The sequence below is a fragment of the Phyllobates terribilis genome, unplaced genomic scaffold, assembly GCF_046119375.1.
Source record: "Phyllobates terribilis strain yellow unplaced genomic scaffold, ASM4611937v1 Scaffold_468__1_contigs__length_1428546, whole genome shotgun sequence".
NCBI classification, from domain to species: Eukaryota; Metazoa; Chordata; class Amphibia; order Anura; family Dendrobatidae; genus Phyllobates; species Phyllobates terribilis.
Window position 1 is genome coordinate 354,538 of NW_027363228.1, and position 62,405 is coordinate 416,942.

General features: G+C 44.2%; 2 protein-coding genes and 1 long non-coding RNA gene across 3 annotated transcripts; all 3 read left to right on the plus strand.

Moving 5' to 3' along the window:
- Positions 1-12,009: 12,009 nt before the first annotated feature.
- On the plus strand, positions 12,010-32,406 carry LOC141229240 (uncharacterized). The gene is made up of 3 exons (XR_012295966.1): positions 12,010-12,038; positions 26,148-26,240; positions 32,324-32,406. It is a non-coding gene; the product is annotated as an uncharacterized lncRNA (long non-coding RNA).
- A 215-nt stretch (positions 32,407-32,621) lies between these two features.
- On the plus strand, positions 32,622-39,221 carry LOC141229239 (uncharacterized). The gene is made up of 2 exons (XM_073667431.1): positions 32,622-32,710; positions 35,173-39,221. Exon 2 carries the CDS (start codon positions 35,322-35,324, stop codon positions 36,780-36,782), a length of 1,461 nt encoding a protein of 486 aa, XP_073523532.1. The 5' UTR covers positions 32,622-32,710; positions 35,173-35,321; the 3' UTR covers positions 36,783-39,221.
- On the plus strand, positions 37,911-60,203 carry LOC141229244 (uncharacterized). The gene is made up of 3 exons (XM_073667433.1): positions 37,911-37,982; positions 47,821-47,911; positions 58,710-60,203. Exons 1-3 carry the CDS (start codon positions 37,911-37,913, stop codon positions 59,813-59,815), a joined length of 1,269 nt encoding a protein of 422 aa, XP_073523534.1. The 3' UTR covers positions 59,816-60,203.
- Positions 60,204-62,405: the final 2,202 nt, after the last annotated feature.

A 62,405-nucleotide genomic window follows, 5' to 3' on the forward strand; every position in this document is an offset into this window, starting at 1 on the left:
GAATAGATTTTCTTGTTACAAGTGTGGGAAATGTTTTAACCAGAAATCAGATCTTGTTAGACACCAGAGAACTCACACAGGGGAGAAGCCTTTTTCCTGTTCAGAATGTGGGAAATGTTTTAGCCAGAAATCAAGTAGCCAAATTTTCCTTTGTTGTCTCAAACATCCCTCCACTTTACACCATCAAAGAAAATTTAATTATTATAAAAAAGTTTTTCCTTTTTTTGTGCTGTCTAAATTTTGGATGAGTCTTATGATTAGGTATGTTTCATAGTTCAAAAAATACAGTATATCAGAATAAAAATATATGCAGCTATTAATATCTTTAATCCAAAAAGCAATAATTATGAACAGTTAATATTTCACATTATTATACTGCAGGTGAAATAAGTATTGAACAAGTCACCTATTTTCTAAGTAGATATATACAGGGTGGTCCAAAAGTAGGTGGACAGAAAATAATAACATTTATTTTGATTTATATATAAAATTATATTTACTAACACAAGCATAACATTGACAATTAAATTTTATTCTGAACAATAATACAAAAGCCCTTAAATTTTATCAGCGCAGGTGCTCAAACTGTTTCCATTACAATTTGCACAGCTTTGAAGTCTGCCTCTTACGCTTCGGCAAACTTTGTTGCACAAATCTCTTTGGGTATTAATTTCTTGAACTGCATCTCTTATATAATTTTTCAAATCACTGACACTTTTTGGTTTTCGACTATAAACTTTATTCCTTGAGTACTCCCCAAAAGAAAAAATCTATTGGGGTCAAGTCTGGTGAACGTGCCGGCCAATCAAGTGGGCCTCTTCAGCCAATCCATTTATTAGGAAATGTTTCATCAAGATACTCGCGGACTACTCTTGAATAATGTGGAGGGGCCCCATCTTGTTGGAAATAAAGGTCATTTGAATTAGGCTGTTGCTGTATCTGGGGAACAACTTGATTCATTAGAATTTCGAGATACTTATCTCCTGTGACTGTTCCATCAAAAAATATTGGTCCTAAAACACGAAAACTTTAAATACTACCCGAAACATTGACACCAGGCTCATTTAGTTGTTGCTCTAATGTTAAGTGCATGTTCTCATTATACCAGTAAATACAATTATGTCTGTTAATATGGCTGGATAATTTGAAAGAAGCTTCATCACTCCACATAATGTTATCTAAAATTACTGGATTTTGTTTGATAAATCTCCCCCTTCATAACCTTATTACACTTCCTGTCCACCTACTTTTGGACCACCCTGTATATCTAAAGATGCTATTGACAAGAAATTCCCACCAGTGTGCCACACAAGAAACATCTTAATGGGTAAAACCAGTGAGCTGTCTCAGGACCTTTGCAGCCTTATTTTTGCAAAACATACTGATGGCATTGGTTACACAAGAAATTCTAAATTACTGAAGGTTCCAGTGGGTACTGTTGAAGCAATAATCTGGTTGTTGAAAGAACATAATTTCACCATAAACTCCGGCCGGAGTGAAAAGAATTATCAAAAAACTTGCCTAAGAGCCAAGTATTACCTGAGAGCTACAGAAAAACCTGGAATCAGCAGGTAATATTGTTTCAAAGAAAACTAAGTAATGCACTCAACCTACATGGCTACATGGCCTGTATGCATACTCTCCACGCAAGACTCCATTGCTGAACAGAAACCATGTTCAAGCTCTTTTAAAGTTTGCTCAACAACATTTAGACAACAATATGAAATACTGCGAGAATGTACTCTTGTCAGATAAGACCAAAATTGAACTCTTTGGATGACATAATACAAACCATGTTTGGAGATTAAAGGGCACTACCTGTCACCCCAAAAACGCCATACTAACAGTTAAGTTTGGAGTTGGGAGCACCATAATGTGGGGCTGTTTTTCCACATACGGCACTAGTAAACTTCATATTATTGAAGGAAGGATGAATGGACAAATATACCAAGACATTCTTAATAAAAAACTCATGCCATCTACCAGGATGAAGAAGGTGAAACAAGGGTTTACATTTTCAGCAAGACAATGATTCCAAACACACAGCCAAGGAAACTTAATTGGTTTCACGTAAGAAATATAGCTGCTAGAATGACCCAGCCAATCACCTGACCTGAATCCAATAGAGCATTTATGGAGCGAACTAAAACTCACAGTTCATAGAAAGAGCCCATGGGTCCGTCAGTATTTGAATAGTGTTTGTGTGGAAGAATGGGCCAAAATTACACCTGAGCAATGCCTGTGACTAGTTTCTCCATACAGGAGGCATCTTGAAGCTGTAATCACCAACAAAGGTTTTTGTAAAAAGTATTAAATAAATTTCAGTCAGTTAGTTCAATACTTTTTCCATGTGTCATTTCTCATTATTACACATAACTTAATTTATGGCCATCTATAGTTTGACTTCTTTGCCTGTGTGCATTGGATGTGTTGTTACCGACATCTGCTGAGAATTTCATGTCAATAGCACCTTTAGATAGTTACGTCCAGAAAATATTTGAACAGTGACACAAGTTTTGTCATTTTAGCTGTTTACCTAAACATATTCAATATACTGTACATATGTACAAGAGAGGAGGACTCCATCAATGAGACATCATTCCAGGTAAGTATATAAAACTTGACTTTTATTTCACCATTAAAATCATCCAGGTGCAGTAACTGGCTGGTCAGCGAGATAAAATAGGTATCAGGATGGACCTATGCGTTTTGGCGGTAAGCTTTATTCATGGTCTGAACATTATACTCCTAGTTCCCTATATACAGTGGGGGAAATAAGTATTTGTTCCCTTGCTGTTTTTGTAAGTTTGCCCACTGATAAGGACATGAACAGTCTATAATTTTAAGGGTAGGTTAATTTTAACATTGAGAGATAGAATATCCCCCCCAAAAAATCAAGAAAATCACATTGTATAAATTAGATAAATTTATTTGCATTTTTCAGTGAGAAATGAATATTTGATTCCTCTGGCAAACAACACTTAATACTTGGTGGCAAAACCCTTGTTGGTAAGCACAGCAGTCAGACGTTTCTTGTACTTGATAATGAGGGTTGCGCACATGTCAGGAAGAATTTTGGTTCACTCCTCTTTGCGGATCAACTCTAAATCAGTAAGGTCTGGAGACTGGCTAAGCCACTCCATGACCTTACTGTGCTTCTTTTTGAGCCACTCCTTTGTTGCCTTGGCTGGTATGTTTCGGGCCATTGTCATGCTGGAAGAGCCAACCATGACCCATTTTTAATGTCCTCGTGGAGGGAAGGAGGTTGTCACTCAGGATTTTAGGGTACATGGCTCCATCCATTCTCCCATTGATGCAGTGAAGTAGTCCTGTGCCCTTAGCAGAGAAACATTCCCAAAACATAATGTATCCACCTCCATGCTTGACAGTGGGTACGGTGTTCTTTGGGTCATAGGCAGAATTTCTCTTCCTCCAAACACGGCGAGTTGAGTTAATGCCAAAGAGCTTAATTTTTGTCTCATCTGACCACAACACCTTCTTCCAATAACTCACAGAATTATCCAGGTGTTCATTGGCAAACTTCAGACGGGCCTGCACATATGCCTTCTTGAGCAGGGGGAACTTGTGGGTACTGCAGGATTTTAAACCTTTAAGGCAGGTTTTCTTGGTGACTGTGGTCCCAGCTGCCTTGAGATCATTAACAAGATCCCCCCGTGTGGTTTTAAGCTGATCTCTCACCTTCCTCATGATCAAGGATACCCCACGAGGTGAGATTTTGCATGGTGCCCCACATCGATGTCGATTTGACAGTCATTTTGTATTTCTTCCACTTTCTTACTAAGTGGAAGAAACAAACAGTTGTCTCCTTCTCACCCAGCGTCTTACTTATGGTTTTGTAGCCCATTCCAGCTTTGTGCAGGTCTATGATCTTGCCCCTGACATCCTTAGAAAGCTCTTTGGTCTTGCCCATGTAGTAGAGGTTAGAGTCTGACTGATTAATTGAGTCTGTGGACAGGAGTCTTTTATACAGGTGACTATGTAAGACAGCTGTCTTTAATGCAGGTAATGAGTTGATTTGTAGCGTCTAACTGGTCTGTAAGAGCCAGAACTCATAATGGTTTGTAGGGGATCAAATACTTATTTCTCACTGCAAAATGCAAATACATTTATCTAATTTATACAATGCGATTTTCTTGATTTTTTTTTGGGGGATATTCTATCTCTTAAAATTTCCTTAAAATTATAGACTATTCATGTCTTTGTCAGTGGGCAAACTTACAAAAACAGCAAGGGATCAAATACTTATTTCCCCTACTGTATATGATATTTGGGTGTGACCCATGTCAGTGGCTAATTGAAGCTGGTACCTAAAATTAAAAACACAAAAATATATACCCAAAAATAGAATAAATAGATGACTAAGGTGACAATCACCACAATCCTCTATTCATCGACAAGGGTTATTTTTTACAGAGACAAGGAGAGAACATGGGGGCCAAATTTTCACCTTCCCTGGCTAATATAGTCATGTCGAAGTGGCAGGAATAATTTTTTTATGCAGACTGTAATATTTTTCAGTCAAGCATCATGTGGTACCCCTGTTTTTTAGGCAATCCCTGCATGTGTCACAGCTGTCTAACAGCAGCAACACATGCAGCTGCGGCGGATAAAACTGAGATGCCGAAACTACTCGGCGAGTACTCGAGAGTGCTCATTTAAATGGTTAAACGAGCACACTCGCTCAATACTAATGGTATTAACTCTGGAACGCTTCAATGCATACCAGTGGTTCTGAGACTATTTTATCGTGACACATTGTACTTTATGTTAATGGTAAATTTAGGTCCATATTTTTGTGTTTATTTGTGATATATATCGGAATTTTGACAAAAATTGTGACAATTTTCAAACTTTCAATTTCTATATCATTAAACCAGTTAGTCCTGCTGTATAAAATAATTACTAAATACTATTCCCCTTATGTCTACTTTACATCTGCATAATTTTTCAAACGTCATTTTATTTTGTTAGAATGTTAGAAAGGTTAAAAGTTTAGCAGCAGTTTCTTATTTTTTTAAGAAATTTCCAAAACCTGTTTCTTTAAGGACCTATTCAGATTTCAAAGGACTTTGATGGACCTCTATATTGGAAATTGCGCAAAGTGATACCATTTTAAAAAATCCACCCCTCAAACACTTTAAAACTGCTCTCAGGATTTTTTTTAACCCTTAAGGTGCTATACGGGAATTAATGCAAAGTGGAATAAAAAAATATAAATTTAAATCTTTCCTCTTTTTCAGATTTGTCCACTGCACAATGTGCATAGGGTTTCTAAAAATTACCTTTCTGGGCTGAGTCATGGTTGAAGCAGGAAGCCATCATCACAAGGGCCAATATAGCCCCAATTTTTTTTTACTTTACAGGGGATAAAATGACATAATAGACCCCAAAATCTGTTACCCAGTTTCTTCTGAACGCATTGATACCCATATGTGGTGAGAAACCTCTGTTTGGACAAATGGCCAGATTCGGAAGGGAAGGAGCACTATTTGAATTTTGAAACACAAATTTGGCTGAAATAAATTGAAGGCACCATGACGACTTGGGCCCCTAAAGCGCCGAATAACGAGTACAATGTAAATCAATGGGAAATACGAGTAAGTTTCTGCTGGACCCTACAAAGTGGTCTTGGGGCCTGAGGAAAAGGCTGAAATGGATGGGAAAGTGATGAAACAGAATGGGAAGAACCTGGAGAATGTGCCTGCATGCATTTCTGACTCACATATGGTTTCTGGGAATAAGTTTGTCGCAGTGTAAGGCTATGTGCCCATGATGCAGAAATGCTCAGGATTTTTTCCTGAGCGTTTCTGCATCTCCCTGGCAGAAAAAACACATACAGATTGTACATGCGTTTTTCCTGCCAAAGACATGCAGATGTGAAGCATTCTTCACATGCATATCCACAAGCGCTTTCCAAGCGATTTTAGCATCATTTGGAAAGTGCTTGTCAACTTGTTCACACTATATAAATCCATGCAACTGGCATGGATTTATATAGTGTGACCTTAGAATGTTTAAAAATAAATCTATACTTACCTTCCGATGGCCCCCGCAGTCTTGCTTCGCTCCATCCTGGCTGCCGGCAGATCGCGGTACACTGAAGGACCTGCCGTCACATGGCTATGACATCAGCGCAGGTCCTTCAGTCCACCGCGAGCTGTCGGCAAGTGAGGACAAGCGCAGCGGGGGCCGTCAGAAGGTAAGTATAATATTTATTTTTTTCTTCTTTTTTACATGTTCTATGGTACCCGGGTCCGGAGGAGAGTCTCCTGTCCTCCACACCCGGGTACCATCCGCACATTGAAATGCTTGGATTCTGCATATACAGATGCTGTGATGCGGAATCCAAGCGTTCCAATGCAAGTCAATGGCGGCGAAAACACAGCGCTTCCGCAAAATAATTGGTAGTACTGCGGTTTTTTTCCCCATGATAACGCGCAGCGGAAATTTGAGCAGCATGTGCCCAGCACATGCGGGTTATCATTGGGGAACATGGCAGGCCTTCTACTTTTGAAGCGTTTCTGCAGCGTTTTTGCTGCTGCGGAAACACTTCAAAAACGCATCATGGGCACATAGCCTTACGCCACTTTTACAGACACACAAGAACAACTACCAAGCCTAACCTAAATTGCATGTAACAGGCCCAAAATGCAATATCAAATACAGTTAGGTCCATATATATTTGGACAGAGACAACATTTTTCTTATTTTGGTTCTAGACATTACCACAGTGAATTTTAAACAAAACAATTCAGATGCAGTTGAAGTTCAGACTTTCAGCTTTCATTTGAGGGTATCCACATTAAAATTGGATGAAGGGTTTAGGAGTTTCAGCTCCTTAACATGTGCCACTCTGTATTTAAAAGGACCAAAAGTAATTGGACAGATTAAATAATTGTAAATAAAATGTTCATTTCTAGTACTTGGTTGAAAACCCTTTGTTGGCAATGACTGCCTGAAGTCTTGAACTCATGGACATCACCAGACACTGTGTTTCCTCCTTTTTGATGCTCTGCCAGGCCTTCACTGTGGTGGTTTTCAGTTGCTGTTTGTTTGTGGGCCTTTCTGTCTGAAGTTTAGTCTTTAACAAGGGAAATGCATGCTCAATTGGGTTGAGATCAGGTGGCTGACTTGGCATTCAAGAATATTCCACTTCTTTGCTTTAATAAACTCCTGGGTTGCTTTGGCTTTATGTTTTGGGTCATTGTCCATCTGTAGTATGAAATGACGACCAATCAGTTTGGCTGCATTTGGCTGGATCTGAGCACACAGTATGGCTCTGAATACATCAGAGTTCATTCGGCTGCTTCTGTCCTGTGTCACATCATCAATAAACACTAGTGACCCAGTGCCACTGGCAGCCATGCATGCCCGCGCCATCACACTGCCTCCGCCGTGTTTTACAGATGATGTGGTATGCTTTGGATCATGAGCTGTACCACACCTTCGCCATACTTTTCTCTTTCCATCATTCTGGTAGAGGTTGATCTTGGTTTCATCTGTCCAAAGAATGTTCTTCCAGAACTGTGCTGGCTTTTTTAGATGTTTTTTAGCAAAGTACAGTCTAGCCTTTTTATTCTTGATGCTTATGAGTGGCTTGCACTGTGCAGTGAACCCTCTGTAGTTATTTTCATGCAGTCTTCTCTTTATGGTAGATTTGGATGTTGATACGCCTACCTCCTGGAGAGTGTTGTTCACTTGGTTGGATGTTGTGAAGGGGTTTCTCTTCACCATGGAGATTATTCTACCATCATCCACCATTGTTGTCTTCCGTGGGCGCCCAGGTCTTTTTGCATTGATGAGTTCACCAGTGCTTTCTTTCTTTCTCAGGATGTACCAAACTGTAGATTTTGCCACTCCTAATATTGTAGCAATTTCTTGGATGGGTTTTTTCTGTTTTTGCAGCTTAAGCATGGCTTGTTTCACCGGAATGGAGAGCATGTTTACTTCACAGCAAAACCTTCCAAATGCAAGCACCACACCTCAAATCAGCTCCAGGCTTTTTATCTGCTTAATTGAGAAGGGATTGTCCACACCTGTCCATGAAATAGCCTTGGAGTCAATTGTCCAATTACTTTTGGTCCCTTTAAAAACAGGGTGGCACATGTTAAGGAGCTGAAACTCCTAAACCCTTCATCCAATTTTAATGTGGATACCCTCAAATGAAAGCTGAAAGTCTGAACTTCAACTGCATCTGAATTGTTTTGTTTAAAATTCATTGTGGTATTGTCTAGAACCAAAATTAGAAAAATGTTGTCTCTGTCCAAATATATATGGACCTAACTGTATATCACTTGGACAAGTCAAAGGACAAAGGATATATGGTGCCCCCCTCCAGGATGGGTTGGAAAAGCTTCTCCAAATGGCTCAGAGATTTTGATTGTCAATATTCCATTGATTATATAGGAAGAGAAGACTTCTTGATACTGTACTACTTGGTCCAGTGCAGAATGTACAGCATTGTATTTCCAAAAATTACTCCTGGGGCTGTGTCATAGGTGCAGGGAGATTCCATGACAAAGGCCTCCCTTGTCAAACATTATGTATGATGGAGTACAGTAGTAGTTTTGGCCCTTAATTCAAGTTTTCAGAGGGCCATCAGTCGGTCATCAACAGTCAGTGTAAATTTCTATTGAATATGTATCCCCTATCTCAGTCACAATGTGGCACAACCTGTGACAAGGGCCTCCAATGACAAATATTAGTTTGGTAGGACCACTGTACATTTCAGATTTGTCCACTGCACAATGTGTATAGGGTTTCTGAAAATTAGCCCTCTGGGCTGAGTCATGGTTGAAGCAGGAAGCCATCATCACAAGGGCCTCCAATCACAAATAGTAGTTAGGCTGGAGTAGGAATACTGTCCTGGTTTGTCCACTGCACAATGTGAATAGGGTTTCTAAAAGTTAGCCCTCTGGGCTGAGTCATGGTTGACGAAGGAAGGAAACGAGTTTTTATGGGAAGGGGGTGACGTTAACAGCATTTTTGGCGAATTTAGGTTGGCTTGCTCTCATATGTAGGGATTACAAACTGTGGAGATTTCCAGTCCTTGTTGAATTTAATCAGAGTAAGTCTGTCTGCATTTTCCATGGAGAGGCGTGTGCGCCTATCAGTGATGATTGCCCCAGCGGAACTGAAAATACGCTCAGACACCAGCAGCCGGGCAGGCCAGCACCTCCAAGGCATATAAGGAGAGGTCAGGCCAAGTGTTCAGCTTAGACACCCAATAATTAATGGGAACTGAAGAGTCAGAAAAGACGCATGTATGGTCACTTAACCCCTTAACGACCTTGGGATTTTCCATTTTTGCATTTTCATTTTTTGCTCCCCTTGTTCCCAGAGCCATAGCGTTTTTATTTTTTGGTCAATATGGCCATGTGAGGGCTTATTTTTTGCGGGACGAGTTGTACGGGAAAAAAATTCCAAGCGCCGTGAAATTGCAAAAAAAGTGCAATACCACAGATGTTTTTTTATCTTTTTTACCATGTTCACTGAATGCTAAAACTGACATGCCATTATTATTCTCCAGGTCATTATGAGTTCGTAGACACCAAACATGTACAGGTTCTTTTTTATTTAAGTCGTGAAAAAAAAATCCAAAGTTTGGTAAGAAAAAAAATGGTGCCATTTTCCGAGACCTGTAGCGTCTCCATTTTTTGGGATCTGGGGCCGGGTGAGGGCTTATTTTTGCGCACCGAGCTGAAGTTTTTATTGATGCCATTGATCCGATGTTTTGATCGCCCGTTATTGCATTTTATTGAAATTTTGCGGCGACCAAAAAATGTAATTCTGGCATTTAGATTTTTTTTCTCGTTACGCTGTTTACCGATCGGATTAATTCTTTCTTGATATTGATATATCGGGCGATTCTGAACGTGGCGATACCAAATATGTGTATGTGGTTTTGTTTTATTATTATTTTATTTTGAATGGGGCGAAAGGGGGGTGATTTAAACTTTTATATTTTTTTTTAATATTTTTGAAAACATTTTTTTTCACTTTTGCTTGCTTCTATAGTCTCCATAGGAGACTAGATGCAGCACTCATTTGATTGGCTCTGCTGTATACAGAGGACGAGCAGATCCCCTGCATGCAGCAGAAATGGTCCTGTGCTATGAGCGTCGACCACTAGGTGGCGCTCATAGCGACCAGATCCTGACAACCACTGGTGTCTGCTGCAGATCCAGGGTTGTCATGACCACCCATCGGCGACCCGTGATCATGTGACGGGGTCGCCGATGGGCGGGGTAAGTTACGCGCTTCCCGGAAGTGCGAGTTAAATGCCACTGTCGGAGATTGACAGCGGCATTTAACATGTTAACAGCCGCGGGTGGATCGCGATTCCACCCGCGGCTGTTGCGGGCACATGTCAGCTGTAAGAATCAGCTGACATGTGCTCGGTTGAGTGCGGACACAGCGCCTGAGCCCTCACTGAACCGGGGTGATGGCCCATGGCGTACTAGTACACCATGGGTCGTAAAGGGGTTAATTAACCCTTGACCATGTTCTGCAACTTATCCCTCCTTGGCACTGTTACAGGCACAGATAGCCCTCGCTGCTGTGCTGGTTTATTGAAAATTGCCCAATTTGTGCACATTTTCCCCCCTAGTTCTGTCTTTAAAGGAGCCGCTCAATTGCTCCATATCACCAAAAATAGCTCTTTTCAGAGCTAAAGACTCAGAACTAAAGCCCCCATCTCACATAGCGAGATCGCTAGCGAGATCGCTGCTGAGTCACGGTTCTGGTGACGCAACAGTGACCTCACCAACGATGTCGCTATGTGTGACACTTTGCAGCGATCAGGCCCCTGCTATGAGGTCGCTGATCGCTGCAGAATGTCCTGGACCTTTTTTTGGTCGTTGCCCTCCCGCTGGTCAGCACACATCGCTGTGTGTGACCAGCGGGAGCAGCGATCAGGCTGGTAACCATGATAAACAGCGGGTTATTAGGGGCACACGCGCACTTAGTAACCCGCTGTTTATCATGGTTACCAGCCTACTCCTGCTTCAGCAGGCTGGTAACAAGGAGCAGGACATCATGGAAAGATTCTTTCTACGATGTCGCTGCTCCCCTGATCGCTGGTGAGCCTTCCTATTTGACAGCTCACCAGCGACCACATAGCAACGCAGCAACGATCCCTGACAGGTCATATCATTGTCAGGATCGCTGTAGCGTCGCTAAGTGTGACGGGGCCTTAAGACAGAGTACAGGGAAGAGCTTGTGTATTAGCTAGGGAGAGGATAAAGTGTTCTTCCAGTGTCCATCTTAAAACAGCTCTAGTCAGAGGCAAAGCAATATTTTTCCTGCACACAAAGAAGTAGCATTGTGTGCAGATTTTCTTCTTTTTTTTTAGCACTGGTCTATTTTCCCCGCTGTTTCAGGGGTCAGAGCCTGCCTTCTGTCCATATTAGTGTACGTAAAAAATCTTTGCTTGCCCTGCACAAAGCAGTAGTCCAAACATTTCCTGCTCCGCACCGTACGCCTCGTGCGCGCGCGGCTCGGCTCCGTGCGCCTCGTACGCGCGCGGCTCCGCTCCGTACGCCTCGTACACACGCGGCTCCGCTCCGTACGCCTCGTACACGCGCGGCTCCGCTCCGTACGCCTCGTACACGTGCGGCTCCGCTCCGTACGCCTCGTACACCTCGTACACCCACGGCTCTGCTCCGTACACCTCGTACACACGCGGCTCTGCTCCGTACACCTCGTACACGTGCGGCTCCGCTCCGTACGCCTCGTACACCTCGTACACACGCGGCTCTGCTCCGTACACCTCGTACACACACAGCTCTGCTCCGTACACCTCGTACACGCGCGGCTCTGCTACATCCACACTGTAAACCCCTCCTGACCCCACACAAACTTCAGCTCATCCAGCACCATGACAACCAGCACAGCAGAGTCCTCATCCACTGAGGCCCCTGATCATGTGACCCCTGACTCCTCCCCTCCTGTGACCTCATCACAGGTCCTGTGCGCACACAACAGCCATATATGTGGTGGCGGCTCTGCAGGTGGAGGTATGTGGAGACCCCCATTACTGGGTGCAGGGGGCATTAACCCCTTCAGCACGGAGGCTCTTTTGGGGTCTTCTGTTGCCCCTTTATAAGAATCATAAGGTTTTGTTCTGTTTCCTGTAATAGATACATACGACCCAACTATGGAGACAGGAAGGGAGGAAACGTATTGTTCTCATTAGTGATGAGCCAGCATGTATTGTTAACCCTTTCGGTGAGCACGCTCGGGTGCTCGCCCAGTATTTGCGGCGTGCTCGGCATCTATGTTAGTGCCGCCGCGGCTGCATGTGTCATGGTTGTTAGACACATGCACTTCAGTCTGTAATAGGGAGGTGTCGGTATAGACGGGTGAGACCACCTGCTACGGGACCTTCTTGTCGGGTTTATGTGCCTCTGCCGGGGGAGCGGTCTGGAGGTGAACCAGTACTGGGGGAGGTAGCAGAACCCATGCAGTTAGGGGGTGCCTTTACATCATCATTTCCCCGGAGATTTGCAAGAATAAAGGCGTATTTTTTTTTTCTGGGAAAAAGGGACATTTTATTAGGACCTGTTCTTCAATTCCTAAACGAAAGGAGAACTCACATCAGAGAGGATTCTCTTATAACATAACCTTCACTTATACCTATAAAACTTTATATCCTATATATCCATTACTGAATCAACATAACCCCTATTAACCTCAGGACTCAAAAAGACTCATTACAGATATTTACAGGATACTGTCTCCGAATTAATATATCCAGTCCTGACTGTTAACATTAATCATAATCTAAAGTGCTATTGTGCAATATAGAAAGAAAATATGTGGTTCTCACCTATTTTGCATGTAGACACCATCCAGGATTTTCTGTCTGTCGATCTTTTTATGAGGACTGATGCCCCCCCCTGTCATGAACCTGGGTTTAGTTCCCACCCCGACACGGGCAGTACCCTTGTGTACCTTCTAACATATCCCACAAAAACCCTTCCGACGCGTTTCTTTCTCCTTACGGAGAATTCATCAGGGGAGTATGTTTAGCATTTTGGGGAAGGCACAACACAATTCATGCAAAGAGAGAAGGTGACTCTGTGCCAATATAGTGTCAAAGTGAGTAAAACAAAAAATTCAATGAGGCTCACAATGGCGAGTGTTGATTACAATGGTGCAGAGTGCTGCCTCCACTATTTTTCCAAAAAATGTATGAGGAGATAATCTAATCCCACACACTCACTTCCTGTATGTAAATAGGTTTACTCTCCCTCCTTTCCAGGGAGTCCTATGTCACTTCCTGGGCGGGGCTTATATCTCTGTTATACTTTGGTTGCTATGATTCCCGGGTTTATCTCTATCAAACCCATTGCTTTTTCAAATACATTATCCCATAATAGTGCTCTCATCAGATTCATTCCATTTTGACCACCTTATATGTATTCCCACTCTTTCAAAACATGTCATTTCCTGCAGCGCAGAGTCTCACAATCACATGACACGGCTGGGTCTCACCCGATTGCACCGTGACCACGTGACATAACCGATCACATAATTTCTGGCCGCCCGGCATGCCACGATCACGCAATACAGCCCCATTTTTACAGCCATCTACACTCAGCCATATGTTACAACATGTGGCCGTGGACTCCACAACGCTTCGGTCACGTGGCACCCTAAACGCCTCAGTCACATGGCCGACCACATATGGTCACATGTCCCCATATATACCGTATTATTTCTGAATGATTACCACTGCCATAGTGACCATCAATCCAAATCGCACATGATGCTCCTTCCTACTTGGGGTAGGATGGCAGCTTTAAATACAAACTTCATCAGACATAATTTGAATATACATATTTCATTCTGAAGGCACTCTTTAAGCAACCTGTTGCCCACAATGTCATATATTATTTATCTATCCATAAATTTCCCTTCTTCCTAAGGGTATATAATCCTTAAGGATATAAACATCACCTTCTTTTGAAGGCACTCAAGATTTTAAAGGCTCAAAAATCTGATTTTGACAGGCTCATGTAATGGGACCCTCCATGATCAAACGGGGTGAAAGGAAGGGGAGGATTTTGTTTGGTGGAGGTGGGGATCAGGAGATACTCCTTTCAGATAAAACAGCTATAGCCAAGTTGGTCATTGAGCCCCTTAGGGGCCATGGTGTTCAACCGGAAAATCCATCTTGCTTCTTTTTGCTGTAGGATTCTGTCCATGTCCCCTCCCCTACTATTCACTTTCATGCAATCAATTCCCGTAAATGATGTAACTTTCGGATCTCCCCCGTGCACGAAATTTACATGTTTAGCAATGGGTGTCTTTATTGTTTGCAATATCATTTAGATGCTCTCCTATTCTTCTCCTCATTTCTCATATGGTCTTCCCTGTTTACAGACGCGCCCATGGGATGGGGACGTACTCGGCTCCCGGGCCTTGTTGCCTGGTCTTGGGGATGTTGCGGTACTCGGCTCCTGGGCCCGTACCCTGGGATATCTCTTAAAAAGGGTAATTTAAGTTGGGGTTATAAATGTTCATGACGCCACCAGTGGTGTCTGGTGAGGATCACCAGCGCTGCGGCAGTCCTCTGAGTCCGGTGTTCAGGCAGCTTAGATGGTATAGCTCCCCACAGGTGGAGCAGGGCCTCAGGGCAGCGTAGAGGTAGGGATGCAGGACAGAGGGGACCCAGCAGGTTCAGAGCAAGAATAGGCACGCAGTTCACTTCAGTACCTTTACTGGTGGTGTTTCAGGCACGATCCGGGGCGCTGTAGGGTGAAGGGTGCATATCAGGACTCTACCCAGTGAGCGGGTGTAGGGCCTCCTGTTTCTTGCCTTTGTTTAGTAAGTCTCTGACCTGCTTGGAGCTAGGCCTAACTTGGTTTCTGTCCTGCACCGGCTGACCTTGTGGTAGGGCTTTTGGTTGGAGATCACTCTCCCTGCTTGCAGGGCCTCCGTGACTCCTGGCTCTGGTACGTATCAGCTCTTGGGTGATCCTGGGATCTGAAGTCTTCCAGGGGTTCCGGTTGTCTCTGCTGGGTGTAAGGAATCCCTGCAGACGTGGACCCGGTGTCCGGTATATGTGCTTGGGGTGAGCAGGTAAAGCTCCTCTGCCCCCTATGTTACTCTCCTTCCACTTGCCTTCGGCCTACTTGGGGCCCTCACTACGCTACACACTAGCAGGAAGCTCACTGCTTCTTCACCGCTCTTATGGTGTCGGCACACCTTAAGCTCACTAACCTGAGCTCCACTGCAGTCTAATCACTCTTAACTGAGCTGACTCCTGCAGGAACTGAACTGAGAACTCTGTCCCTCTCTGCCTGTGAGCAGGAACTCTGTTCTCTGAGCAGACTGTGCTGTGATCTGTTCCCTGATAGACCTTGTTCTCCCTGCCTAACTCCACCCTCCATATATATCCGTCCCTATCTGGGCTCCCTCTGGTGGTCTGAGGTGGTAGGGTGGAGGTGTGTGCATGCTGTGAGGGCCTCTTGTGGAGAAATCCGTCCATGCACCCCACTGGGATCTGTGGCTCCAATGCGCAGCAGGGGCGCCACATTTACTCCTTTTTGCAAATACATGTTGCTTTATATATCAAAAATTTTGTTCTGCAATTAATAAAACTTCTAATATCAAAGGACAATCCAGTAACGTTACTCATAAAGGTTTTTGTAGTCTTAACATTCGGACAGGCCACACATCCGTTGCAATTGTAGCAGCCATTCGGTCTCCCTGATAACCAAGACTTGTCCTTTTTAGATTGCACAAAATGACTTTTGACAACCCTGTCTCCAATCGTTTTGTTTCTATGAAACGTGATTTGTGGTTTTGTACCAACAACTTTTTTCAAATCCTCGTCTATGGTAGAATTCCCGAATATTTTTCTATAATGACCCTTGCTTGTGGGGCACCATTATCGTATGTCGCAATCAACCTAATAAGTTCTTTTTCTTTTTCATTATCGTCTTTTGTTCTTGGAGAGAGCAGATTTTCTCTATTTTGTTTTAAAGCAAACTGGTGCGCCCTTCTCAAAACCCAATCAGGGTATCCCCTTCGTTTAGACCTCTCTCTCATTTCCTTAGCCTGCTGTATAAATTCACCATCAGTCGAACAATTCCTTCTCAGCCTGATGTATTGGCCTTTTGGTATTCCCTTCGTCAGAGGGAGAGGATAGTGGCTCTCCCACCGAAGAAGGGAATTTGTAGCTGTTGGTTTCCAAAAAATTTTGGTATGTATACCCCCCTCCTCTTATTTTGCAATCTGGTACTTTTCTTCAACTACCTATCCCTACCAGGTCATGGACACACTTGTCCATGGATTTTATTACTGACCTCCCGGTTTCTGCAGGTAAAACAGTGGTCTTTGTGGTTGTAGATAGGTTCAGTAAAATAGTTCACTTTGTCGCATTACCTGCACTTCCAAATGCTAAGACACTTGCTCGGGTGTTTATAAATGAGATTGTGAAGCTTCATGGGGTTCTCTCCGATGTGGTATCAGATAGGGGGACCCAGTTTGTTTCCAAGTTCTGGAAAGCATTCTGTTCTCGACTGGGGGGTGCAGCTGTTTTTTTCCTCTGCCTTCCACCCCATGACCGAGCGCGTCAATCAGAGTTTGTAGACCTACCTCAGGTGTTTTGTCGCCAAAAATCAGGAGGATTGGGCATCCTACTTACTGATGTTAGAATTTGCAATTAATAATCATCTTCCAAGTATCCACTGGCAGGTCACTGTTCTTTGGTGCATACGGTTACCATCCACAGTTTGGCACCTTTAGTGGGGGAGGAACTTCGGGAGTTCCTGAGGAGGAACGGTTTTCTTCGTAGCTCTTATGTGGCGGGGGGTGCTGAGTAGTTTAAAGATCATGGGAGACAGGTATAAACTCATGGCTGACAAAAAACACTTGCCAGGTCTGAACCTGAATGTGATTAACTTTGTGTGCTTGTCTACCAGGAATATTAAGTTGAAAGTCCCTTCCTGGAAGCTGGGACCTAGGTTCATTGGTCCCTATAAATTAACTGCCGTCATTAACCCAGTCTTGAGCTTCCTCAGTAAGAATATTGAAGATTGTTCGTGGCTGGGTCTTCCAGCATGACAATGATCCTAAACACACAGCCAGGACAACTAAGGAGTGACTCTGTAAGAAGCATTTCAAGGTCCTGGTGTGGCCTAGCCAGTCTCCAGACCTGAACCCAAGAGAAAATCTTTGGAGGGAGCTGAAATTCAATGTTGCCCAACAACAGCCCCGAAACCTGAATGATCTGGAGAAGATCTGTATGGAGGAGAGGGCCAAAATCCCTGCGCAGTGTATGCAAACCTGGTCAAGAACTACAGGAAACGTCTGACCTCTGTAACTGTAACAAAGGTTTCTGGACCAAATATTAAGTTCTGTTTTTCTATTGTATCAAATACTTATTTCATGCAATAAAATGCAAATCAATTATGTACAAATCATACAATGTGATTTTCTGTTTTTTTTCCAAGATACTGCCTCTCACAGTTGAACTGAACATGCGGTAAAAATTACAGACCTCTCCATTCTTTGTAAGTGGGAAAATTTTCAAAATCGGCAGTGTATCAAATACTTATTTTCCCTACTGTATGTGTGTGTCTGTGTGTATATACATATATGAGCACCATACCCTTTCCTTTATACCTTGATACATATCTGGTCCTATTTAATGTATCAGTGTATTTTTATATATATTTCTATATCTATATAAGGGCAAACTAGGGCTTCTAAGAGACACTCACTTAGCCCCATTCTTGGGGCCGATTCTAATGAACCCGGGACCAATGAGATATTTACCTCTCAATAGTTGGATAGGCAGGGGCGAATCATCCATAGTGGCAGCCCACGTGACCGCTATGGTGCCCTTGAATTGATGGTGATGGCATTGAATAGAATAGTGAATCAGGGAGTCGAAAGCTCCCCGATCCACCATTCAGCCTTTACCTATGAGTCTGAGACTCCGTGCACTGCAGGCACAATGGCGTCACTACATCCCACCTGTAGTATGGAGTCTCAGTACTATAGGCTTCATATTACAGTTGGTTGAGTAGTTTGTGTTTTTTTTTTTAAATGTCAGGAATTGTGGGGGCATCATATTAAGTGAAGGGCTGTGGGGGACATCATACAGTGTGGGTCTGTGGGGGCCATCATACTGTGTGGGAGCCCTCATACTGAGCTACATGGGCGCACAGGAGAACAATTTCCTAGTGATGAGTGAGATAGGAATAAGTAAGTGAGAAATACAGACCTTTGGTCTATGTGGTTGCAGACTTGAATTGATATGGTATATATCAATAAGGTCAACAATTATACCTCCCGAATAAATATATTTGGCACACAAACACAGGCTATATGATCTCGGTTTAAAGCAAGATAAGATGCAAATCCACTAAAATAAATTAATTTTTATTTCAATAATTTAAAAACTTAGTAAAAAACAGATGCCTTCAAATGTCATCAATAAAACACTCCACACTGGCTCAAATGACATGCAACAGTAGTTATTTAGCAACACATGCCTATAAGATCTAAAATATCAATATTGCACTTCTTCCCTAGATATAACGTGCTGTAAATAATTTAGTACCAATCCCCCCAAATCAAAACTTAAAGTGCAAGTGCATGAAAGAGAGATTCCTCTCCCTATATATGGAGAAGATTGCAATGTGCAATTATCAAGGATATGAAAAACAGCAACAAAAATCAGCACTAAATAAAGTTATAATGGAGAACTATGTGTATAGGATTATATTATTCATATTTGAGAAGATTGACTATATTGGTAGATATAGATGCAAGTGCAATTCTCATATAAGTATATGAAAAGCAGCAACAAGAATCAGCATTCACTGAAACTATTAGTGGAAAGCTATGTGCACAGAGTTGTATTATTCATAGGCATGAAATCCAAGTGCAGTACTTACATATAGAGTGTTAGTGGCAGTGTACAGCCGATGGAGGTTTAGAGAAATCTGCCCCGACGACGCCGTTTCGCCATATGCTTCTTCTTGGTAAAATAGCCCTTACACAGCCTGGAGGTGTTTGGGGTCATTGTCCTGTTGAAAAATAAATGATGGTCCAACTAAACGCAAACCGGATGGAATAGCACGCCGCTGCAAGATGCTGTGGTAGCCATGCTGGTTCAGTATGCCTTCAATTTTGAATAAATCCCCAACAGTGTCACCAGAAAAGCACCCCCACACCATCACACTGTTACGGGTCCGGGAGGTGGAACCTCTGAGCTGCAATACAAGGGGGAAGTCCTTGTAAGGAAGCGGGTGACTCCCAGGGAAGGCAGGCAGGTAGCCACAGCAAGTGACAGGGACAGTCTCTGGGTAAACGGGCAGGTGGTCACGGCAGGTGATGGGGACAGTCTCTGGGTAGACAGGCAGGTGGTTACGGCAAGTGACGGGGACAGAAAGAAATTTTTCAAGGAGAAGCGGGGCGTTGATGTTCTCCCTGGGTTCCCAAGTTCTCTCCTCAGGACCAAACCCCTTCCAATCTACCAGAAAAAAGGTCTTTCCTCTTACCCTCTTGGTAGCCAGAATGCTCTCTACCTCAAAAACGTCTTCGGAAACCGGAGCAGGGGGAGTACCTGGATTGTTGGAAAAAGAGTTAAAGACAACGGGTTTGAGGAGAGATACGTGGAAGGAGTTGGGAATCCTTAAGGTGGCTGGGAGTTTTAATTTGTAGGCTACTGGATTAATTTGCCTAAGGATTTCAAATGGGCCGATGAAGCGAGGACCTAACTTGTAGGAGGGTATCTTGAGCCGTACATATTTGGAGGAGAGCCAAACCTTGTCTCCCGGATGGAATTGAGGCAGATCCAGACGTCTCTTATCAGCATATCTCTTCATCCGCTCGGAGGACAGAAGAAGTGCGGAAGTAGTACTCTCCCAAATGGTGGAAAACTCGCTGACCAGAGACTGCGCGGCAGGGTTGTCCACAGAGGCGGAGACGGGAAACGGAATCCGGGGGTGCTGGCCATAGACAATAAAGAACGGGGATTTGGAAGAGGATTCGCTCTCGTGGTTATTGTAAGAGAATTCGGCCCAAGGGAGGAGGTCCACCCAATCAGAATGGTGGGCATTAACAAAGTGCCGGAGATAGCTGGTAAGGATCTGATTGATCCGCTCCACTTGACCATTGGACTGAGGGTGGTAAGCGGAGGAGAAGTCCAGGGTGACGTCCAGCAGTTTACATGTGGCTCTCCAGAAGCGTGAGGTGAACTGAACCCCTCGATCCGACACGATGTGGAGGGGTAGGCCATGGAGACGGAAGATATGGCGGATAAAGTCCTTAGCCAGCTCATGTGCAGACGGAAGACCAGGCAGGGGAATGAAGTGGGCCATTTTAGAAAAGCGGTCCGCGACCACCCAAATGACAGTACACCCGGCAGAGACAGGAAGGTCGGTAATGAAGTCCATAGCGATGTGTTGCCATGGGGCAACAGGTATGGGAAGCGGCAGGAGATGACCAGCTGGTAAGTGTCTGGGAACTTTGTTGCGGCCACAAGATGAACAGGCAGAGACGAAGTCTACCACATCCTTACGCAGGGTAGACCACCAGTAATGCCGGGAAATGAGTAGGAAGGTCTTTTTTTGGCCGGCATGGCCAGCTAGTTTAGAAGAATGACCCCAGCGAAGAATCTTCTCACGGTCAGGAGGCGCCACGAACGTCTTGCCAGGTGGAAGACGAGTCAAATCCAAGGGGGCCACATTCATCACCTTGGAGGGTTCGATAATGTGCATAGGCTCCTCCTCTTGGTCGGAGGACAGGAAGGATCGGGACAAGGCATCAACTTTGACATTCTTGTCCGCCGGGCGGAAATGAAGGATGAAATCGAAGCGGGCAAAAAACAAAGACCACCGGGCCTGCCGTGGATTAAGTCTCTGGGCATTTTGGAGATATGCCAGGTTTTTGTGATCCGTGTAGATGATCACCGGGTATAGAGCCCGTTCAAGCAGGTAACGCCACTCCTCCAGCGCCAATTTAACGGCTAACAGTTCTCGGTCTCCTATGGAGTAATTGCGCTCAGAGGAGGAGAAGATTTTGGAGAAAAAGCCGCAGGTTACCATTCTCCCGGATGAAGACTTTTGGGTGAGCACCGCTCCGGCTCCAGAGGAGGAAGCATCAACCTCCAGGTAGAACTGTTTGCTGCAGTCCGGACGGTGCAGCACAGGGGCATAGGAGAAGGCTTGCTTCAGGGAAAGGAAGGCCCCCTTTAGCTTCGGGTGGCCATACCTTGGGATTTGCTCCCTTACGGGTGAGCGCAGATATGGGCGCAGTCCGAGACGAGAAGTGAGGAATGAAGAGACGATAGTAATTAGCGAAGCCCAGGAATTTCTGTATCGCCTTCAAGCCCTCCGAATGGGGCCACTTTAAGACAGCAGAGAGCTTCTCAGGATCCATTCGCAAGCCTGTCTGGGAGATAACATAGCCCAGGAATGGAAGAGAGGTCTGCTCAAAAAGGCACTTCTCGTATTTAGCATAGAGGTGGTTCTGCCTGAGCCTCAGCAGGACCTGACGAACATCCCTCCGGTGTGTGGGAAGATGCGGAGAGAAGACCAAGATGTCGTCCAGGTATACCACCACGCAGGAGTAAAGAAGGTCACGGAAGATGTCGTTGACCAGTTCTTGGAAAACGGCGGGAGCATTGCAGAGACCGAAGGGCATCACACGGTACTCATAGTGTCCGTCCCGGGTATTAAATACCGTTTTCCACTTGTCTCCCTGACGGATACGGACCAGGTTATACGCTCCACGTAGATCCAGCTTGGAAAAGATCCTGGCGCCTTTAAGGCGATCAAATAACTCAGAGATGAGCGGAAGGGGGTATTTATTTTTAATTGTGATCTGATTGAGTCCTCTATAGTCAATACAGGGGCGTAGCGAGCCATCCTTTTTTTTGACAAAGAAGAATCCGGCTCCAGCCGGGGAAGTAGACTTCCGGTTGAATCTCCTGGCCAGATTCTCCTCTATGTACTCAGACATGGCCCGGGTTTCGGCCGCAGACAACGGATAAATACGCCCACGGGGTGGAGTGGCGCCAGGTACCAGGTCGATCGGGCAATCATATGGCCTATGAGGTGGCAATGTCTCTGCTTCCTTTTTACCAAAGACGTCAGCATAGGGCCAGTAAGGAGCCGGAAGACCGGGTAAATTAGCTGGGGTAGGTGGAGGACGAACCGGACGAACTGGAACCAGGCAGGTCTTATGGCAGACCAGCCCCCACCGGAGTACTTCACCAGAATGCCAGTTCAACACGGGTTCATGTGTCTGGAGCCAAGGTAGACCTAGCAATAGGGAGTGGGAGAGTCCGGGCAACACATGGAAGGAGATTACCTCAGAGTGCAGCATTCCCACCTGCAGGGTTATGGGTTCCGTGGCGAGCAGGATGGTCACCGGAAGGAGTCTTCCATCCACGGAGGCGACTGACAAAGGTTCAGCCAGAGACTTGGTGGGAATACGGTATTTCTCAACCAGGGACTGGGAGATGAGGTTTCCAGCGGATCCAGAATCCAGATGGGCGAGTTCAAAGTGACGGTTCTCTCCCCAGGAGATAGATACAGACAAAGTCAGGGTTGGAGAGGATTTATTTTTGTCTAGGGCGACCTCTCCGAGCGGTCCTAGACACTGGAGTTTCCCGGCCTCTCCGGGCAGGAACGAATCAGGTGCTCCTTACTGCCACAATAGAAGCAGCTCCCCTCGGCTCGGCGTGACTCTTGGCGAGATTTGACCATCTTGGTCTGGTCGATCTGCATGGGCTCGGGTGAGTGCGCCCGGGGAGTGACAGAAGAGGAGACAGGTTTCTGGAAAGTAGGAGCTAGGCGGGGAAACCTTCTCTCACGGGTGGTCTCTTTGGTGCGTTCTTGAAACCGGATGTCAATCCGGGTAGCCAGCGACACCAGGTCATCCAGGGTGGTAGGAATATCCCGACCGGCGAGCTCATCTTTAATCCGACCGGAAAGACCCTCCCAGAAGATGGACACCAGGGCCTCATTATCCCAGGCAAGCTCAGAAGCGAGGGTGCGGAACCGTATGGCATATTGGCCCACGGTGAGACTCCCTTGACGGAGACGTAGCAACGAGGAGGCAGATGAGGTCTTTCGTCCCGGTTCATCGAAGATTCTCCGAAAAGCAGTGAGGAAAGACGACAGGTCGGACACCAGGGGATCCCCTCTCTCCCACATGGGGGTTAAGCCATGCCACAGCCTCCCCAGTGAGATGGGACATGATGAATGCCACTTTGGACCAGTCGGAGATAAACTGGTGAGCCAAGAGTTCAAAGTGCAGGGTGCACTGGTTTATGAAGCCCCGAGCTTGAGCGGGGTCGCCTCCGAAGCGAGGAGGTGCAAAAAGCCGGGGTCCGGGGCAGGATGCCATGGTATTGGTGGGCAGTGGCGCTGCCGGGGTGCGAGTCGTGACACTAGTGGTGGTTGCTGGTGGAGCAGTCAGAGTGTCCAAACGGGAGTTGACATTCCGCAGGTGGTTCAGGATGGACTCCTGCTGGGACCTCTGACGGGAGACTTCATGGTATAGGTCAGAGAGCGAGGGAGCTTGGGTGCCACCGGGTTCCATGGCCCGAGCAAACTGTTACGGGTCCGGGAGGTGGAACCTCTGAGCTGCAATACAAGGGGGGAGTCCTTTTAAGGAAGCGGGTGACTCCCAGGGAAGGCAGGCAGGTAGTCACAGCAAGTGACAGGGACAGTCTCTGGGTAGACAGGCAGGTGGTTACGGCAAGTGACGGGGACAGTCTCTGGGTAGACAGACAGGTGGTCACGGCAAGTGACCGGGACAGTCTCTGGGTAGACAGGTGAGGCGGATACCTGACAGGTAACTGGCTGGCGCTCCCAGGTGAGCGGGCTGACGGAGACAGCAGGTAACAGGCAGGTAACTGGTGGCCGCTCCAGGTGAGCGGGCTGACAGACGAGGCAGGAGACAGGCAGGTAACTGGTGGACGCTCCCAGGTGAGCAGTCTGGCAGACAAGGCAGGTAACAGGCAAGTAACTGGTGGACGCTCCCAGGTGAGCAGTCTGACTGACGAGGCAGGTAACAGGCAGGTAACTGAAGGACGCTCCCAGGTGAGCGGACTGGCAGACAAGGCAGGTAACTAGTAGACGCTCCCAGGTGAGCGGTCTGGCGGACAAGGCAAGTAACAGGCTGGCAGGCAGGACGAGAAGTCAGGCTAGCAGCGGAACCTGAGGGCTGAAGCACAGGTGAGACACAGTGCAAACAACATTGCTCAGGCACCTCCATTTTGGAGGAGGTGCCTAATATATGGGAGGTCCAACGGCAATTGGCCGGGGACTACTAAGGATGGCGCGCGCGGTCCCTTTAAGAGAGGGGGAGAGCGTGCGCGCCCTAAGCACACTGCCGGGGAAGGAGCGCGTGCAGGAAGCAGCGGGGAGAGAAGCGCTGGAGGACGCCGTGCCCGAAGCGGGGAGGTGAGAGGGACAGCGTCTCTGCCTAGCAAGGGGCAGAGACGCCGATGCTACACACACCTCCTCCTCCATGCTTCACGGTGGGAACCAGGCATGTAGAGTCCATCCGTTCACCTTTTCTGCGTCGCACAAAGACACGGTGGTTGGAACCAAAGATCTCAAATTTGGACTCATCAGACCAAAGCACAGATTTCCACTGGTCTAATGTCCATTCCTTGTGTTTTTTAGCCCAAACAAGTCTCTTCTGCTTGTTGCCTGTCCTTAGCAGAGGTTTCCTAGCAGCTATTTTACCATGAAGGCCTACTGCACAAAGTCTCCTCTTAACAGTTGTTGAAGAGATGAGTCTGCTGCTAGAACTGTGTGGCATTGACCTGGTCTCTAATCTGAGCTGCTGTTAACCTGCGATTTATGAGGCTGGTGACTCGGATAAACTTATCCTCAGAAGCAGAGGTGACTCTTGGTCTTCCTTTCCTGGGGCGGTCCTCATGTGAGCCAGTTTCTTTGTAGCGCTTGATGGTTTTTGCAACTGCACTTGGGGACACTTTCAAAGTTTTCCCAATTTTTCGGACTGAATGACCTTCATTTCTTAAAGTAATGATGGCCTCTCGTTTTTCTTTACTTAGCTGCTTTTTTCTTGCCATAATACAAATTCTAACAGTCTATTCAGTAGGACTATCAGCTGTGTATCCACCAGACTTCTGCACAACACAACTGATGGTCCCAACCCCATTTATAAGGCAAGAAATCCCACTTATTAAACCTGACAGGGCACACCTGTGAAGTGAAAACCATTTCCGGTGACTACCTCTTGAACCTCATCAAGAGAATGCCAAGAGTGTGCAAAGCAGTCATCAAAGCAAAAGGTGTCTACTTTGAAGAACCTAGAATATAAGACATATTTTCAGTTGTTTCACACTTTTTTGTTAAGTATATAATACCACATGTGTTAATTCATAGTTTTGATGCCTTCAGTGTGAATGTACAGTTTTCATGGTCATGAAAATACAGAAAAATCTATAAATGAGAAGGTGTGTCCAAACTTTTGATCTGTATTTTATATATATATATATATATATATATATATGAAATATACATTGAAGGAAATAAGTATTTGATCCCTTGCTGTTTTTGAGTTTTCTCATTGACAAAGACATGAACAATCTATAATTTTAAGTGCAGATTAGTTTTAACATTGAGAGATCGAATATCCCAAAAAATAAAGAAAATCACATAGTATAAATTAGATAAATTTATTTGCATTTTGCAGTGAGAAATAAGTATTTAGTCCTTTCAGAAAAATATTAAGAATTCCCTCCCCCCCAGTCCCCTCTTCTTCTCCCCCTCCCCTATACTATATGTCAGGAGATAAGAGCTGATAATCTACCATCTGTCTGTATGCAAATTATCACCACAGCAGAAGTGGCTTGGACAGATGCTGGCACAAAGAAAGGTGCTACAACCCCAATTAGCATGTGAGTGTGTTTTCCTCTGACACAGACCTCCGACAATTTACATCTAGCTGAGGAGGACACAGCTCGTTAACTAAGACAATTCCCCACCTGCAAACTGCAGGATTTTCGGAGCCAAAATAAAATATGGAATAACTAAAGTTCCATTTATTCCGATGATAATGGGGCCCATATTATTAGTGACAGGGTCAGCCAAGCAACAATATGCTTATTTTTCCAGAGCTGTGAGCCCTTCCGGGGAGAAAAATGGACTGCAGCTATACCGTGTGTGGTCTCCCCTCCAGCTATATTGAATCATCTCTGCGATCGTATAGTAAGTTTTTTCTTTAATCCTTATTATTTTGTGTAACTTTATATGTATTGTATTGCCCCTTGTGTAAAATCTTTGTACATTTTTCCTAAACACTGCCTCCATTTTGGATTAAATATAAAATTTAATAAAATAGGAGGTGGGGGAGATATGGCAATGATGGAGGAGTGCCGGGGAGATATGGCAATGATGAAGGAGGTGGGGGGAGATATGTCAATGAAGATGGCAATATGAAAATGATGGAGAAGGTGGGAGAGAGCAATGATGAAGGAGGTGGGGGAGAGAAATGATGGAGATGGGAGAGAGTAATGATGGAGGAGGTGGGGGGAGAGCAATGATGGGGAATTATTTGGATGCTATATGCTGTTAATATCTGGTCTGGTCACGGTGTGGTGGTATTTCTCCCTTGTATGTGGTATTATTCAGTCACTATGTGGTGGTAATATGTGGTCTGGTCACGGGTGTCACTGTATTTCTGCCTTGCATGTAGTATTATTCGGTCACTATGTGGTGGTAATATGTGGTCTGGTAATGTGTGGCAGTATTTCTCCCTTGTATGTGGTACTATTGCTGTTGGTATAGTGGGTTGTGTTGGGTATGGCAGTCATTTGTTCTTTCTGATATTAATTAGAAGATTCTTTATTTGCACTAGTGATTAAATACTTGGAGCAAGATGCACTTACAGGGGTTCTCCGGGGAAAACAAGTAATCACCTCTCCACAGGATAAGTGATAAAGTATTGATTGGTGGGGGTCTGAATACTGGGACCTGCACCAATTGGTAGAATGTGGAGTTTTTATTCCCATTAGACTGGAGCTCATGTGCGACTTGACCACTGATCCATTCATTCTCTCAGGTGCTGTTCTTGTTTTTATCTGGAAGCCCCAAAATGAATGAATAAGGCTGCGGTCAGACTTCCCACCTGCTGCTGCATTTTAAAATGGGGATAAGTGTCCTGACAGGGATAAAACTTCCCCATTCTTCCGATAGGTGCGTTTTCCAATGTTCGGACCCAAATGATCAATAAGTTATCACCTATCTTGTGAAGCCCATGGATCGGTGATAACTTGCTGTAACCAAGGAACCCCTTTAATGCAAACTACCTTATTTGTACAACTACCTTAGTTATAGTGGTGCACAGTAGATGCAGGAGCCGCCTGCTATTTACAGTCGACGCTCCACTATAACAGGGATAACGGCTAACAGGTATGTGCATATAGCTGTAGAGTGGGCCCCGAGGATCAATTCCCCCTGTGGGCCCTAGATACCCCAGTCCGACACTGGCTGTCTTACATAGTCACCTGTATAAAAGACTCCTGTCCATAGACTCAATTAATCAGACAGACTAACCTCTCCAATATGAGCAAGACTAAAGGGCTTTCTAAGGATGTCAGGGAGAAGATCATAGACCTGCACAAAGCTGGAATGTTCTACAAAACCATAAGAAAAATGCTGGGTGAGAAGGAGACAACTGTTGGTGCAATAGTAACAAAATGGAAGAAATGCAAAATGACTGTCAATCGACATCGATCTGGGGCACCATGTAAAATCTCCCCTCGTGGGTTATCCTTGATCATGAGGAAGGTGAGAGATCAGCCTAAAACTACATGGGGGGAACTTGTTAATGATCTCAAAGCAGTAGGAACTACAGTCACCAAGAAAACCATTGGTAACACATTGCGCCTTAATGGTTTAAAATCCTGCAGTGCCCGCAAGGTCCCCCTGCTCAAGAAGGCACATGGGCAGGCCCATCTGAAGTTTGCCAATGAACACCTGGATGATTCTGTGAGATATTGGGAGAAGGTGCTGTAGTCAGATGAGACAAAAATTGAGCTCTTTGGCATTAACTCAACTCGCCGTGTTTGGAGGAAGAGAAATGCTGCCTATGACCAAAGAACACCATCCCCACTGTCAAACATAGAGGTAGAAACATTATGTTTTGGCAGTGTTTCTCTGCTAAGGGCACAGGACTACTTCACCGCATCAATGGGGGAATGGATGGAGCCATGTATCGTAAAATCCTGAGTGACAACCTCCTTCCCTCCACCAAGACATTAAAAATGGATCGTGACCCAAAACATACAGCCAAGGCAAGAAAGGAGTTGCTCAAAAAGAAGCACAGTAAGGTCATGGAGTGGCCTAGCCAGTCTCCAGACCTTAATCCCTTAGAAAACTTATGGAGGGAGTTGAAGCTCTGAGTTGCCAAGCGACAGCAATCAAAATCTGAATGATTTAGAGATGATCTGCAAAGAGGAGTGGACCAAAACTCCTCCTGACATGTGCGCAACCCTCATTATCAAGTACAAGAAACGTCTGACCGCTGTGCTGCCAACAAGGGTTTTGCCACCAAGTATTAAGTGGTGTTTGCCAGAGGGATCAAATACTTATTTCTCTCTGCAAAATGCAAATATATTTATCAAATTTATACAATGTGATTTTCTTGATATTTTTTTTTTGGATATTCTATCTCTCAATGTTACACTTAACCTACCCTTAAAATTATAGACTGTCCATGTCTTTGTCAGTGGGCAAACTTACAAAAACAGCAAGGGATCAAATAATTATTTCCTTCACGGTTTTTATATTTTTTATTTATTTTTTCCCTTCGGGGTGGTGGGGCTCAATTTCAGCTATTGCTTTGTCACTGTGTGTAGTATCGGCGTGTCTGCTCCCTGACAGGCAGAGACGCCGTCCCTCTTACCGCCGCGCTCCCTGCCCGGCATCCTCCGGCGCTCCTACTGCTGCGGCTGCCTGCAGGCACAGCTTTCCAGGCACTGTGCTTAGGGCGCATGCTCCCTCCCTCATAAAGAGGCCGCGCACGCCGTCCTAAGGAGTCCCCGGTTAATGGCCGGAGGACCTCCCGTATATAAGGCACCTCCTCCAAAATGGAGGTGCCCGAGCAAAGTTGTAGCACTGTGTACTTACCTCTGCTTCAGCCCTCAGGTTCCGCTGCCTGCCTGACTACCAGTCCTGCCCGGCAGCCTGACTACCAGTCCTGCTCGCCAGCATGACTAAAAGTCCTGCCCACCAGCCTGACTACCAATCCTGCTCGCCAGCCTGATTACCAGTCCTGCCCGCCAGCCTGACTACCAGTCCTGCCCGCCAGCCTGACTACCAGTCCAGTTCGCCAGCCTGACTACTCTCCAGCCCGGCAGTCTGTCTTCCGTTCAGTCCGCCAGTCTGTCTATGGGCTCTGCCCGCCTGCTTACCTGGAAGCACCTGCCTGTTACCTGCCATGCCTACCAGCCAGCCTACCTAGAGGCTCCTGCCTGTTACCATCCATGCCTACCAGCCAGCCTACCCTAGAGGCTCCTGCTTGTTATCTGCCGTGCCTGCCAACCCGCTTGCTTACCTGGAAGCACCTGCCTGTTACCTGCCGTGCCTACCAGCCAGCCTACCTGGAGGCTCCTGCTTGTTACCTGCCGTGCCTACCTGGGGGCTCCTGCTTGTTACCTGCCGTGCCTACCCGGAGGCCCCTGCTTGTTACCTGCCGAGTCTGCCAGTCCGTCTACCCGGATCACCCACCAGCCTGCCTGTTGTGCCCATCTGCTATACCGGTCAGTCCCTGCCTTCTGACCCATGGGAGTCACCTGCTCTCATACAAGGTCTGGCCCAGAGTAGCACCTGGCCCCTCTGCTCGGTCCTTCTCTGGTCACAGAGTCGATTGAGCCGCCGTACGACCTTGTTCAGTCCGAATTGATACCTAGTTACCCCCCCTCTGGTCCCTCCTTGCACCGCAGCACAGAGGTTCCACCACCCGGATCCGTAACACTGTGATTTCTATCTACGTCACTGTGTAGAGGATGTGTAAAGGAAAACAGAGTATAAGAAGGTTATTATGGACGTGACTTAACGAACATTGTGCAGTGAGTCTGGATTCCCTAGTGACAGATATTTCTTGTTGCTAAAACTGAGATTTTTTTCAGGTTAAATATTTTTTTAAACAACTCTCCTCAGTGCGATCATACACCATACAAGCCTCTGATTGCTCAGGTGATGCACTGTACTACTGTAGTGCGGTGTAGTATCACTGCCTGTCAGTGTAATACTAACGGCCCCATACACATGAGATAAGTGTTGGCTGAACGGTCATTTGGCAGACTGCTATCTCTCCAGACTCCCCCATACACAAATATTCCAGCTTTCCTGGGGTATGTATGAGAGAGTCGCCTCCAGACTCCTCTAGTGGACGATTATCTACAGGAAAAACAAATGGATTAGCCTCTGAAATTCAGGATGACAGATCCTTCTCTGCAATGACATCATCTGTCGGGAGGCCCCCAAATACTTTATATAGTCGATCAAACTCCCTGAATCAGTGTTTTCATGCAACTTTAGTCTAATGTGTATGGGGGCGTTAAAATGTAACTTATTGGGTGCTGCCTCTGGCCCGGCCTAATAGACTTTCATACATTGCAGGCCCAGACACCATTAATAGGCATTTAGGTATCAAAGTAACTAGGCAGCCCCATACTATCGAGTACTTGGGGGAGGAGGGACATACGGCCGAACTCTGTCACACCTTCTTAGATGCCATATTTGCTTTTGACAGCAGCAAGTGGTTCAACCGCCAGGGTTTTGTTGCAGCCTGTGAGATCCCTGCGGTGTACATCTATGTTCTGGTGCCCAAATTAGTTTTTTTTTTTTTTTTTTTTAAACAAATTAACGTGTTAAAAAATAACAAAATGTGTCTTCTGCTTTTTGCATGTTTTTTTCTTTTTACAAGAATTGTTGGTGCCAATTTTCTTTTGAAACATTTTAATTTCTGCTTTTTTCCTTGTAATATTGGACAGCCTAAGGCCAAAAATAAACTCCATAAAGCATTGTACATAGAGGCCTTGGTATCAAATAATTTCTGTCTGCGATGTTTGTGCAAACAAAAAAGCTTTTATAAAAGCCTCAAACTTCTGTGTGTGAATCAGACATGAGATCTAACGTGTAAGAAGATTACACTCCGGGGAAGACGGGAAACATTCATATAGACGGTCGCTGATGATGTAGTCAGTGACGGACTGTCTCCAAATATGTTTCTAGAGCTGTAGTAGAAGATGAAGATATCGTCCTCATCATGAAGTAGTTATTTCTCATGTCACGTGTAATGAATATCTCCTGCAGAATTGCTAATGCCGATTCCAGTGTCGGTAAAGGAGATGAGAATTAGCGTCATGGAAGATGAGTCTATGAGAAACGTATTCAGCTACTGACTCCTAGGAAGAAAGAGGAAAACTCAAGACTGTAAAATAATAAATCTCCTCATATGTTTCCCTTATTATCTCCAGTAATTGTATTATTACACAGGATTTATATGATGTTACATCGGCTCATCTTCTCATTCAGATCCCTACAATATCAGATCCTCTCAGTGAAGATCTTCTATATAAGAGAATTTTCCTTATTGATCCATAAAAGATGGATCTGGACAGAGACAAGATGGTGGAGAAGATATTACACCTCACCCTAGAGATCCTCTTCCGGCTTACTGGAGAGGTGAGAGATTCTGATGACGTCACATTACATCATTCTTATCTATGGGAATAACAGATGGACAGAACTGGAGAGGTGAGGACTCTGGAAATGTCTGGAGTGAGATTTATTAATGTGTCTCTCCATAACCAGGATTACACAGTAGTGAAGAAGACCTCTAGTGAGCTCTGTCAGGACCCTGCGTCTGACGGATGGGGAAGACCCCTGAGCCCAATCACGGGACCTCCACCTCACCCCCTGATACATGAGGACATCAATGACCAGAAGATCCTAGATCTTACCTACAAGATGATTGAGCTGCTGACTGGAGAGGTGACACTGCTGGGAATGCTGGGACATTATACAGTAACACTATAAAGGGATCGGGGAGATGACGGTATCATTGTATGTGTCAGGTTCCTATAAGGTGTCAGGATGTCGCTGTCTATTTCTCCATGGAGGAGTGGGAGTATTTAGAAGGACACAAAGATCTGTACATGGACGTCATGATGGAGGTTCCCCAGCCCCTCACATCACCAGGTAATAGACAGGACTAAATACACACGGCCTATAATTATCTGTATGTAAAGAATGAATTCAGTCCCTGTATGTGTTTCCTCCAGATCTATCCAGTAAGAGGACAACACCAGAGAGATGTCCCCGTCCTCTTCTTCCACAGGACTGTAAATAAGAAGATCCCAATGTTCCTCAGGATCATCAGGTAGATGGAGAGAAGGTGTCATGAGATCTCCCCTATGATGTGTAGATGGCTGTGAAGGTCTTGTGCTCAGTCTTGTTTTATCCACCAGGATTATATGTTTTATACTTGTGTAATGAGAACGGTGGAGATGGCAGGATTAGAGCTGATCATAGATGGGACTTCTCCATCTGTCTGTGACTTTTATAATATTTGTTTCAGGGTGAAGATCTGACCCATATTAATACTACAGAGACATATGTGAGGGGTGATGAGTGGTGTAAAGAGGAGATTCCTACATATGACTACCCAGGTGAGTAGTAACCACTAAATGCAGAGAAGTCACAGATTCTTCTCAATTACCGGCTGTGGATGCTTTATCTGTGGTGTAGTCCGGCCGTATCACAATCGTGTGATCTCCATTTTACCTCTAGACCACAACATTCTTCTCCACCCAAAACTGTTCAAATGAATTTGGGCATTGAAAACCCTTTTTCTAGAGAACTTGCAACCTGGAGATCCACCTACCCCCTGGAATTAGTAGACGCTGACCATTACCTGCCCAGATCTGTAAACTACAAAGCCAAATGACAGCGTACGTAGAGTGTGCTGACAAGTGAGAAAATCACTTGAAGAAAAACATTATGATGGGCCTGTAAGAGAAAGCGGAGGGTAATGATGCTGTTGGCTTCCTAGATCCCTGATATCTTATTGGATGAATCTACCTTCTCTCCCTTCTGTGCTGCTGAATGTTCTCATATGGTCCCTACAAGACCAAGTTCAGTCTTTCTGGCCAAGCTTCACTTTTATGATCGCAAATATTAAATGCGCAGTGAGGGACAAGTGTGAATTTCTGTACAAAGTTTCCCTTTATTCTGACTTTTTAATTTCTTTTAAAACTGAATAACTTGAAGCAGGATTGGGATAAAACTGCATAAATAACATTACACCTGTGCCATGATATCTCTCTAAGCTGTGCGTGGCTGATGGCTGTAATATACATCTATTCACGCCTGCAGGAGATGTGGTGGCATGGCTCGAGCCCTGGTTTCATGGATTCACTCCACGTCATAAATTCCATTATGTTTTCAATCCTAAGGAATTCAGATTACTGCACAATCTCTCCTGAAATGGGGGCACTAATACTTTCTCTACTCTTCTGGTCAGGACTCATAGTAGCTCCAATGGTCCACCATAAATGAGTGCAACTCCGGTTTAGTGTTGGATTTCTCCCTTCATACATACGTTGGTGTTGGGGATGTAACATATATTTTTATTGTTGTATATTTTTTTACATGTTCATTCTGTATGATAGTTTATTTGGGGTTGGATCGGCCTGCCTCACCTATGTGAGTCTTTAACTACCTAGTAGTTACAGTTACAGACTAAAGTTTTTTTTTACTGAAGAAGACTGTTCAGCTTGATCGTTTCAGTCGGTGTTATTATTTGTAGTCACAGTTTTGCCCATCACCCTTTAATCCTTCCTTACGGATCTTGACTTACACAGATACTCCTAGGCTTGGGCCATAGTGTTACTTGCTGTTCTGTGGAGTGAGATGGGAAGAAGAATAGTCCGGTAGCCGGGCCAGAACCAGGAGGGCTGAGAAAGTACAAAATCAGAATACGCAAAAATAGTCAGTAAACGGGCCGAGGTCATAACAGGAACCAAATACACAAGCTGGGAGCTGAGCGCAGAGGACTGAACCAGAGGAGAACAAGGCTGGATCTGGCAGCTTCCGGCAATATGCTTCCAGCTTTAGTAGGGTGCGGTGCTTTCCATATGGCTGAAGCAGGGAGCAGATTATTGCAGCTGGACAGCACACACACCCATACTGCCAGACTGGATGGTACTACTGGTTCCATGCAAACTAATCTAAGTGGCTGGACAGAGCCTGCGCCACCCAGAACTTTTGGTCCCAACGTCTTCTCAATCACCAGCGCCGCCTGCAGAATAAATAGGACAGCACCTGGTGACAGAAGCAGACGTCGCAGGAGCAGGTCCCAGAGGATATGGGACACACCACACCATACAAAATGTCAGAAAATCAGAGCAGTAGAAATTCCCATATATTGACTCCATTTTGAAAATTATGACCCTCAATGAATTAATCTTTAGAAGTTGTCACTACTTTGACTCCACAGTCACTGTCCGAAAATTAGCACACAGTAGATGTTTCAAAGTGAAAATTACACATTGGCCATTTTATTGCCCAACACATAGTGCCCAGATTGTGCTCCGGGAGACACACACCGTAAATGAAGAGGGTTCTTCTCACTATAGTAATGCCAAATACATGGATGATAAATGTGGTTTTGGCGCACTGCAAGGCTCAGAAGCGAGGGGGAGATCTGACTTTGGGAGAGCGAATATTGCTGGATTGGTTTATAGAAACAAAGTTGCTTTTCAAGAGCCTTTGAGCCACTAATAATGTGAAAATCTCTGTTTTTCCACTGACAAATTATGGACCTGAGTGGGGACTTGTTTTTTGTGAGATGAGTAGAAGTTTTTATTGGTGTTATTTTCATCTACATAACATTGTTTGGTGGCTTTTTATTCCATATTTGGGAGGCAGAATGAACAAACAGTTGAACACCGCTCCACTGGTTCATCCTATGAGGTTTTCTATTAGACTGTGAACTGTCATTGTCTTGGTAAATAATTCAATATATTTACAGAACTTACCCTTTTTACAGACAGTTTAAGTAGAAATGTTAAAAAATATAAATTTCAAGAATATTTTATTCAAAAATAATAATTGGTTTTATTCTTGACAGATGACTGTACCAGGAGATCAGAGGGACGGCTGACATCTTCAATTTTTAAATCAGTTGAGCTTGAGATCCCAGAGGATACAATTGAAGTGAATGCAATTACTCCAGATCTACCATCATCCCTTCACAGCAAAGATCAATCATCTGATCCTATGAAACACGTCCTGTCTTCTGATTCATTACCGACTACTAAGGAAAATCAAAGTCACAAAATAAGCATTAAAAAACAAACTGCTCCTAAAGCAAAGAAGCCATTTTCACGTTCAGAATGTGGAAAATGTTTTACAGAGAAATCAAAGTTTATCAGACATCAGAGAACTCACACAGGGGAGAAGCCTTTTTCATGCTCAGAATGTGGGAAATGTTTTAACCGGAAAGCGCATCTTGATAACCACCAGAAAACCCACACAGGAGAGAAGCCATTTTCTTGTTCAGAATGTGGAAAATGTTTTACATTGAAATCAAGTTTTATCAGACATCAGAGAACTCACACAGGGGAGAAGCCTTTTTCCTGTTCAGAATGTGGGAAATGTTTTAACCGTAAAGCGCATCTTGATAACCACCAGAGAACCCACACAGGGGAGAAGCCTTTTTCCTGTTCAGAATGTGGGAAATGTTTTAACCAGAAATTAGATTTGGTCTATCACCAGAGAACTCACACAGGGGAGAGGCCTTTTTCCTGTTCAGAATGTGGGAAATGTTTTATCCAGAAATCAGATTTGCTTAAGCACCAGAGAACTCATACAGGGGAGAAGCCTTTTTCCTGTTCAGAATGTGGAAAATGTTTTAAACAGAAATTTGATTTGGTCAATCACCAGAGAGCTCACACAGGGGATAGGCCTTTTTCCTGTTCAGAATGTGGAAAATGTTTTAACTATAATTCAGATTTGCTTAAGCACCAGAGAACTCATACAGGGGAGAAGCCTTTTTCCTGTTCAGAATGTGGAAAATGTTTTAAACATAAATTTGATTTGGTCAATCACCAGAGAACTCACACAGGGGAGAAGCCTTTTTCCTGTTCAGAATGTGGAAAATGTTTTAACCAGAAATCAGGTTTGGTTACGCACCAGAGAACTCACACAGGGGAGAAACCTTTTTCCTGTTCCGAATGTGGGAAATGTTTTAAACAGAAATCAGATTTGGGTAAGCACCAGAGAACTCACACAGGGGAGAAACCTTTTTCCTGTTCAGAATGTGGAAAATGTTTTAACCGTAAAGCGATTCTTGATAGCCACCAGAGAACCCACACAGGGGAGAAGCCTTTTTCATGTTCAGAATGTGGGAAATGTTTTAACCAGAAATCATATTTTGTTATTCACCAGAGAACCCACACAGGGGAGAAGCCTTTTTCCTGTTCAGAATGTGGAAAATGTTTTGTGAAGAAATTCTCACTTCTTAGTCACCAAAGTACTCACACAGACGAGAAGCCATTTTCATGTTCAGAATGTGGAAAATGTTTTAAACAGAAATCAGATTTGGGTAAGCACCAGAGAACTCACACAGGGGAGAAGCCTTTTTCCTGTTCAGAATGTGGGAAATGTTTTGTGAAGAAATCCGCACTTCTTAGTCACCTAAGTACTCACACAGGCGAGAAGCCATTTTCATGTTCTTAATGTGGGAAATGTTTTACACTGAAATCAACTCTTAATAAACTTCAGAGAAGTCACACAGGGGAGAAGCCTATTTAAATTCTAACCGAAAATTGTATCCTCTTAAAGGGGTTTTCCACTTCTCTTGGCACAACGACTTCTCATTCCTCATGTTTGGCCTTGTTAAAATAAAAACACTCATACGCACCTCCCGTTGTGGCACCGTTCCATTGGTGTCACAACTTGTTTTTCCGGGGCTCACATAAGGTTATTACATCACACAATCCTGCTCCCAATCAACGCCGCCTTCAGACGTATTGAAAATCAACAGGAAAGACATGGCCTGGACATACAAATGAGAGCACTCTCTTCAGACCGTGTTCCTGGGGGAATTATAAGCAATTTCCGGCCTTAAACATAACGTCCGATATGGGAAAGAAAGACGAGATCGGAGGTTAATCTGAGGTCCTCCACCTCCGTCAGCATGTCTGGTATGCAGTGTTTCTTATCGAAAGTCTTATCATCCTGCTCTGGAGCCATTACTGCCTCATCTCAGCTTGGAAAAAGAAGCAGTATTAACCCTCATGATGCCAGACAGCTCAAGCCTGGAAGTCCTGCACCAACTTCTCTCTTAATGTAGGCCTCACAAGAAAACATCTCCACAAATCTCCCTGTATTCTCACCAAAGCCCACATACTGAGCAGTTCTTGCTGCACAGGAAAATATACTCCCCCAGCCACAGGGATTTTAATATGGGGAAAGCCATAATTGATTTGTATTTCATATTGTGTCTATCCCTACTAAACAAGAGATAGAGCAATATATACAAAGGCTGAAGACCACGTACAAAACTGAAATACGTCCCCTCACTTCTAGCCTATCACAGCTTACTCACAAGGTACAGAGATAAGAGGATGATGTCGTACAAGTTGTGGCCATCAAAATGCTGAGAAATAAACACTGAATCTTCACAGCCAGCAAATAAACAGTCTCTTTAATATCATTGATGACCAAGAAAATCACAATAATATCCTGAAATCATCAATGCACAGGCGATTATGCCAACACTGTGGACATTGTTCAATTATATTCTTGGTGACCCTATTGATAAGGAGCTGGAGATCGACAGGGCGCACCGTACATTAGGCAATCATGGCCCAGATCCTGAGTGTCCAAGGGACATTATCGGTCACATACATTATTTTCAATGTAAAAGAGGCCGTTGTGAGGAAAGCAGGGGAGTTGGGTCCTGGTGATTTCAATGGAAAACGCATACAATTGCTCACAGATCTATCCTGAATGGCACTTGCTCAAAGAAGGGTATTGAAACCACTACTTGATACTCTCTAGGTAAATGGTCTGATGTACTCCTGTGGTACCCTTTCCAGCTGCAAGTCCGAAAAAAATGGAACATTGTATACTTTGAAAGATCAAAGCGACATGAGACCATTCTGTGATGTCCTGGACATTCCCAGAATCCATATATCTGACTGGTCACCTTCTCCACCATTGCCACAGAGTTTCGGCACATCACAGAAGGCTTTCAATGGATCAGGAATTTGATGGTGATGCACCCAGACGGAAAAAGAACCTGCCAATCATATGAGCTCCTGAAATGAATCTTCTTTTCCCTGATGAGAGAGACAGTTTGCAGATGCGTACTTATTTCTTTCAGAATATAATAAGATATATCTAAATAGAGTTTTAGGTGCCACTCTTCCACTATACCGAATGTCTCAGTTCATATCTGCCCATTTTCTAAAGACTATGATACTTTTCCAGCAACGGACCACCATTTTTGTTAATATTATTATTTTGTTTTATTAGTGATTTACTTGTTATGTTTTATATAGTTCTGCTGACTTGTCAGTATGAGCACTAGATTCACTTGTAAAATGTCCAGCATTCCACTAATCTGTATCTCAGGAGTATCTAATCATTGTTCCAATAGCCAATAATCTCGTTATGTGTGTGTAGATTGTAGACACAGTGGAGCCATCCCCACAGGGGGTCTTACATGCAGTCTCAGATGAAGGCTTCTAGAATATTCTTCATTGTTTAGCGAAGAATGAATGTTTAAGGGGGAGGGTGTGATCACTTCTGACCTGGGAGGGGACTGAGCCCAGTGGAAGAAAGGACAGACATGTTTTAGGAGAGTTGGGTGGAAGGATTGGAGGAAGAGGAAGGAGACAGTGAGTATGGCCTTATACAAAGCCAGTGGAACTACTAAACCCAGATTGGGAATTTGAGGACTGAGAGAACTGTTTTTTGGCCATTTACCTGGAATTGCTTATTACCATGGCTGTGATCAATAAAATATTGTTGCATTGTTAATCTGCCTAGGTGATTACTTACAACCCACAACCACAGATCTTTACAATATCTTATAACGGCATTTAATTTGAGTTCACATTATATTACTGTAATATCAGGCTGTATTACTTTGCTCGCTATATATTCTATGGTTCCCCCTAATAGGAACCCTAGAACTAAAGGTTTGACTTACACCTGTAAAGACAACCCTCAGTTAGGGACTTGCATTGGGATCTGCTTGTTTCGTAATTTCCTAGTGTTTGATATATTCATAATCTATACCTCTTGGCCACTGAGAGGTAGACATTACTATCTACCATCTATACCTCCTCTTTGCTCTTAATCTTTCTCTCCTCCTCCTTTTTTTTCATATAATATGACACAACTCAAAACTCGTTTATTGAATGTCAGAGGACTTAATGTTCGAGAGAAAGGAGCTCAAGTGTTTTATCATATGAATAAACAACACGTTCATTTTCTCCTTCTTCAGGAGACCCACTTTAGAAGCGATCATATACTGTACCTCAGATTACTAACAGATATTATTCATCTTGGTGTCACAGTACAAATGCTGTTTTGAAGTCTAAGGTGCGGAGTATAGGCCGACACAGATCACTGCCGCATACCATTGTAGAAACACTGTCTGACACTGAGAGGAGGTATGTGTTTAAGATTCCATCTATTCCAACATTTTGACTTTGGCAAACTTCTGTCTCCCTAATTGTGACCTAATTAAGACATGATGTCAGTACTTAAACAAACTAAAACATTTTCTGTAGGACCTTATCATCATTGAAGGTGACTTTCATTTTGTCTTGGATCCTTCTTTAGAGGGTTCCTGGGATGGAGTCACCAATCTAAATCACCCAAAAGCTTTGCTAAACGTGCTCCGGTCTTTCCAACTGGTCGATGTATGGAAGATACAACATCCAGATGTAAAGGATTATACGTATTATTCTCCTATACTCAATATGCATAGCCGTAGAGACTTTTCATTAAATTTCCATCACTTGCTTACATGGCAACCTACATCTCGGATAGGGATTGCTATATGGTCAGATCATGCTCCTGTATATTGTAATCTGACTATACCAGACTCCACTGAGGCTTCAACTGTGGGAACTTAAATGATAATCTGCTGAAAGACTCACTCTGTGTCTCAGACCTTCTTGAGACTATAGACTCCTTCACAAATATGAGCATGATGAAACTGCCTTACCATTTCAATGGGAAGCTCTCAAATGCGTCCTCAGAGGGATACTAATAAAACATGGATGCCGGCTAAAAAGAGAAAGCAGCTAAAGTCTCCCATTTGCTTGAGCGGATTGATCTTCTTGACAAACAACATAAATGATCTGCTTCCCTCCAGACATACGCAGACCTGCTTAACGCTAGAAAGCAGCTAAGGTCGTTTCATGGATGGGTTACTCGCAAATATTGTTACTTATGGAAGGAACCAAGCGGAAGCTTCCATTCTCGGTACTAAATATGGGGCGTCCTCGAGAAAATGACCTAAAATGTCTTAAGCTAAAGTTAATATATAAGGTTTGGGATAGGGGTAAAAATATTCTGGGAATTGGAAAGTACACAAACTATACTCCTTTATGGCACAACTATAACTTATCAGAGTTACAGAAACTAAATAATGTTAGTGAGTGGGAGGATAGGGGTAAATGTTTGGTATCAGAACTCTTGAGGAAGTGATTATTCAAGAGCTTTGAACAAATAAAGGCAGATTTTAACTTTCACATAGGATGTTTTATCAATATCTGCAAATACGTCATGCATATAACACACAACTAGAATAAACGCCATACTGATTGATAGACATCACCCGATAGATACCATTGCTACAGAGCTGGATACAAAATGTCTAATATCCCTTATTTATAGGCAATTACTGGCCCTACTTTTGGATATGCTTTAATAGTTAAGACAAAATGGGAAGAGGATGTGTGTCCCTTAGCTGAGGAGCAATGGGGGGAAATACTGAATTTGATACCTAACCTTTCCTTGTCGAAGACACAAAAATTGTCCCAAATTCTTATCATTCATAGGGTATATTATATTATTTTATTTAAAATTGAAATACAAACGGATGACAAATGCCCTGAATGTGATAAAAATGACGCCCACCTGATACATATGATGTGGGAATATTGGCGACTACTGTAATGTGGTGATCGCTCTTGTACTATCTGTATTTGGGATACAACTTCAGTTGGAACCTAAAATCTGTATCCTGAGACTCCTGGGAGAGGACGTAGACCAGACTCCCATATGGCAATAGCTAGCTCCAGAATATTATTCTAGCCAGATAGTTGTTGGCTCTACATTGGATAGACAATTCTCCCCCAACAATAACAGAACTAAAATCCAGGATAAATAACACTCTATGCTTGGAAAGGAAGCTTATATATGAAGAAACGCTGTCAAGAAATCCATACACATATGGAACAATGGTTAATTACCCCCGGTATTGCTTCAGAAAACCTTCTCAGAAATACTGTACTGGACCGTTTGTCCATTTCCTTACAGTAAACCAGGAATGTATATCCTTATACCCAAGGTGTCAGCGAATAATAATTGTCTCAGTCCATATAATTGTCCCTTCTTAGATATATTCTTTTTCTTTTGATGTCCCAATAGGGAAAAAAATAATCCGTCAGGAATATTTCAGATATTTATGTACAAATGTAAAATTACTATTCCAAAACCTTGTACTATAGAGCGATATTGGGATTTGTATCATTGTACACCGGTTGTCGTATTGTTACTGGTTATTTATTTTTATTTATTTGTTTTGTCACAAAGTTTGTTTACAAAAAAAAATGTTGGTAATTATTTCTTTTGTTCAAAATGATCTGATTGAAAAAAAGAAAGATGCGAAGGTCATTAATAGATCAAACATATACAAAATATCAAGATCGCATGCAGAGGTATTCTTACAAATTCGCAGATAAATGTGGTCTCACATTGACAAGGAGGTTACATCCACACATGTAAAGGACATATGTATCCAGAATAAAAGGGGCACCCGGCTATAGATTCATAACCCCACTGACATAGAGGAAGCATTTCATTGCTATTATAGCTCACTATATAATATTCATGCACAATACCACGACGTGCCACCTAAGAGTCTTGAAACAAAAATTGACAAATATATTATGGACACTACCGTTCCTTCCTTACAGACCCCCGAGCAGGAGGTACTAGACAACGCTTTCACTGAAGGAGAGATATGAGAGGCCATTAAATCATTCCCTATTGGGCAGGGAGTTAAGGAGATATAGGGGAAAGAGAAAATATACCTGTGTAGCTTATATAATGAGAGGAACAGATGTGTGACACAGTGTCTCACCAGAGAGATCTAAGACTGTAAAGAAAGACAGATAAGATAGGTATCCACCACATCATAGACAGCCCCAGTGTCAGAGGAATACAGGCATACCATAGGATTTGTTCAGGATTTCCTAGGTCTGGCGTCCTGACGCGGTATTCACCGCTTGTCAGCGTGCGGCGCCTGTATCAGAGAGCACCCGGAAGTGTTTTATACAGGCATGCAATGAGCGTGCAGAGACCCCGGCCAATAGGAAAATTGTGACCACGGCGGAAGTGACGCTATCGGTTGCTAGGTAGATGAATATCCGGTCATGTGATGCCTATGGTGCGTTCCAGATGGGTGGAAGTATGTGTTCCAAGCTAGTGATAATACTATGGATCAGAGATATCACATTCCGAGGCTGAGTACTATGTTTTAAATGGATACAAGGTGGATATGGGAAATGCAATGGGGCGGAAGAGGGAGAATGGGATGATCCAAATTAGTAGGACCAGCGGAAATAGAATTTGATGTTCCAGAAGGGGGTTAATAGGATATTAACGTTGGATCTAAAAAACATGTCAATATCTCTCAAAACATGTAAACTGTCAAAGATCGACGGTTGGGTCGGGAGATGAGGACTACTACTCCTCTCATCCGACCGCCGCTCCCACTGATAACAGCGAGAGCGGCGCTGCTGAGGGGAGCAGTAGTTTTCCTCAACAGAGCCGGCGTGCCCGCGGTGAAAAAAAGAAAGAAAAAAAGTAAAAAGAGAAAAAAAAAACCTTATGCTCACCTGTCCGGCGACCCCTGGTGTCCTCGGTCCCAGCAATGCTCTCCTCCCGGCGGCTGGCGTTATACTGCTGGGAGTGCGCTCGCTCCTAGCAGTATACTGTGCTTCCAGGACCTGTGGTGAAGTAAGCGATCAGCTGATTGGTTACGTGACCGATCAGCTGATGATCACGTGACCTCACCCTGGGAATACTCTCAAGTTCTGAGTGGTAAGCTCACCAGGGCTGATCTTAAGCTGATCAACCCCAGTGACCTCACTCCTGCACAGCAATATATACTGACAGGAGTGATTTTACACTCCTTGTCAGTGTACATTGCTGTCTTTTACAGCAGTGACATCAGTGATTGGGTGAATGGCAGTAGCTGACACCGAGCTCTTTTCTTTGGTGATGTCAAGATGTCAATCAGACCTTTTCATGACCAAACATAAGTAAAGTAAAGAGTTAAATAAACACACAGACATAAAGCAAACACTTTATTTGAAATACAACAGGCACATTCTTTAATCATTTAAATTAACCAATATACCGAACCCAGTTCTGACGGAAATCCAAGGGTTTAAGCAATGTCCACCAAATAACTTTATTTAGCTCCAAAAAACACATAAAAAATCAAGGCAAAACCGCACATTTTATCCGCAGCATTTTTCCTGCCAAGGAGATGCAGAAACGCTCAGGAAATTTCTGCTTCAAATCCTGATCGTGCGCACATAGCCTCAATCTCAAAGGCAAAGAAAGATCTCCTTAGGCACTTTATAATAGTCCTGGAAATCTAACGTAGTCTACAAATGGATACCTTAAAAACATAAAAAGAGAATTAAAAAACAAGATACTGTCCCTTGTTCACCAATTTATTAGAAAATATGGATCCCCCGCAGGTCCGGCATAGTTCAGCGCTTCCCATGACGTTCCCTGAATCCGTTGATAAAAGTGTATGGAGAGTCTCCATAGGCTTTTAGCAGCCGCTACTCCCGGTTCCTGCTGCACTCTGAGACCCGGCGGCTCTGCACAGCAGTGACTTCAGTAACTATACTGCTCATCAGAGTCGCCGGGTCACACTGTCCTCTGTTAGACCTGGCGACTCTGATGAGCAGTATAGTTACCAACGTCACCGCTGTTCAGAGCTGCCAAGTCCCACAGAGCTTAGCGGGACCCAGGAGTGACTGCTGCTAAAAACCTATGGAGACTCAGAACAAATCTCCATAGGCTTTTATCGACGGATTCGGGGAACGTTGTGGGAAGCACTGGATTACATTGGACCTGTTATTTTCTAATAAATTGTTGAATGAGAGACAGTGCCTTGTTTCTTTTTCCCTCTTTTTATGTTTTTTTGGTTATCCATTTGTGGACTACATTGGATTCAGTGGACTACGTCAGACCTGCATGTTTTTTTTGTGTTTTTTAATAAATTAGTGAACCAGGAAAAGTGTTGGGAAATGTTTATTCAAATGAAGTATTTTTTGTGTGTTTTTATTTTTGATTGCTGGGTCAGTAATGGGAGTGTCTTATAGACACCTATTCATTACTAACATCAGGGCTTGATGCCAGCTGTGATTTTTGACAAATTACAGCTGACATCAATCCCAAGACACTTTACACTGATTGTCAATGCATCAGGGCAATTGGGAAGAGCAAAGGCAAAATGCCATAATTGGTGCATCTCATAGACTTCTGGTATATTTAAGCTGGGAAGGGCCCAATAACCAGGGACCTTCCCAATCTGATATCAGCTCTCTGCTGTATGCTTTACCTTTGCTGGTTACAAAAATAGGGAGGGGTGGGCACATCATTATTTTTAATTATTTATTTGTTAGGTTAAACAAGGCTTATCGGCCATTAATGCCATTGGAAAGGCTGTAAAGGGTGAAAATTTATATATGTAGGGGGGTTGTGAAATTATATGTAGGAAATCTATCTATTATCTATCATCTCTCTAACTTCTTTCTATCATCTATCGATATCTGTACATAACATTGTTTTCTTAGTTTTGTAATCAGCTTTAGGTTACATAGAGGATTATAGTAAGTAAAAGACGATGTTAATGACGCATTGTATACGGATGCAGGCGAGAAAAAGATCGCACACTCGCATGACAATCGTCCAACTTTTCGGGATGAACATCGGAGCGATTTATAATCTGCTGATGTGAACAGACCCTTATCCGGACTCTGAATATAGTCTATCAAGGCCGCCCTCCCTGGAAGGGGTTAAACATACGAGATTTCGGCCTTTTAGCTCCTGGCATGAAGTGGATAGCACAATCATATGCCGCCATATGGTAGACGTCCGGTAACTGGTGATAATCACCTCATGTGTCGTCCCACGTTACATCCTCACATAAAACCGTAGAAAAGGCGGCGCGGGGAAATTGTGCCAGAAGTGAGGGGCAAATAATGGCGGAAATGTCCCTGACTGCGGAGACGTCTCCATGTAGAGTCTTCACCCCGGATATCAGGACAGGAGCCGCGCAGTTCACACTGTGCATCCACTGAGGCCCCTGATCATGTGACCCCTGACTCCTCCCCTCCTGTGACCTCATCACAGGTCCTGTGCGCACACAACAGCCATATATGTGGTGGCGGCTCTGCAGGTGGAGGTATGTGGAGACCCCATTACTGGGCGCAGGGGCATTAACCCCTTCAGCACGGAGGCTCTTTGGGGGTCTCTGTGTGGTGTGAACAGTGAGGTAACAGCTGTGGGCAGAATGCGGCTTCGCTGGTTCCCGTCCACATTAGATCCCTTCAGACGACTGCAGGATGAAGGACAGAAGCCCAGAGACGTCCTCACACAATGGCCGCTGCTTCTCTCCTAGTTCCCGCACAGTGATGTAGATACTGGTGATAATCGCCCCCATATTCTCTTTATTCCTCCGGTGCGATGGATTTACCCTCAGGTTCAGCAATGCTCCTCCGCCATCTCTCCTCGACCTCAGCTATTTACCCTTTCAATGCCACAAAACTGAACGTTCTTACAGTCACCATTGTGTTCTCTTAGGAAATGTGTGGAATCGTTGGAGGGGTTAATGGGCGCGGGATTAATGGGGTCTCCTATGTGCTCATTAATTCTCTGCCTTATTTACGGGAGCAGCAGCCGACATATCTGACATTACATCCCAGACACTGAATACCATATGCTACAAATTCACTGCTGCAGGCGATCGATTGTTTAATGAAATGTTTTTATTTAATGTGATTAAACCTATTTCTTGTGTTCGGCATATTTACATGGTGAACATTCATCAATGCCGCATTGGTGAAAACCCAGAGGTGTAAGGCAGGTTCTCGTTATCGGCTTCTCTTGGGATTAAACCAGGAGACAGGAGATGTGAAAGGGTCGGGGCCGAGAACTAACAACCATCTCATAAAACCATCAGACAACCATCTCGTGAGAAACGTATTCAGCTGCCGACTCTGAGGAAGTAACTGCTTGTTGTCTGGGGCCTAAAATATAAAGGTTTTATTAGTAGATGTAAAGAAGAAAACTAAATACTGTAATATAATAAATCTGATATGTTTCCCTTATTATCTGCAGTAATTGTATTATTACACAGGATTCTTTATGATGTTACATCGGCTCATCTTCTTCTCATTCAGGTCCGTACAATATTGGATCCTGTCAATGAACATCTATATAAGAGAATTTTCCTTATGGACCCATCAAATATCGATATGGACAGAGACAAGATGGCGGAGAGGATATTACACCTCACCCTAGAGATCCTCTTCCGGCTTACTGGAGAGGTGAGAGATTCTGATGACATCACATTACATCATTCTTATCTATGGGAATAACAGATGGACAGAACTGGAGAGGTGAGGACTCTGGAAATGTCTGTAGTGAGATTTATTAATGTGTCTCTCCATAACCAGGATTACACAGTAGTGAAGAAGACCTCTAGTGAGCGCTGTCAGGACCCTGTGTCTGAGGGATGGGGAAGACCCCTAAGCCCAATCACAGGGCCTCCATCTCGCCCCCTGATACATGAGGACATTAATGACCAGAAGATCCTAGAACTCACCTACAAGATGATTGAGCTGCTGACTGGAGAGGTGACGCTGCTGGGAATGCTGGGACATTATACAGTAACGCTATGGAGGGATCGGGGGGTGACGGTATCATTGTATGTGTCAGGTTCCTATAAGGTGTCAGGATGTCTCCGTCTATTTCTCCATGGAGGAGTGGGAGTATTTAGAAGGATACAAAGATGAATACAAGGACGTCATAATGGAGGTTCCCCAGCCCCTCACATCACCAGGTAATAGACAGGACTAAGTACACACGGCCTATAATTATCTCTATGTAAAGAATGAATTCAGCCCTGTTTGTGTTTCCTCCGGATCTATGCAGTAAGAGGACAACACCAGAAAGATGTCCCCGTCCTCTTCTTCCACAGGACTGTAAACAAGAAGATCCCAATGTTCCTCAGGATCATCAGGTAGATGGAGAGAAGGTGTCATGAGATCTCCCCTATGATGTGTAGATGGCTGTGAAGGTCTTGTGCTCAGTCTTGTTTTATCCACCAGTATTATATGTTTTATACTTGTGTAATGAGAACGGTGGAGATGGCAGGATTAGAGCTGATCATAGATGTGACTTCTCCATCTGTCTGTGACTTTTATAATATTTGTTTCAGGGTGAAGATCTGACCCATATTAATACTACAGAGACATATGTGAGGGGTGATGATCGGTGTAAGGAGGAGATTCCTACATATGACTACCCAGGTGAGTAGTGACCACTAAATGCAGAGAAGTCACAGATTCTTCTCAGTCATCAGCTGTGGCTGCTTTATCGGTGGTGTAGTCCGGCCGTATCACAATCGTGTGATCACCATTTTGCCTCTAGACCACAACATTCTCCTCCACCAAAAACTGTTCAAATGACTTTGGGCAATGGAAGCCCTTTCTGTGCTGCTGAATGTTCTCATATGGTCCCTACAAGACCAGGTCCAGTCTTTCTGACCAAACTTCACTATTATGATCGACAACATTTAATGTGCAGTGAGGACCAAGTGTGAATTTCTGTACAATAACAACAGAGTTTCCCTTTATACTTTTCAATTTCTTTTAAAATTGACTAACTTCTAACAGGATTGCGATAAACTACATAAAAAAACATTACACCTGTGCCATGATATACAGTGGGGGAAATAAGTATTTGATCCCTTGCTGTTTTTGTAAGTTTGCCCACTGACAAAAAGACATGAACAGTCTATAATTTTAAGGTTAGATTAATTTTAACATTGAGAGATAGAATATCCCAAAAAAAATCAAGAAAATCACATTGTATAAATTTCTATATATTTTTTTTTCATTTTGCAGTGAGAAGTATTTGATCCCTCTGGCAAACAACACTTAATACTTGGTGGCAAAACCCTTGTTGGCAAGCACAGCAATCAGACGTTGTTTGTAGTTGATGATGAGGGTTGCGCACATGTCAGGAGGAGTTTTGGTCCACTCCTCTTTGCAGACCATCTTTAAATCATATCATTCAGATTGTGATGCTGTCACTTGGCAACTCTGACCTTCAACTCCCTCCATAAGTTTTCTATGGGATTAAGGTCTGGAGACAGGCTAGACCACTCCATGACCTTAATGTGCTTCTTTTTGAGCCACTCCTTTTGTTGCTTTGGCTTCATGTTTTAGGTCATTGCCTTGCTGGAAGACCCAGCCACGACCCATTTTTAATGTCCTGGCGGAGGGAAGGAGGTTGTCACTCAGGATTTTAAGGTACATGGCTCCATCCATTCTCCCATTGATGCGGTGAAGTAGTCCTGTGCCCTTAGCAGAGAAACACTCCCAAAACCTAATGTTTCCACCTCCATGCTTGACTGTGGGGACGGTGTTCATTGGGTCATAGGCAGAATTTCTCTTCCTCCAAACACGGCGAGTTGAGTTAATGCTCAAATTTTGTCACAGCACCTTCTCCCAATAACTCAGAATCATCCAGGTGTTCAATGGCAAACTTCAGATGGGCCTGCACATGTGCCTTCTTGAGCAGGGGGGACCTTGCGGGCACTGCAGGATTTTAAACCTTTAAGACGTAATGTGTTACCAATGGTTTTCTTGGTGACTGTGGTCCCAGCTGCCTTGAGATCATTAACAAGATCCCCCCGTGTAGTTTTAGGCTGATCTCTTACCTTCCTCATGAACAAGGATACACCACGAGGTGAGATTTTGCATGGTGCCCCAGATCGATGTCGATTGACAGTCATTTTGTATTTCTTCCATTTTCTTACTATTGCACCAACAGTTGTCTTCTTCTCGCCCAGCGTCTTACTCTTTTTTTTTTATTACTTATGGTTTTGTAGTCCATTCCATCTTTGTGTAGGTCTATGATCTTGTCCCTGACATCCTTAGAAAGCTCTTTGGTCTTGCCCATGTTGTAGAGGTTAGAGTCTGACTGATTAATTGAGTCTGTGGACAGGAGTCTTTTATACAGGTGACTATGTAAGACAGCTGTCTTTAATGCAGGTAACGAGTTGATTAGTAGCGTCTAACTGGTCTGTAGGAGCCAGAACTTATAATGGCTTGTAGGGGTTCAAATACTTATTTCTCACTGCAAAATGCAAAAAAAAATATTTAATTTATATAATGTGATTTTTTGGGGGATATTATATCTCTCAATGTTAAAATTAACCTACCCTTAAAATTATAGACTGTTCATGTCTTTGTTAGTGGACAAACTTACAAAACAGCAAGGGATCAAATACTTATTTCCCCCACTGTATCTCTTTTGGCTGATGGCTGTAATATACATCTATTCACGCCTGCAGGAGATGTGGTGATATGGCTCGAGCCCTGGTTTCATGGATTCACTCCACGTCATAAATTTCATTATGTTTTCAATCCTAAAGAATTCAGATTCCTGCACAATCTCTCCTGAAATGGGGGCACTAATACTTTCTCTACTCTTCTGGTCAGTACTCATAGTAGCTCCAATGGTCCACCATAAATGAGTGCAACTCCATTTAGTGTTGAAGGTCTCCCCTCATACATACGTTCTTGTTGAGGATGTAACATGTTTTTTTCTTCTATGTCTTTTTTTTACACGTTCATTCTGTATGATAGTTTGATTGTGGTGGGATCGGCCGGCCTCACTTATATGAGACTGTATCTCACTGGTAGTCTATAAAAAAAGATCTCCATTGCCTCTTCCAAAAGTCTGATATCTATATTTAAGACTCCTCAGCTCTGCAGTTTTATAACTATATTTCTCTTTAAATGACTAATATTTCCTCTTGAATCGCATCTGATAGAAAATATTCTCCTTTACATTTTTCACTGATGGAGACTATTGAGTTTGATCATTTCAGTAGATGTGTTATTGTCTATACTCAGTTTCAGTAGATGTGTTATTGTCTATACTCAGTTTTCGACTACAGTAGTTATTTCCCCCTAATACTCTGATTTAACCCCTTCCCGCAGATAGTTTTGTGTTCCTAATCAGGGACCATTTTTCAAATCTGACGTGTGTCACTTTACAGTGGGTACGGAAAATATTCACACTCCTTTAAATTTTTCACTCTTTGTTTTATTGCATCCATTTGGTAAATTCTAAAAAGTTTTTTTTTTCTCATTAAAGTCCACTCTGCACCCCATCTTGACTGAAAACCCCCCAGAAATGTAGACATTTTTGTAAATTTATTAAAAAAAGAAAAACTAAAATATCACAGACCAAATGAGAATCATGAGCTCAAAGGAACTACCCAAGGAGCTCAGAGACAGAATTGTGGCAAGGGACAGATCTGGCCAAGGTTACAAAAGAAGTCTTCCAAGACATGGGCTTCCAGCCAAACTGAGCAATCGTGGGAGAAGAGCCTTGGTGAGAGAGGTAAAGAAGAACCCAAATATCACTTTGCCTGAGCTCTAGAGATGCAGTAGGGAGATGGGAGAAAGTTCCACAAAGTCAACTATCACTGCTGCCCTCCAGCAGTCGGGCCTTTATGGCAGAAGGGCCAACGGAAGCCTCTCCTCAGTGCAAGACATATGAAAGCCTGCATATAGTTTGCTCAAAAACACATTAAGGACTCCCAGACTATGAGAAATAAGATTCTCTGGTCTGATGAGATGAAGATAGAACTTTTTGGTGATAATTCTAAGCGGTATGTGTAGAGTAAACCAGGCACTGCTCATCACCTGCCCAATACAATCCCAACAGTGAAACATGGTGGTGGCAGCATCGTGCTGTGTGGATGTTTTTCAGGTACAGGGACAGGACGACTGGTTGCAATTGAAGGAAACATGAATGCGGCCAAGTACAGAGATACCCTGGATGAAAACTTCTTCCAGAGTGCTCTGGACCTCAGACTTGGACGAAGGCTCACCTTCCAAGGAATGTCCACTTATCTGCTTAATTTAAATATTACCCCCGCCCCTGCACGTCACAGGGCCCTGTAGCGTGCAGTCTAAAGCTGAACATCCCTCTTATGCGCAATGTGCATATAGCTGAAGCTGCTTTTTTTTCTCTCCCTGCGCTATTATACTGATTTGCTCTAGTGCGCAATTGCCGGGAGTCACTGTGACTTCCGCTCCAGTGACCTCCGGCGTGCGCAACAATGAGGTTTGGTTCCCACATCCTCTCGGCATCCTGCTATCCGAGAGGAAGGGGGGACCAAACCTCATTGTTGCGCACGCAACTGATCCCACAGTTGGACACTCTGAAGAACTGTTCACTGGTCCATTTCCATATTTGGGCCCCTCGCCTGCTCCGCTTGAAGTGGTGGAAGAGGAGATCCCATGTAGCGATGGCCAAATATTTGAACAGACACGGCCACAGGAAGGCGACGCTGGCAATTTGTCACAAGAGGTGGACGATGACGAGACACAATTGCCACGAAGTAAGGAGGAGGACCGTGGTGCGGAAGTGGAAGAAGAGGAGGAGGTGGTGGATGATCTAGTAACTGGCCCAACGTGGCAGGAGGACACGCAGAGCGAGGCCAGCAGCACACAGGGGGAGGGAGGTAGAGTACCCCAACAGGCAGGAAGAAGCAGTGTGGTGGCCGCAGACAGAAGGCGGGCAACGGTTCCCTGTAACACCAACACGAGGGACGTAACTAGTACAACCGGTAGGTCTTCCAGAGTCTGGAATTTTTTTAAAGACTCTGCTGATAACCCCAAAAAGGCCATTTGTACCACCTGCCAGGCCAGCATCAGCAGGGGTGACAAAACTACCAGCCTGACCACCACCAGCATGATCAGGCACATGTCAGCAAAGCACCCGACTTTGTGGGTCGAAACCCAGGGTCCACGACCAGTGTCAGCGGGTGTCACCACTGCTTCTTCCGCTGTTGTGCGTGTAAGAGAACTGCCTGTTGTGCGTACAAGGCAATCCCCTGTCCATACTGCATGCAAAGATGCCCCCTCCTCTCAGTCTTCACTTGTTATGGCAGTTTCTCAAGAAACAGCATCAACGTCCACGTCCCACCGCAGCGTTCAATTGTCCATATCCCAGACCTTTGAATGAAAGCGCAAATTCGCAGCCAATGCCCCACAGGCCACAGTCCTAAATTCGCACATTTCACGACTACTTGCGTTGGAAATGCTGCCTTTTAGGCTAGTCGAGACGGAATCCTTCCGCAACCTTATGGCGGTGGCCGTCTCTCGGTACTCGGTCCCCAGCTGACACTATTTTGCCCGGTGTGCCATCCCCGCACTACACAAGCAAGTGTCCCAAAACATCTGCCGTGCCCTCAACAATGCAGTTACTGGGAGAGTCCACCTGACAACTGACACGTGGACAAGTGCTTGTGGCCAGGGACGGTACATCTCCCTGATGACACACTGGGTAAACATAGTGGAAGCCGGGACCCATTTGGACCTTGGGACGGAACACATCCTCCCCACACCGAGGATTGCGGGCCCTATGTCAGTCAGAGTTGCCCCCACAGTGTACAGTTCATGCGCATCATCCTCCTCCTCATGTTCAGCCTCCATCTCAGATATCACCACATCAGTTACAAGCTGGAAGCACTGCAGTACTGCCTCAGCCAAGCGGCAACAGGCTGTGCTGAAACTCATAAGCTTAGGTGATAAACCTCACACTGCTTGTGAGTTGTGGACAGCTGTGAAAGAGCAGGCAGCTCTGTGGCTGAGACCGCTGAACCTACATCCAGGCATGGTCGTGTGTGACAATGGCCGTAACCTGGTGGCAGCTTTGAGGCGAGATCACACACGTACCATGCCTGGCTCATGTGCTTAACCTCGTGGTTCAGCGGTTTCTTAAATCGTACCCCGAGTTGCCAGATCTGCTCGTCAAAGTACGCCGCCTGTCAGCTCATTTTTGGAAGTCGGCTACAGCTTCCGCCGCCCTTGCTGTGTTGCTGCAGCGTTTGCAGCTTCTGGCACACCGACTGGTGTGTGATGTCCCCACATGTTGGAACTCTACCCTCCACATGTTGCAAAGGATTTGTGAGCAGAAGAGAGCAGTTGTAGAGTACCAGCTGCAACAAGGCCGTCGATATTCAGGTTCAGACTCTACACATAAGACCTCAGGAGTGGACCTGGATGTCTGACATATGTACCATCCTGGCAAACTTTGAGGAGTCCACCAAAATGGTGAGTGGCGATGACGCCATCATTAGCGTCAGCATCCCACTTGTCTGTCTTTTGCAATGCTCTCTGCAGAAAATTAAAGAGGAGGCATTGCAGCCAGAGTATGATGAGATGGATCAAGAAGCCGTAGCAGGCGATTACACACACCCCAGCCTCATCTCATCCCAACGTGCATTTAGGGACAATGAGGGAGTGGAGGAGGAGGAGGAAGAACAGGAGCTGGTGTCATGCGCTGTAGACAATAGTACCTGTACAACTGTCATACCGTCGGTTCAGCGTGGGTGGCCAGAGGACAGGGGGGAGGAGGAGAGCATGGTCAGTCGTCATCTTGGTGAGGACACGGAAGTCTTGCCCATTGCCAGTCTGGCACGCATTGCTGACTTTATGTTACGCTGCCTTAACCGTGACCCTCGCTTTGTCAAAATGTTGGGTGATAGTCATTACTGGTTGGTGACACTTTTAGACCCCCCCTACAAGGAGAACTTTCACTCTCTTATTCCTGAGGTGGAGAGGTCTACAAAAATGGGGCAGTACCAGAAGGCCCTTGCTGCAGAACTGTTAAAAAATTCCCATCTGAACACACTAGCAGCAGAGGTCACAGTTCGTTGCCCAACCAAGGCGTACAGATGAGAGAGACGCAACTCCAATCCACCAGAGGCAGGGGAACACTGTCAACATTCTGGGACAGTTTTCTGAGACCCGCCCAGCTTACAGGCCCTGAGGCGCGGGGTACTCTCACAAGGAGTGGAAAGTTTCAAAAGATGGTGAGGGAGTACCTTTCCAACTGTACCAGCATCCTCCGTGATTCCTCTGTGCCTTTTAATTATTGGGTATCCAAGCTGGACACTTGGAATGAACTCGCTCTGTACGCCTTGGAGGTCCTGGCCTGCCCTGCCGCTAGCGTGTTATCGGAGCGTGTTTTTAGTGCTGCTGGGGGAATTATAACTGATAAGCGCACTCGCCTGTCAACTGACAATGCTGACAAGCTGACCCTTATCAAAAAGGGCTGGATTGGGCCAGACTTCTCATCACCACCAAATGACAGCAGAGTAACATAAAGTCAAATCCACTGTGTTATTTCGGGAGGTGTATTCCCATGCACCGCTTCACACCCACACATGGGTATACGCTTCCTCATTTCGGCTGTTTTTTGCTCTTCTACTTATCCTCAGCCTCCACCACCACTATACCACCAGGGTGACCGTGGTACGTGTTGCCAGCATTGCAAGTTCCTCCGTCCTAATTTTTGGCAGCTTTTGCTTGGAAGGCATAGGCAAAGACTATGGGAGACCCACTCCCCAATAATGGGAATAATGTTTTTAATATGCTGTACTGCATGGCACTCGTAAGGGGCATTGCAAGTTCCTCCGTCCTAATTTTTGGCAGCCTTTGCTTGGAAGGCATAGGCAAAGACTATGTGAGACCCACTCCCCAATAATGGGAATAATGTTTTTAATATGCTGTACTGCATGGCACTCGTAAGGGGCATTGCAAGTTCCTCCGTCCTAATTTTTGGCAGCTTTTGCTTGGAAGGCATAGGCAAAGACTATGGGAGAGCCACTTCCCAATAATGGGAATAATGTTTTTAATATGCTGTACTGCATGGCTCTTGTAAGGGGCATTGCAAGTTCCTCTGTCCTAATTTTTGGCAGCTTTTGCTTGGAAGGCATAGGCAAAGACTATGGGAGACCCACTCCCCAATAATGGGAATAATGTTTTTAATATGCTGTAGTGATGAGCGAGCATGCTCACCACTGCTCGGTACTCGCCCGAGCATCTCAGTACTCGAGATGCTCGGAGCTCGCCGAGTACTTTCGAGATGCTCGGGCGGGAGCTTGGGTCCCCGTCCTGCATTTTGGCGCTATTTAGAGCACCAATCATGCAGGGATTGTCTGCCACTCACTGTAATGTCACAGCCATGGTGGTTGTGGCATTATAGTGATTGCCCAAATCGATGGGAACAGTGCTCACAGTGAAACATGAAAAGCCGGCAATTCAGCAGCGGCATACACCGGTACCAGACAATTTAGAACAGAAAGAATAGAGCATCACACATAGATTAGATAGATAGAAACATGTCAGTCACATATATAATAAGTACAGTGACAGTGTTGGTTACTGTACTTGTCATTTAGTGTTAAAATAAAGGATTTATTAAAAAAAAAAATTGGCGTGGGGTTCCCCGTAATTTTACCCTCTAGCGGAGGTTAAGCAGACGGCTGGGGCAGATGTTTGAAGCCTGGGTAGGGGGTAATACCCACGGAGCTTCCCAGGCTACTAATATCAGCCCCCAGCTGAATACCTAGCCTTTACTAGCTATTAAAATGGGGGACCCCCAAAAAAATTACGTGGGGTCCCCCCTATTTTAATAGCTAGCAAAGGCTAGGCAGACAGCTGGGGGCTGATATTAATAGCCCAGGAAGGGTGCCATGAATATTGGCCCCCTCCCAGGCTAGAAACACCAGCCGTCAGCCGCCCCAGAAATGGCGCATCCATAGGATGCGCCAATTCTGGCACTTAGCCTCGCTCTTCCCACTGCCCTGTAGCGGTGGCAGTGGGGTAATAGGGTTGAGGTTGATGTCAGCTTATAATGCCAGTTGACATCAAGCCCAGGTTAGTAATGGAGAGGCGTCTATAAGACACCCCCATTATTAACCCCATAGTCAAAGTTAAAAAAAAACCCACAAACACTCAGAATAAAGTCCTTTAATTGAAATAAAGACACAATTCTTTAATGTTCTAAATTAAACTCTACTTACCGTCACGCCCATTCCAGCTGAAGCCAACGATCTCCTGCAATAAAAGTAAAATAATAAACCAACCTCATCCTTACCTTTCCATGGTTCCCAGGACAGTTTCAGCTCTGCTACATTGACATGACAGGCTGCATCGGAGCAGAACGCTGAAATCCAGCTTGCCATGCTGCAGACACTGAGAAGCTCCTCAGTGAAGCTCCTCAGTGTCTGGCTGTGACGGCATCCAGATGAGCCGAGTTCATGTCCAATGAACTCAGCTCACCTCATGCACGTCGTCACTGACAGCGTGGGAGAATTCTCCTGCGCATGCGGTGCCGGCAAATGACGTCACCGCTTGAGCAGGAGAATTCTCTCACACTGGGACGGCACTGAGATGGCAGGCTGAATGGTAGCAGCACGCTGCCATCCAGCGTGCCATCCTTCAGAGACACTGAGGAGCGCAGGCAATGTCTCTGAAGGATGACAAGCTGGATGGCAGCGTTCTGCTACCATCCAGCCTGCCATCTCAATGCCATCCCAGTGTGGGAGAATTCTCCTGCTCAAGCGGTGATGTCATTTGCCTGCCATGTTCCCCAATGATAATCCGCTGCGGATTATTATTGCGGAAAAAAACGCAGCACTACCAATTATTTTGCGGAAGCTCTGCGTTTTCGCCGCCATTGACTTTCATTGAAACGCATGGATTACGCATCACTGTATATGTAGATGCGCATTCCATGCATTCCAATGTGCAGATGGTACCCAGGTGTGGAGGAGAGGAGACTCTCCTCCGGACCCGGGTACCATAGAACCTGTAAAAAAAATAAAAAATAAATGTTATACTTATCTTCTGATGGCCCCCGGTGCGCTTGTACTCCCATGCCGGCAGCTAGCGATGGACTGAAGGACCTGCGCTGACGTCATAGTCATGTGACGGGTCACGCGATGCTGACGTCAGCAGGTTCTTCAGTGTACCACGATCTGCCGACGGCCAGGACGCAGCGAAGCAAGACACCGGGGGCCATCGGAAGGTAAGTATAGATTTTTTTTTTCTACCATGCGTTTTTTAAGCGTTTCTGCACTTCTGTTTGGGCACTTTTTAGGCTTTCTACAGACTGCCGGGGGTGCCGCCGCAAAAATGCTCGGGTCTCCCATAGACTAACATTAGGCTCGTTGCTCGGGTCGAGCACCCGAGTATCACGGTGAGCTCGGCCCGAGCTTCGAGCACCCGAGCATTTTAGTGCTCGCTCAATACTAATAGGGACCAGTTTCTTCTCTAATTTGGAGAAAAACGTTGTAACTTGATTATTTGTGCCGCTAGTGAGAAGTTGAAGTTCTATTTTTACTTTTTCCAACTCTATGGCTACTTCATTATATTCTTTTTCGTTCTGCTTAAGGATTACATCCATCAGATTTTTTGTGTAGTTTAAGTGTATTTTTTTCCCAAGATAACACAAAGTTCTTATTTTTGGAAAATTGAAACACCTCTTTGAAGACTCAGAGCGCCCTAGGGACTCGTTCACGTTCCTGATTAGATTTAAGGGAATTAATCTTCCAAAATAGGCGGTATCTCTTTTTCCGCTAAATGAGTAATTCTTCTTTCCCGAGACTGGATACTGATGACCTGTAACTCATAGTTTAGGTTGCAGTCCATAAAAAACGCATCTGTGTCTACACATAGTGCCCAGATGGTGCTCCAGGAGACCCACACCGTAAATTAAGTGGGTTCTTCTCACTATAGTAATGCCAAATACATGGATGATAAATGTGGTTTGGGCGCACTGCAAGGCTCGGAAGAGAGGGGGAGATCTGACTTTGGGAGAGCGGATATTGCTGGATTGGTTTATGGAAGCCATATTTCTTTACAAGAGCCTTTCAGCCACTAGTAATGTGGAAATCTCTGTTTTTCCACTGACTGATGATGGACCTAAGTGAGGACTTGTTTATTGCGAGATGTGTAGAAGTTTTTATTGGTATTATTTTCATCTACATAACATTGTTTGGCTTTTTATTCCATATTTGGGAGGCAGAATGAACAAATAGTTGAACACAATGCTCCACTGGTTCATCCTATGAGGTTTTCTATTAGACTGTGAACTGTCATTGTCTTAGTGAACAATTCAATATTTTTACATAACTTCCCATTTGTACTGACAGTGTAAGAAGAAATGTTCAAAAACATAAATTTCATGGATATTTTGTTCAAAAATAATAATTGGTTTTATTCTTAGCAGATGACTGTACCCGGAGATCAGAGGGACAGCTGACATCTTCAATTTTTAAATCAGACGATCTTGAGATCCCACAGGATACAATTGAAGTGAATGACATTACTCCAGATATGCCATCATCCCTTCACAGCAAAGATCTGTCATCTGATCCTATGAAACAGGTCCTGTCTTCTGATTCATTACTGACTACTCATGGAAATCTAAGTCACAAAATAAGCATTAAAAAACAAACTGCTCCTAATGCAAAGAAGCCATTTTCCTGTTCAGAATGTGGGAAATGTTTTAACCAAAATTGGATCCTTGTTAATCACCAGAGAATTCACACAGGGGAGAAGCTTTGTTCATGTTCAGAATGTGGGAAATGTTATAACCAGAAATCAGATCTTATTAATCACCAGAGAATTCACACAGGGGAGAAGCCTTTTTCATGCTCAGAATGTGGGAAATGTTTTGTACAGAAATCACAGCTTATCGCACATCAGAAAACTCATACAGGGGAGAAGCCTTTTTCATGTTCAGAATGTGAAAAATGTTTTAAACATAAATCAGATTGTGTTAATCACCAGAGAATTCACACAGGGGAGAAGCCTTTTTCATGTTCAGAATGTGGGAAATGTTTTAACCGCAAATCAGTTCTTGTTAATCACCAGAGAACTCACAGATTGGAGAAGCCTTTTTCATGTTCAGAATGTGGGAAATGTTTTGTAGAGAAATCACACCTTAATACACATCAGAGAATTCACACAGGGGAGAAGCCTTTTTCATGTTCAGAATGTGGGAAATGTTTTATACAGAAATCACAGCTTATCGCACACCAGAGAATTCACACAGGGGAGAAACCTTTTTCATGTTCAGAATGTGGGAAATGTTTTAACCAGAAATCAGATTTTGCTAAGCACCAGAGAACCCACACAGGAGAGAAGCCTTTTTCATGTTCAGAATGTGGAAAATGTTTTAACCAGAAATCAGATCTTGTTAGTCACCAGAGATCTCACACAGGGGAGAAGCCCTTTTTATGTTCAGATTGTGGAAAATGTTTTGTGCAGAAATCACACCTTGTTAGACACCAGACACTTCACACAGGGGAGAAGCCATTTTCATGTTCTTAATGTGGGAAATATTTTATGAGGAAATCAGCTGTTAATAAACATCAGAAAAGTCACACAATGAAGGAGCCTTTTTCCTGTTCAGAAAGTGGGAATTGTTTAACCATAAATTGATTTTTGTTATACACCAAATAACTCACTCAGGGGAAAAGCCTTTTTCATGTTACTTCATGTGGTGATCACGCCCACACACAAGCGGTGCGGGCCGATCGCCGCGTCTTTTTATGTGACATCTGTCAGTCATAAAAAACTGATATGGATCTGGTATCGCTGTAATCGCACCAAGCCGAAGAATAAAGTCTCTTATTCAATTATACCGCACGAGGAACGGCATAAAAAATAAACTCTAGGGTTGTGCTAGGGTTAGGGTTGTGCTAGGGTTAGGGTTGTGCTAGGGTTAGGGTTGGGCTAGGGTTAGGGTTGGGTTAGTGTTAGGCTAGGGTTACGGTTGGGCTAGGGTTAGGGTTGGGTTAGGGTTGGGATAGACTAGGGTTAGGGTTGGGCTAGGGTTGTGTTAGGGTTCGGCCAAGGTTAGGCTAGGGTTAGGGTTGTGTTAGGGTTGGGCTAGGTTTATGGTTGGGCTAGGGTTAGGGTTGGGGTTGGGATTTTTTCAACAGTAAAGAAAAAAAATGACGACGATATGGTGACTAGTGTTAAGTGCTCTCTACTTGAGTTTGCATCGGGAGCTCGGGTATGCACTGAGAATAGTGGGTGCTCGAGTGACATGCTTGAGTCTCCGCCTCATATGTTTTGCAGCTGTTATACAGCAAAAAAAAACTTGCGGGGATTGCCAGCCATGCACGAGCGATCCCCGCATGTTTATTTTTGGGTGTCTAATAACCGCGAAACATGTGGGCGGGGACTCGAGCATGTTCCTTGTGCACCCGCGATACATGGTGCATGCCTGAGTACCCGATGCAAACTCAAGTAGCGAGCACTTGCGCTCAAGAGTAATGACCACTTATTCAATATGATGACCTAATGTTATCACATTCTGTGTCGTACCTCTGGGTTTAAAATGTTCACTATACCCCTTAATAAAATCCTTGAGGGGTCTAGTTTCCAAAATGGGGTCACTTCTTGGGGATTTCCACTATTTAGGCGCATCAGGGGCTCTCCAAAAGCAACATGACGTCCGCTAATTATTCAAGAAAATTTTATATTCAAAAATTCAAATGGCTCCTTCCCTTCCGAACTCTGCCGTGTGCCCTAACAGTGTATTTTCCCCACATATAGGGTGTAGGCTTACCCAGGAGAAATTGCACAAGAAATTGCATGGTGCAATTTCTCTTATTATTCTTATGAAAATGCAAAATTGGAGGCTGAAAAGCATTTTTGTTGGGAAAATGTTAAAATTTTATTTTTACGGCTCAATGTTCTAAACTTCTATGAAACACCTGGGGGTTCAAGGTGATCACCACACATCTAGATAAGTTCCCTGAGGGGGTTTAGTTTCCAAAATGGGGTCACTTGTGGGGGGTTTCCACTGTTTAGGCACATTAGGGGCTCCCCAAGCACAACATGGCATCCGCTAATTGTTCAAGAAAATTTTACATTCAAAAAGTCAAATGGCGCTCCTTCGTTTCCGAACCCTGCCGTGCGCCCAAACAGTGGTTTTCCTCCATATATGGGGTATCGGCGTTCTCAGAATGAATTACACAACACATTTTGTGGTCCATTTTTTCCTGATACCCTTGCGAAAATAAAAAAATTGGGTCTAAAGTAACATTTTTGTGAAAAAATTAAATGTTAATTTTTTCTTCCACATTACAAAAATTCCTGTGAAGCACCTGAAGGGTTAATAAACTTATTGAATGTAGTTTTGAGCACCTTGAGGGGTGCAGTTTTTAGAATGGTGTCACTTTTCAGTATTTTCTGTCATAAAGGCCCCTCAAAGTTACTTCAAATGTGACATGGTTCCTAAAAAAATGGTTTTGTAAATTTTGTTGTAAAAATGAGAAATCGCTCGTCAACTTTTAACCCTTATAACTTCCTAACAAAAAAAATTTTGGTTCTAAAATTGAATGTTGTTAAGCCCCAGCAAAAACACACAGGGTAGAAGAATTTTTCCTCTTCAGAATGTGGAAAATATCTTAACCAGAAATCAGATCATGTTATACACCGGAGAATTCAAACAGGGAAGAAGCCTTTTTCATGTTCAGAATGTGGGAAATGTTTTATCCAAAAATCGCATCTTGATAGCCACCAGAGAACCCACACAGGGAAGAAGCCTTTTTCTTGTTAAGAATGTGGGAAATATTTTAGCCATCAATTAGCTTTTGTTAAGCACCAGATAACCCACGCAGGGGAAAAAACCTTTTCCTGTTCAGAATGTGGGAAATGTTATGTGAAGAAATCATCTCTTCTTAATCACCAGAGAATTCACACAGGGGAGAAGCCTCTTTCATGATCAGAATGTGAGAAAAAAAAATTTAATCAATAAACTTTATTGAACACCAAATAACATAGTTTACAGCAGAATAATTATTTTACATGTCATCATACAGTACATGTACAGGAATTGTACCTATATAAACCAATTGCTCATTCAATGTCATTCAAATAAAGACCATATAGTTCTCCCGTTCCCAAC

What these genes read in the sequence shown, in the direction of transcription:
- LOC141229244 (XM_073667433.1), top strand. Translation starts at nt 37,911, where the DNA reads ATGGCCCAGATCCTGAGTGTCCAAGGGACATTATCGGTCACATACATT. An exon ending in TCAATGTAAAAGAGGCCGTT is followed by an intron (nt 37,983 to 47,820) that starts GTGAGGAAAGCA and finishes TATTTGTTTCAG; the next exon opens with GGTGAAGATCTGACCCATAT. An exon ending in TCCTACATATGACTACCCAG is followed by an intron (nt 47,912 to 58,709) that starts GTGAGTAGTGAC and finishes TATTCTTAGCAG; the next exon opens with ATGACTGTACCCGGAGATCA.
- LOC141229239 (XM_073667431.1), top strand. Translation starts at nt 35,322, where the DNA reads ATGAAACACGTCCTGTCTTCTGATTCATTACCGACTACTAAGGAAAAT.